Below are 70,246 nucleotides of genomic sequence, written 5' to 3'. Positions count from 1 at the left end.
GAGTGCCCAGCCCTGGAGGTGTCCCAGGAAGGCCTGGATGTGACACTCAGTGCTCTGGGCTGGGGGACAAGGTGGGGATGGGGCCCAGGGGGGATCCATGGGCTGGGAGGGCTTTTCCAACCTCAGGGATCCTGGGATTTGGTGGACAGAGAATGCCCAGGAACTAAAAAGGGCAGAGCTCAACCCACACCACGTGACACGGGACCGTCAGGGGTGTGAAAGTCACTCAGAGAATTCCCTTGTTTTGAGGTGTCCCTTCTAATGGATCCACACCTGGATCATCCTGGATCATGGCAAGGGAAATGTCTTCGAAGATCCCAATATTGGGGCTTCCTGGGTTCTGTCTATCCTACAAGAGAACCAGCTGGAGATCCCAACCTAGGAAAGCTGCATCCTCCAGTGGATGGGCAGGCCTTGGAATCAGTGTCCCAGGGAGGTGGTGGAGTCCCTGTGTCTGGGAGTGTCCCAGAGGTGTCTGGATGTGGCCCTTGGGGACATGGATTGGGGGTGATCCTGGTGGTGCTGGGGGAGGGTGGCACTGGATGATCCTGGAGGTCTCTTCCAACCTTGAGGATTCTGGGATCCTGTGGTACCCCCTTGGTTTCTGGGCAGATAAAGGGATTAATTCCCAGACTGGCTGATATCAGAGTGACCACCCAAGTGTTTCCATGCAGGGCTGAGGCAGAACTTGGAGAGATCAGTTCGATGCCTCTGCTTGTTTTAAACACTCAGTGCTCTGGGCTGGGGGACAAGGTGGGCATCGGGCACAGGGGGGATCCATGGGCTGGGAGGGCTTTTCCAACCTCAGGGATTCTCTGATATTGGAAAAACCCTTCCCTCTCCACCTTCTGAGGTATGAACCAGGTCACTGGTGTCTCTATTTGTGTCCAGGCTGGTCTAAATTGGGACTGAGATGAGACCCCCAACCCCGATCCCTCCTTTCCCTCCCATGTGGGAGCAGAGTGTTGAACACAAATCCAGCCTCTCCCCCCTGGCCATGCTAATAAAAGTCCTGCCTCTCCACTCAGCCAGCTTTGCCTGAGGACTCTGTCAGCCAACATGAAAAGGATATTTCTATTTAAATGCCATCCAGTGCGTGCACATGGAGAATATTTTTACCGTGGTAGCAAACACGCCACTACCAATAAGGGGGTTTTGTTGGTATAAATTGGCTATTAAGTTAAAATTCAGCCAGGACTAAAAATTGCCAGAGAAAGTCTCGGCCTAGAAAGGGTGTTTGTTTGTTTTGACAGGTTATTTAAAACAAGGCCTGGCAAATAATTGGCGGGTTTGGAGTCGTACCTTGCATTTTTCTGTTTCCAAAGGTCTGCTGTGATATTTGCTGGGGATTGGATCCCCCCACAGGAGGAGAGGAGTGGGAACTCTAAACCAGCGGGCAAATTCTGGGATTCTTTTTTTAGGAACTTAAAAAAAAAAAAAAAAAAAAAAAAAAAGCTGGTTGCTTTTCAGGACAAGAACAACTGGAAAAGTTTTGAGTGTTTCCCATACAAAAAAGGGTAATCGATGGCTGTCCACAGAGGTGGAATAAAAATGGTTAGAAATGATCATTTTTGTTGGATAAGGGTTTAAAGCCTTTCCACCTCTAACCTGCTGAGAATCTGAAAGGCCTGAGGAGATGGAAGTGTGGTCCTGGGTCCTCTTCAATTGTAGGTGGAAATTATTGGCTCAGAGAGATGATGAGCCTTGTAAATTAAATATACCTCAATTCCTATGTAAATTATGGCCTGACACCCAGGGAACCCTCCATGAATTCAATCCAAGGGTGTGGAATCCGAGCAACAGAGACCAAAGGGTTTAGAAAAACACGGGGGTCAAAAATAAGGGTCCTAAATCTACGCTGGGCCCCACAAAGCAACACCTGATTTTCGAGCTGCTGGAGCAGCAGTGGCTTGGCCCCAGGTCTGAGGGCTCTGGCTGACGTGACTCGTCCAAAGCCACACAGGAAATCTGCTGCAATTCCAGGAATAGAGCAAAGATCCCGGGGCTTTAACCACAGGCTGGCTCGGGGTTGTTTGTCAGCAGCCCATTCCCACAGGGAAGGAGGGATCCTGTTGGAGCAGGACCTCGCCGGGGATGGAGCTGAAAGGTGCTCCTTGTTCTCTGAGCGTGGGAGATATGTGGGAGAGCCCCCAGCAGCTGGGTCTGCTCAGGACACTCGGGATGGGAGAGCAGAGCTAAGGGAAAGGTTGGGAAAAAAGGAGGAGACGGCACAGATTGGAAGAGCTGCTGTTGGCACTGAGGGAGAGGTGGGAAAGGCTTTTTAGTTCCTTCAACCAGCTGGTTTTGGGGTACCCAGGAGGACTGAAGCTCCTCTGCCCACGGGTGATCAGAGAATCATGGAATGCTTTGGGTTGGAAGAGAACTTAAAGATCATCTGCTTCCAAATCCCCTGCCATGGGCAGGGACACCTTCCACCAGCCCAGGGTGCTCCAACCTGGCCTTGGACACTTCCAGGGATCCAGGGGCAGCCACAGCTTCTCTGGGCAACCTGGGCCAGGGCCTCCCCACCCTCCCAGCCAGGAATTCCTTCCCAATATCCCATCCCACCCTGCCCTCTGTCAGGATGTTTGAGGGTGCCAGGGAGGAGTGAAAAATATTCCAGTGGTTCCCCAAGACTCTGGGCTGAGGTAACTCAGGAGCGTTTACCCCAGGGAAGAGGATGTTCCTGACCTTCAAGCTCCTAAATCCATGAATTCAGCACTGATGACGATCATGGAATAGTTTAGAATCATGGAATGGTTTGGGTTGGAAGGGATTTTAATGATCATCTTGTTCCTGTCATGGGCAGGGACACCTTCCACCAGCTCCAACCTGGCCTTGGACACTTGCAGGGATCCAGGGGCAGCCACAGCTTCTCTGGGAATTCTATCCCATCCCCTTCCCACCCTCACAGGGAAGAATTCCTTCCCAATATCCCACCTAACCCTGCCCTCTGGCACTGGGAAGCCATTCCCTGTGTCCTGTCCCTCCATCCCTTGTCCCCAGTCCCTCTCCAGCTCTCCTGGAGCCCCTTTCAGCATTGGAATGGGCTCTGAGGTCTCCCTGGAGCCTTCTCCTCTCCAGGCTGAACAATCCCAGCTCTCCCAGCCTTTCCTCCCAGCAGAGGGGCTCCAGCCCTGGGATCATCTCCGTGGCCTCCTCTGGACTCTCTCCAGCAGCTCCACGTCCTCGTGTTGGGGTCCCAGCACTGCCCTCTCTCACTTTGAAGCCGTTCCCCCTTGTCCTGTCCCTGCCCACGAGCCTGAACTGTTTGACCCAGAATTACTGTGCAGGTGAGAAGGGGCTGCAGGGAAATAAAGCACCAAGGCCCAGCTTTTGCACGGAAAACATCGAGAGTCTCCTCAGGATCCATGAATTTGCCATTGTCCAAGGCCAGACAGTGGTTTCCAAATGACATCTTGTGTAAGTCCTGAGAGGAATAAGATAACAAAAAGGTCTGTGTTGCAGTCAAAGACCCGTAACTAAAAACTCTCTGAACATTATACTTATATACTTATTGCTAAACCAGGGAGGACAATTCCAAATTACAAAGTCTGACTGTTCATTACCATAGTTCTCCTATCGAGGCAAACCACACATTCCTCTTTGGCAGATGCTAAATTTGAGGATTTAAAGGCAATTTTTTTCTGGAGTTACCCAAATAAAAGGAGCATTTGAGTGATTTTTTTTTTTTTATTATTTTTTAAATTGTTCTGATTGATCAGTTCTAATCTGAACAGATTTTCCTTTGTCTCAAAAGGAAATATATTAAACTCTGGATTAAGCCCAAAGAGAGAAGGTTTCAGGCTGTGCAATGTGAGGGGTGGGGGAATTGTCAGTGACAAGTGGGTTCTATTGGAAGTCCCAGCTTGGTTACAACAATAGAACTGGTATCTTGATACTTGCATGTAAGAAATGTGGATTTCCCCATCCTGACCATCTTCCATGAATTACTGCAGATCTGACACATCGGAGTTATTGGGCTCCTCCTGGGAAGTTTTTAAAGCCAATTGTAACAGCAGATTATATGAAACAGCTGCTCAAACAGAATGAGGAACCAGTCCACTGGCATTTGATGAATTAATAAAAACAGGCACAATACAAATTTCAGCAATAGGCAGAAATTCTCCCGGAGAATGGGGAGCAAAAAAGCAAAGAGGGGGGATCAAATTGCAGCAGCTGTTTGGCCAACAGGTAGGGGGGAACTATTTCTTCGTGGCTAAGGTTGGAAAACTCTTCAGTGATTCCCTGGGGATAAAAAAAAAACGAGCTGCTTGCAACTTGTGCAGATGATAAGAGGAGTGCAGAGGGGTTTAAATGGATTTCTGACTGTTCTTTGGAGGAAAAGCCAAAGAAGAGGGAAAAAATGCACAACAAGTTGTCTGCAAATGCAGAGGCAGAGAAGAACAGGCTCAGGGGTCTCGTGGGAATGAGGGGCTGTGGGGGCAGGAATCCTTTCACTGTTGCATGAACTGTAGCATAGAATCCCAGAATGGTTTGGGTTGGAAGGGACAGTAGAGATCATCCAGTGCCACCCCTGCCATGGGCAGGGACACCTTCCACCAGCCCAGGTTGCTCCAAGCCCCGTCCAACCTGGCCTTGGACACTTCCAGGGATCCAGGAACAGCCACAGCTTCTCTGGCCAACCTGGGCCAGGGCCTCCCCACCCTCCCAGCCAGGAATTCCTTCCAATATCCCATCTATCCCTGCCCTCTGCCAGTTTGAAGCCATTCCCCTTATCCTGTCCCTCCAGCCCTTGGAAATAGTCTCTCCCCATCTTTCCTGGAGCCCCTTCAGGCCCTGCAAGGCCACAGTCAGGTCACCCCAAAGCTTCTCCTCTCCAGGCTGAACAATCCCAGCTCTCCCAGCCTTTCCTCCCAGCAGAGCTGCTCCAGCCCTGGGATCCTCTTGGTTCCTGCTCTGGCCTCTCTCCAGCAGCTCCATGTCCTTGCTGGGCTGTTCCCCAGGGCTGGAGCAGCTCTGCAGGGGGGTCTCACCCGAGGGGCAGAGGGGCACAATCCCCCCCTGCCCTGCTGCCCACGCTGGGGGATCAGCCCAGGGCACGGGGGGGTCTGGAATTCTCGGGACTCGAGGGCTCAGTCCCTGGAGAACCCCGGGAATCCAAGTGGCTGCAGCTGAACTGCTGCTCACAGGGTGCTCTCTGTCACCCACCACATCCAAGGGAAGAAAGAACCACCTGGGAAATGGGGATTCCTGAAAAGCTTTGGATGAGGTCCCTCAGCACAGAGGGTTAAATAAGGGAATGAGGCTTTGGATGAGAGGGAAAGAAGGAAAAGTGGAAGGAGCTCATTGGGGTAGAACTGAAATGTGAGAAAGGAGGGTTAGATGGGATATTGGGGAGAAATTCTTCCCTGTGAGAGTGGGGAGGGGCTGGGTTATAATTCCCAGAGAAGCTGTGGCTGCTCCTGGATCCCTGCAAGTGTCCAAGGCCTGGTCGGACGGGGCTTGGAACAACCTGGAATAGTGGAAATTGTCCTGGATTGGATCTGGATGATCTTTAAGGTCCCTTCCAACCCAAACCATTGCACAATTCTGTGTTTCTAACTGAGCTGTTGCTATTCAGAAAATTGGTCTGGGAGCCCCTGGATAATTCCCAGAAAAGCCAATTCAGTGTTCAGTGATGGTGAAAAAGAGGAAAAGACAGGTAGCAATGATTAGAAAGGAACCAACTCCCCCAAAAATATGGATTAATGGATTCAAATCCATTCTCTGCAGTTGTTGAAACTGGAAAAAGGCAGAAAAGAGGAAAATAAAACTGATGAGAAATGTAGGAGAAGAGATGAATAGATTGGAAAAGACATGAATGGTAATAGAGATCCATAAAATCAGGAGGAGTGAGGAACAGGGAAGGATTACTCATCACTCCTGGGAATAAAAGAAGCAAGAAGAAGCTGATAAAAGTATCAGGCAGAGGTTTTAAACCAGACCAAAGCAAGAACTTTTTAATTCAATGTGTAATTAAGTTGTGAAACCCTCTAATCCCAACAAATCATGGAGGCCAAAGGTTTCAGTCTGTTGGGAGCCAGTTTGGACAAATCCACGTGGGATGGGTTTGTTAATGACTAATAAACAGGCTCCAGCCCTGGATTTTCCAGTGGGAAATCCCAGAAATGCAGGAGCTGTGGCAGGGAGGCAACACTCTTTCCATGGATGAACCTTGGACACCAGGGGAGGTAACGGGATGCTCCATTCCAGGAAAACAAATCCATCCTCTCTGAATTCAGCTCGGGGTGAAAAGAGAAGGGGTGGGTGTGAGAGAGATTTAGGAGGAGGTGGTTTCCTTCTCCAGAAGACCTTTGTTCGACCTTTGTTCTCCTGCAGCCCTTTCTTTGACCTCCTCCATAAATTCCTTGAAGATAAGGGGAGCAGGAGCAGGAAATTCCTGAGCCAGGAGCTGCAGGTAGTGGGAATCTCCCCCCTCCTGGTGGAGTTCCAGCTCCAGGCCATGGAAAGACCTTCTGAGAGGGGAACTCTGGAGAATGGGGGCACCACAAAAAGGAGCTGCAAGGCACAGTCAGCGTCTCCAGCGCCCTGGGATACGTTCCCAAGGATGTCCTCAGGCTGGGGATGTGTTTTCCTGGAGAAGAGAAGGCTCCAGGGAAACCTTGGAGCCCCTTGCAGTGTCTGAAGGGGGTTACAAAGAGGAGGGAGAGGGACTTGTTAGACCTGCAAATGCTGACAGGACAAGGGGCAATGGTTTTAAACTGGAGGAGGGCGGGGATAGATGGGATATCAGGAAGGAATTCCTCCCTGTGAGGGTTGGGAGGGGCTGGGATGGAATTCCCAGAGAAGCTGTGGCTGCCCCTGGATCCCTGGAAGTGCCCAAGGCCAGGCTGGAGCAGCCTGGGCTGGTGGAAGGTGTCCCTGCCCATGGCAGGGGTGGCACTGGATGGGCTTTGAGGTCCTTCCAACCCAACCCATTCTGGGATTCCAGAATTCCAGGATTCCATGTGTTTGATCACAGTGGAGACTTTCTTCCACCAGATGTTCTTCAGTGGCATCCCAAGGCTCTCCACAACCCCCAGTGTGTTCAGCTCCGACCCAGAGCAATCCAGGACACTCTGGGACAATCCAGGGACAATTCCTGGGACATTTGGAGGCTCTTCCAGAAGAAAGAAACCAGGAAGGGCTCATCCCAGTGTCCTGCAAAGGACACATTCCATTGTCACCCCGTGGTGACAGGGTGTGAGGGAGCACAGAGGACCCGAGGCAATTAAAATTCAAATTATTGGCTCCTTTGAACTCCATCCTCCAGCTCTTTTAGTCTGGAGCCGTTTTCAGGACCTGGAACAGTTTGGATTTGGGATCTCAGTGGAATAACACTCCATCTCCCAGCAGCAAACAGAAAATAATACCTCAAAATAATTGAGATGTTCTGCACCCACACCACAAAGATTTTCAAGCCGGTTTTTCAATGGATCTTGCACTGGGGGAAATTGTTCTTTATATTTTTCACCGGATGGAACAGAATCTTATTTTTTTTCACTCAAGACTCCCCTAGAAAAATCTTTCCTCACCAAACAGAAACGACCCATTGGGATATATTTGATGGGGCTCTGTTGTGACATTGTCCAATTCCCAGTGTGGATTTATCCAGGACAGAAAATATGAGTTGACCCTGGAGTCTGAAAACCGAAATAGCCACAAGATTTATTTTTTTTTTCAACAGGAGAAAAAACCCCAATAAATCCTCAGCTCTTCCAAATGTGTGTAAGAAAATGCTGCACAAAGGTATTGTTTGAAAACCTAAATATTCAGTTTTCATCAGGCAAATCAATCAAGGATTTTCCAGGGAACTCTGCTAAGCTGGTTGACTGGTTTATGGGAGAGTAGTCAAATATTTCAGGCCTTGAGCCTGTTCTAAAGTCATTTAAACAGATTAAATTGGAATAAGGGAAGCTATTAATTTTTCAATCATATGATCTTATATTTACTCTTGTAATCAAATGACATTCCCACCCCCTCAGCCTCACTAAAGAAATGGGAATCTCAGTTCAAAAGAGAAATTAAATTACAGCGAGTTTACTTTATATGGAATTGCTTCATCAGGATTCAGAGGTCCTTTAATCATATTTAAATATAGTCACTCTAAGCCAAACATTGACCTCAGGTTAAAAGAATATTATGGGCTACTTCATGCAAATCCATTTATAGAGCACCCTAAAGAATTGTGGAGGGCAAATTGAGATGAGCAGAAATGCAGCAATGAACTGCCCCAAACCATTGGCATGTCTGGGGAACAGTATTATTTGCTTTTTATTTATATTATTCTGCAATAAAAAAAAGGAATTTTTTATCACAGAAAAGAGGGAAAGAGCAGGAAAATCAGGATTTTTGCCTCCAGGACAGTAGAGATTTCCAGAAGGTGAATATGAAGTGAATTCCATGTGCACCTGTGGTGGTTCGAGACCCCCAAAAATCCAATTTCCAAGCCCCCCTCCCACAATTCACTTCAGTGTGAGAGGGTTTTCCAGACATAACACAAGACTCAGTATAGGGGGGAAGGGAATCATATTACAATTATTACACAAATAAATACTATAATACATTATGTACACAATTTTAACTCTCTCTCCTATGGTAAAGCAATATATTTACACCAGATCAAATCTCCCTCCAATAAAAGTTCAGAAGGGAAGAAGGAAAGATCCTTCCCATGAAAGATAAAGATTCTTATATCTCCAACACACTCTTTTGGCCATGGGCACGAGGTTGAGGTGTGAAGGTGAAGATGCACAGGCTGAGATGTCTGAGGGTCTTTGTCCTCCTGGTTTTAATTCTTGTGGAGCACCAGATGATTCCCAAAGGCACGAGCAGCTGTTTGGCTGAATAATGATTAGAAATGACAGGGAATTCAATGTTTTCCTGATGGTCTTGGCATGGAAAAGCTCCCCAGGAGCTGCAGCATCTCAGGTTCCCACGGTTGGCTCTGCCTTGGCTCAGGGGAGTGGCAGCATCTGTGGGGTTGTGGTTCCATGGTTGGGAGAAGAGAAGCTGGGAAGGGTCTGGAGCACCAGGAGTGGCTGAGGGAGCTGAGGGGGCTCATCCTGGAGAAAAGGAGGCTCAGGAGGGACCTTCTGGCTCTCTCAGAGGGGATTGTGCCCCTCTGTCCCCTCAGATGAGACCCCCCTGCAGAGCTGCTCCAGCCCTGGGGAACAGCCCAGCAAGGACATGGAGCTGCTGGAGAGAGGCCAGAGCAGGAACCAAGAGGATCCCAGGGCTGGAGCAGCTCTGCTGGGAGGAAAGGCTGGGAGAGCTGGGATTGTTCAGCCTGGAGAGGAGAAGCTTTGGGGTGACCTGATTGTGGCCTTGCAGGGCCTGAAGGAGCTCCAGGAAAGATGGAGAGAGACTATTTCCAAGGGCTGGAGGGACAGGATAAGGAAGGATGGCTTCAGACTGGCAGAGGGCAGGGTTAGATGGGATATTGGGAAGGAATTCCTGGCTGGGAGGGTGGGGAGGCCCTGGTCCAGGTTTCCCAGAGGAGCTGTGGCTGCCCCTGGATCCCTGAAAGTGTCCAAGGCCAGGTTGGATGGGGCTTGGAGCAACCTGGGCTGGTGGAAGGTGTCCCTGCCCATGGCAGGGGGTGGCACTGGTTGATCTTTAAGCTCCCTTCCAACCCAAACCCTCCTGGGATTCTATCAGAAAAATTCCCACTATAATCTCAGATTTATCCATCAGCACCTGCAGTTTTCCCAATCAATGTGGACACAAAAGTCAAGCTTTTCTTGCTCTGTCTGGCTGCAACAACAAACTCCTTTCCCTGCCTTCTCCAGGTTTTATTTCCTCTCAATTTACTGCTCTCTGAGCCTTGTTTAGGTCACGTTTCTGAGCAGTGAAGAGGTGGGGTGGCTCAGAAAGGCCTGAGGGTGAAGAGGGGCCAAAGAGCCTCAGAAGAACTTCAGGCAAATCCCTGCAAACCATGTCAGTCCTTCCCTGTTCTATCTTCCAGCGCCGTGGCCAACGACCCTTCCAGGTTCAGCTCCTCGGGGAAGCTCGTGTTGCAGCAGCACTGAAATTAAGCTCAACCCCTCTGTCTGTGTCTGTCTGTCTGTCTGTCTGTCTGTCTGTCTTTCCAGGCCTAAACCAAGATATTTATATCCTGCTCCTCACCGAAGCCGAGTGTCCTGGATCCCACAAACTCGCCTGGACGTGAGGGGGCAGGATTTGGCCTGGGAAGCTGAATCAGCCCTTTTTTTTCCTGCCAGTCCTTCACAACTTTGTGCAGGGGGTGGTTTCTGCTGTTCTGCTGCTCCTCCAGCCAGCACAGCTTTCCAGAGGCCTTGGGATGTTCTCCACTGGTGGGAACGAGGGGCCAAGTTCCTTGAGGGACTCAGGGAGTGCAAATGTGCAGTTGGCAGCTGGTCAGGACGCTGGAGTTTGGCTCCAAGAGATGGAAAAGTGTGAGATGAGCTATAAATAGGATTTAATCCTGGTTTGCCTTCTGTGCAGATGGTTCTGTGACCTGGAGGACTGGGACCTGCTGTGGAAAGTGAGTCCCTTCCATGAGGGCATGGAGTGACAGGACAAGGGGGAATGGACTTAAGATGAAGGAGGGAATGGTTAGATGGGATAGTGGGAAAAAATTCTTCCCTATGAGGGTGATGAGGCCCTGGCACAGGTTGCCATGGGCAACCATGGGCAGGGACACCTTCCACTAGCCCAGGTTGCTCCAAGCCCCATCCAACCTGGCCTTGGACACTTCCAGGGATCCAGGGGCAGCCACAGCTTCTCTGGGAATTCTAGCCCAGCCCCTCCCCACCCTCCCAGCCAACACTTCCTTCCCAATATCCCATCTAACCCATCTCCTTCACTTTGAAACCATTACCCCTTGTGCTGTCACTCTCTGCCCATATAAAAATTCCTTCTTTTATATAATCCCCCTTGGGCACTGAGGTCTTTCCAGAGCCTTCTCTTCTCCATGCAAGGGAGAGAAGTTCATCTGCTCTTCAAGACCACTGACACCCCATGTGTTTGATGAAGACAGTGAGAAACCCTTTGATCTTTAGGGATCTTCTCCATTTTAGGGACACACTGTCGTTTTCCCCAGAGTGAGGTTACTCCTTCTGGAATGACCAGATGTCTGGGAGTAGGGAAGGCTCAGACAGAGACAGTATTTCATATTTCCCTGTGGTCTTGTGTCTCACTCCTGCCTCTCTTGATTTATTTGCTCCCATTTGTCTCTCCTTTCCTCCTCCTGCCTCTCGTTTTTCATTCTTTTGTCCTGCCCATGTTCCTTTTTCCTCACGGCCTTGGATTTTCCTGCCTCGTGGAGAGCCCAGTGAGTGAGCTCTACAGCAGTGAGTGAGGTCATTTTTACAGCTTATGTTAACATTTGTTGAAGAAATCATCGAGAAATGATGGTTTAGAAATGCCCCACAGTTTCATTTGGAAACCAGCTGTCCAAGCCTTGCTCTGCTTCCAAGTTTTTCCAGCATTCAGATGAGGAGAAGTAATGGGTGGTGACACCAACAACCAGGATATTGCCTGTTGGATGCAGTCACTGTCCTGACTGCCACCAGGATCCAGCCCTCGGATCCATCTGCTCCAGTGCAGGGATTGAGGATGGAGGTGTTTCCTGCAGGATTAGTCACCCTGCAAACCCTCCGTGGTCAATAAGGACACACAAACACCTGCAGAGCACGTTTCATCCAGTCCTAAATCAATCACCTACTTTAGGCCAGATGAATCCCACCCTAAAAAACTCCTTGTTTGGTTCTTGCTTAGCAGGGGGAGTTAAATCAAGGGGCCATATTGTGTCTCCTAAAGCCACGGGATCCGTCTCCCCTGGTCGCTGTCTCAAGTCAAAGCTGAGAATTCTTTGCTTCAAGTTTCGCTTTGACTGCTGAGCGTGAGGTAAAAATATTGCCAAGCTGGAAAGAACAACTCAGAGCAGGGTCAGGAGAGCTCAGCCCAAGAGGAGGAAGTTCCTCAGGTCAGCTGTGAACATAAAATGGGTTTGATCCCCTGTGCTGGGCACGGGTGAGGCCCCTCCAGGGCGGTGTCCAGTTCTGGAACCTCATGGAAGAGAGACATGGAGGGGCTGGAGAGTGTGCAGGGAAGGGAACGGAGCTGGGGAAGGGGCTGGAGCAGCAGGAGGGGCTGAGGGAGCTGGGGGGGCTCAGCCTGGAGAAAAGGAGGCTCAGGGGGGACCTTCTGGCTCTGCAACCCCCTGACAGGAGGGGGGAGCCGGGGGGGGTCGGGCTCTGCTGCCAGGGAACAAGGGACAGGAGGAGAGAATCATGGAATAAACTGGGTTGGAAAAGCCCTCTGAGATCATCCAGTCCAACCCTTGATCCAACCCTGCTGTGGTTCCCAGCCCATGGCACTGATGCCACATCCAGTCTGTCCTTAAACACCTCCAGGGATGGAGAATCCACCCCCTCCCTGGGCAGCCCATTCCAAGGGCTGAGCACCCTCTCTGCAAAGAAATTCTTTCTAATATCCAACCTAAACCTCCCCTGGCACAGCTGAAGACCCAGCCCTCTTGTCCTACTGCTGCTTCCTGGGATCAGAACCTGACCCCCCCCCCGGCTCCCCCCTCCTGTCAGGGAGTTGTAGAGAGTGAGGAGGTCTCCCCTGAGCCTCCTCTTCTCCAGGCTGAGCCCCCCCAGCTCCCTCAGCCTCTCCTCACAGCACCTGTGCTCCAGTCCCTTCCCCAGCCTCGTTGCTCTCCTCTGCACCTGCTCCAGCCCCTCCATGTCCTTCCTGAGCTGAGGGCCCAGAGCTGGACACAGCACTCCAGGGGTGGCCTCACCAGCGCTGAGTCCAGGGCAGGAATCGCTTCCCTGCTCCTGCTGCCACCCTGTTCCTGAGCCAGGCCAGGAACTATCAGCCCTCTTGGCCACCTGGGCACACTCTGGCTGAGAGGGAACGGCCTCCAGCTGTGCCAGGGGAGGCTCAGGTTGGACAGGAGGAGGAATTTCCTGCTGGAAAGGGTGGCCAGGCCTTGTCAGGGGCTGCCCAGGGAGGTTTGGAGTGCCCAGCCCTGGAGGTGTCCCAGGAAGGCCTGGCCGTGGCACTCAGTGCTCTGGGCTGGGGGACAAGGTGGGGATGGGGCACAGGGGGGATCCATGGGCTGGGAGGGCTTTTCCAACCTCAGGGATTCTGGAATTTTGATAGAAATGGCATTTTGGCCGTTGCTTATGGATCTTCACAATCCTTGTCCGTCCTTCCTCTCCCGGTCATTGAATGAGTGTACAGGGAAGGCCAAACTCACAAACTGCCTGGTTTAAACAAGAAGAATCTGCAGGAAAGGTGGGATGGGGAGCACTTACTCCTCTTCAACACCTTCCTCTGGCAGTGCCTTCTCCATGAGCCTCTTTGGGGACCTTGGCTCAGAGGTCCTGGAGCCTTCCTTTCCAACCTTCCAGCTTTGCCTGAGACAGCAGAATCATTTTACCTCAGCACTGGCACTCTCCAGAGTCCCCTATGGAATAGCTCGAAGCTACACAAACACAAATCCTCGAGAAACAATATTTAGTTTTCGAAGACAATGGGAATGTTTTGCCCAACCACCGTTTTGGCCCAGGGCTCGCGCTTTCATCTCCGATTTGTACCAGATGCAAAGGCAAAGATATTTCCTGCACGTCCCCCAAAGCGCCCAAATTCCTCTGCCTTTGTGTTCACTTAACCTCAGCTTCCATGCCACATAATTTCCTTCACCTCAACTATGTTTCGTGGGACAACACTGAATTTTTGGGCTGCTCATCGTTGGCTTTGTTTGCCTTCGGTGCACTTTGCAGGGTTGGCTCGAAACCCAAAACACAGCGGAGAAGGAATCCAATATGGGAATATAATCATTTGCCTACTGCTGCAGGAATAGTTTCCATTATGGCCCCTATTTTTCACACTCTCCTAACTTTCCAAAACACTCACCTTTTAGAGGTGGAGTTTTCCATGGCTGGTGTTCGCCTGGAGGTTCAATTTACCTGTGGGAGCGAAGACATGGAGTTGCTTTTACAAGATGGGAGAGTGGAAAAACCCTACTTCTTTTAAAATTTATTTATTTATTTTCCCCCCTCCCAGCATGGGGAGAAAAATGTGAAACCACATTTCTAAGAAGGGCAGTGGCAAATCTGCTGAGGGTTTGGAATTTGCCAGGCACAATCAGGGGTCTTAAACTCATCCCTGTGTCTCCCGGTGTCTGTTTGTGTTTGATGGTCCTGCAGGATGAGAGTCAAACCAACCAGTCACCCCAAACACCAGCAACTCATCCCTGTCCCTTTTTCCCTGTGGAAGCACAAAATCAGGAGCTGTATTAACCAAACTCAGGAGTTGTATTAATTAAAGTTCAATTTCTGACCATGTTAACCCGGTCTATTGGAAGGGGTGCAATAAGTCTGGGGGTGAAGGGGTTGTTTGTCCAGTTAAACCTGGAGAACAGAGTGGTATTAAAAGAGCTGGAATCTCTCTTGTGCCATTGCTTTTCTTTTTCCTGCTTAAAACATCCACCTGGTCTCTCTGAAGAAGTTTTGGGTTGGAAGGGACCTCGAAGATCATCCAGTGACACCTTCCACTAACCCAGGTTGCTCCAAGCCCCGCCCAACCTGTCCTTGGACACTTCCAGGGATGTGTCCCATTCCAGGGCTGGGGCTCCACAACCTCTCTGGGCAATTAGTGGATTATTATCTGCAGGAAGAAGTTGTCTTGGTTTAACAGCCAAGCCATTAAGCCAAAAAAAACCAACCAACCAACCAACCAACCAACAAAAAAAAGGAAAGAAATACAATAGTTCCACGAGAGCATCTTCTTAGTTGATACACCAGGAACTCTTAAGAAACCACCCCTGAGCTTCAGGGTGTAAAGAGGCCTCATCCACACCACGTGCAAGTCAAAAAAGCCAAAAAGAACATCATGACCTGCAGGCTGAGGAAGCCAGGCTGCCCAGGACCCAGAGAAATTATAAGTTGTGGGTGAGATAAAGGTGATTTTGGTGAGCCAGACACTCCCAGAGAATGTTTGAAGTACTGAATTAAATTAAATGTCACGATTCTACCTCTGAGAAGACGCTTTTACATTAATTCACTACGTGAATGAACAGTCCTAAGCAACCAGGCAGGAATTGGCAGTGGGAGGGGGAGAAGTTGGAGCTGGGAGTTCTCTGGGGGGTGTTGACACTGCCCAGGTGAGATTGGAGAGGGGAGAAGTCCCAGAGCCACGAAACCACCTGCTTTCAGTCAGGGGAGGTCATTCCAGCAGCGATTCCAGAGCAGGATGAACAAAGCCAGGTATCCCAGCTCGTGCCTGCCCTGCGCTCCGAGGTGCAGGATCACGGCACCCCACCCGTGTTCCTGGGTGGAATCCATGGCTGTGGCACTTCTCTCACACATCCCTGCACCATTTCAGTCAGGCTGAAGATCCATCCTCACTCTTCACTCCTGAGCCCCAGGGACACCCTTTAACTGGCCCCATTTGAGCCCCTGATGTCCCTCCCACCCGAATTGCCCCCCCTGCAGAGGTGCTGCCCTGTGGGGTCCCCCACAGTCAGTCCCAACGGGGTTGGGTGTCCCTGGCTCTCTGACCCCCACAGGTGGCCCCTGTGTGCCCCAATCCCTGTGCCTGTCCTTCCTGGGAGTTCCCCACCACCCCCTGTGCCTGTTTATTGCCTGGATTCCTGGCAGGAGGTGTCACCCTCCCCACTGTGGGATCTCCCACCTCCAGCAGCCACCCAAGTGACCGTGGGGAGCTCAGTGCCACCCTGAGCTCCTGCCAAAGGTGTCCTGGGTGCCTGAGAGCTGCCTGGAGAGACCAGCTGAGAGCAAGACCTGGGGCACCTTCCTCCCCAACCTGCCCCAGGGGTGGGCAGCCGGTCCTGCTCCACCAGAGACAGCGATGGGACACGGTGGGAATGTTGTCCACGGGGCCAGGCCCCGAGGGACAGAGGTGAGGGCTCTCTGGCAGGTCAGCGAGTGCAGAGAAAGGCACGTGTGGTAAAAATACTTTCTGGTGGACAAGTGTAATCCTGTGGTCGAGGCCCAGCAATCAGCAGCAGCCTCATGCAGAGAAGCTTCTGGCACGAAGTCATTCCTGAAAGTCAGCTCACATTCCGTGGCACATCCGTGCAGTCCTGGAGGTCACTCGCATTCCCCGGACCCAGAGAGATGGGTCATGGCCCGGGAGGGAGGTTGGGAGGGTTATCACAAGCCACAAGCTGGCCTGACCTTTTTCTGCCCCGAGCTGCAGGGCAGAGCTCGGCTCCCCGGGCCGGCTCCTCGTGGAAGTCACTCCGGGCTCAGGGAAAGTGGCTCTTCTGCTTCCTAAACTCTGGGGTACCAGAGGCTGTAAAAAGGGGGTGGGAGGCATCTCTCCCTGAACAGGACAAAAATCAAGAGGATGGAGGAAAAGTAGAGGTGAAACAGAGCCCCAGGTCCCTCAGCTCCTCACTGGCCCCATTCAAGGAGCTCCCCCAGGGTTTGGTTGCGGCTCCTCCCGAGGGGCAGCTCCGACCTCTGGGAGCAGGGACAGGAGCCAGGGAAGGGCTGGAGCTGGGACAGGGCAGGCTCAGGGGGGATCTCAGGACAAGGTTCTTCCCCCAGAGGGTGGTGGGCACTGCCCAGGCTCCCCAGGGCAGTGGGCACGGCCCCAAGGCTGCCAGAGCTCCAGGAGGGTTTGGACAACGCTCTGAGGGACAGGGGGGAGTGTTGGGGTGTCCTGGGCAGGGCCAGGGCTTGGGCTGGGTGATCTTTGGGGGTTCTCCCAACTCAGAAGATTCTCTGATTGCCTCTGGTTCAAGGGCTCAGCCTTGATGTGGAGGACACAGGGCTGAGTCTCCAACCCCTCCACCTGCCTGACTTCCCAGAGCCTGGGAATGAACCTCAACAAACTCTGCTGGACTGACCTGAGCAAAGCAGGAACAGGCAGATCTGTGAGGGAGTGGGGTCACCTGAAAGACAAAATCCCACTGGAATTGGTAGCTGGAGCCCACTCCCTGCCTATTACCAGGAGGGATCTCAGCTTCTGGCCAGGATTTTGTGACATCTGTTCTCCAGCTTTGGATGCTCATCGTTGCTTCATGAGGCACCACTTGACCTTAGGAAGGCTTGTTCCCCTGATGGCCTCCTTAACACAGAATCCCTGAGGCTGGAAAAGCCCTCCCAGCCCATGGATCCCCCCTGGGCCCCATCCCCACCTTGTCCCCCAGCCCAGAGCACTGAGTGTCACATCCAGGCCTTCCTGGGACACCTCCAGGGCTGGGCACTCCAAACCTCCCTGGGCAGCCCCTGCCAAGGCCTCACCACCCTTTCCAGCAGGAAATTCCCCCTCCTGTCCCACCTGAGCCTCCCCTGGCACAGCTGGAGGCCGTTCCCTCTCCTCCTGTCCCTTGTTCCCTGGCAGCAGAGCCCGACCCCCCCCGGCTCCCCCCTCCTGTCAGGGGGTTGCAGAGCCAGAAGGTCCCCCCTGAGCCTCCTTTGCTCCAGGCTGAGCCCCCCCAGCTCCCTCTGGGAGGGCTTTCCTGTCTGAGGGCTTCCTGAAAGTCTTCATACTTAAGGCAGAAATATTTTCCTCCTTCCCAAGTGGTTGCTCCAGCTCTTGGTCTTGAAGGAATCCTATAATTTTTCCCCTTTGCCCCCTCATTTCCCTTTCTCCCGGTGGCCAGTCTGGCCAGGGATCTCTATCCCGTGGCCTCCGCAGCTCTACTCTGTGAAATCAGAGCCCTGTAGGTATTTCTTTCCCTGTTCCCCTCAAGTTCTGTCCATTTAGTGAGGACAATGTGGGCCTTATTTGGTCCCCACCCTTGGGTGGCAGTGACTGGCACGCCTGGCTGGGGACAGGGAGGTGAGAGGACCTGTGGCACCTCCAGGGCCCAGCTTTTGCAGAGACACCCAGTGTTTGATAGGACAAGGGAGGGGGATTGAAGTGTCCCAGGCCACATTCCAGATACATCCTGGCAAATTCTGCAGTTCCAGAGGTGCTGCTGCTGCTGCTTCCATGACTGGTCATGCAGACACAGAATCATGGAAAGGTTTGGGTTGGAAGGGAGCTTAAAGATCAACCAGTGTCACCCCCTTCCATGGGCAGGGACACCTTCCACCAGCCCAGGTTGCTCCAAGCCCCGTCCAACCTGGCCTTGGACACTTCCAGGGATCCAGGGGCAGCCACAGCTTCTCTGGAAAACCTGGGCCAGGGCCTCCCCACCCTCCCAGCCAGGAATTCCTTCCAATATCCCATCTGACCCCACTCTCTGTCAGTTTGAAGCCATTCCTCTCGTCCTGTCTCTCCAGCCCTTGGAAATAGTCTCTCTCCACCTTTCCTGGAGCCCCTTCAGGCCCTGCAAGGCCACAATCAGTTCCCCCCAAAGCTTCTCCTCTCCAGGCTGAACAATCCCAGCTCTCCCAGCCTTTCCTCCCAGCAGAGCTGCTCCAGCCCTGGGATCCTCTTGGTTCCTGCTCTGGCCTCTCTCCAGCAGCTCCATGTCCTTGCTGGGCTGTTCCCCAGGGCTGGAGCAGCTCTGCAGGGGGGTCTCACCTGAGGGGCTGTGAAGGTTTGGCTTCTCCTGAACCCCAATTTCTCCAGAAGTTGGGGTGCTCTCAGGTGTGCACCCAGCGAAGTCAGGGAGGCTTCTCCCTCCCACCCTTCAGTGACACCCAGCAGGGCACAACACCCGTTTTTTGGGACATTTCAGGTCTCAGTCCAACTCTTTATGCAAATGAGGAAGGCTCCGGGTGTTATTTCTTAGCGAGGAGCAGCAGACCTTGAATTCTGACCTTTCCACGCTGTTGGGTTTTCTTGGCTGGTTGGTTTGTTGGTTTTTTGTTTTTTTTTAATGACTCTCCAGGCCTGACCCGAGAGCACTGGGCACGACTGAAGGTCGGCATCGTTCTCCTGCCAGCTCTGCCCATGGAAGCCGGGGCTGGAGCAGCGCTGGAGGGAGGGAGGGGGATATTTACGGGCATGCAGATGAGCTCCCATTTGGATGGATTCCCGCTGGAAGGGATGCGGGGATGGATGGAAGCACAGCTCTGTGGGGACACGCTGTGGTCGCTCCCGAAAACGGCAGCCGGCGTGGATAAGCTGAGCTTATTTTAGGGGCTGGTTTTAGGCGGGGTGTAGGCAGAGAGAAGAGCGAAGACCAGCTGAGGAAACCCGAGTGCCAACTCGCAGGGGCATCTGGCCCTCGGTGCCAGGCTTTGGGGTGGCCAAATTCCGACGCTGAGCGGTCTGTGAAGGGGAAAAGTGTGGATTCCATGTTCTGCACTCGAATTCCTGGTGACTCTGCCCTCCCCCTGCTCGGGGGCACTCAGGGGAAAGGCCAAGTGTGTCTGAGGTGGTGGAAATCAGGACTCCTCCTGCCTGGCTGGAGTGACCCCAGAGCAGCCCCACGTGTGTGTGAGCAGCTCTCTGGGAGCTCCAGCCGGACTGGGAGAGTCATTCCCAGGAAAGCTGCTCCCCCCCATGCCCTGCAGCATTCCCAGCAGGCCTGTCCAGCTCCAGCTGCACTTCCAAGGGAACTCCAGGTGCTCCAGGCCCTTCCCAGCTCCGTTGCCCATTCTGCCCATTCTGGGAGCTTCAGGTCCCTCTGGTCTGGTGTTAACGACCAATTAAAAATGCTGCTCGTTTAGGAATGACTAATTCTTGTTTCAAAGAGCAGGTGGAGCCCTGGGCCATGGCCAGCTCTGGGGGGACTCTCCAGCAGGTTCCACCTCGCAGGGCTTGGGACAAGAATGAGGATTTCTGTGGGGGTTTGGGTTCATAAATCAATCTCAGCATCAAAGACATCAGGAGTCGGGGGGTCAGCAGAGACAGGCACAGCTGAGAGGTGGTGGATTCACCCTCTTGTGCCATCTCAGAGTCATTCAGAGACCACACAAACCACTGAACTTCTCGGAGCTCTTTTGGTCCCTCACTCCCACTGATTTCAACAGGTTGGACTCACCTTGAAGTTGCTTTTCTAAAAGAGAATTGTTGATGTTTTCCTTTGAACTTCTCGAGCCCGTGGTGGTCCTGCCACGAGGAAAAGGCTCCCAGACACCAGGACAGAGCTCTGCACAAAGCCCTGCAAGCAGAGCCCTCCTGGGATGGCAGACACTGGCTGTGCTGTGTCTGTGTCCTTCACAACAGCATGGAATTATGGAATGCTTTGGACTGGAAGGGAGCCTAAAAAGTACCTTGTTCCACTCCCTGCCAGGGGCAGGGACACCTTCCACCAGCCCAGGTTGCTCCAAGCCCCGTCCAACCTGGCCTTGGACACTTCCAGGGATCCAGGGGCAGCCACAGCTTCTCTGGGAATTCTATCCCAGGCCCTCCCCACCCTCCCAGGAAAGAATTCCTTCCCAATATCCCATCTCTCCCTGCCTTTTGGCAGTGGGAAGCCATTCTCCCTTGTCCTGTCCAAAGAGAATTCCAGACAGGAGTTTATCCATCAGTACAAACCAAATAAGCAAAACTCCTGTAATTTCTCAGGTTAGACCATCACTTCTTCCTATTAGGCTGTTTCATTCTTATTTGTTTTGTAGTTTTCAGTTCCACATGTGAAAAAAAAATTGGAGGAGCCCATTTTGGGTCACCGTGGGATGCTGCCATGGCCTTTGTTACTGGTCTGATGTCCAAAGGGAAGGAGAAACATTTCACTTCTTTAATCACACCTCAGTTGGCCCTTTAAACATGAAATTATATTTAGAGCCAGCTGGAGTTGGGAATCTGCCTCCTCATGTGCTCCAAGAGAAAAAAAAAACAAGGGACTGTCCTGATTTATGGAAAAATGTGTCTCTGGATAAGATTAAATCCTCTCCTGCTTCGCTGGCCAAAGCGACCCAGATATTTTTATCTCTAATCAGGTTCCTTTTCATTTATCCTGATGTTTAGGCAGAGCTGGAGGTCAAACAAAAGGCTTTGTGCCCTGTGCCAAGCACGGGCTGATCCGGAGCCTTTGGAGGAAGGAATGGGGACAACCTTCTCCCCACAGGTTTGGGGGACACAAGGGACACACCTCTGCTCAACCCACCCCCGAGCACTTCAGGGGGGTTCATTGGGGTAACTCTCAGCAATTTTTACTCATCAAAAGTCAAACCTGACTAAAGAAAACACAAAATAATGAAGTTTTATAATCAGCTTTAACAGAAAGGCTGGTTTTGATGAGATTTTTGAGCCCTCCCTCCCGAGAAGATCCGACTCCTCCGGGTGAGCCCCGAGCTGTGGGAACTGTGGGGTTATTCTGATGATCAATGTGGGCAAAATCAAACCCCAGGGATGGGGAACCCTCCAGTTCAAGGCTCTTTCCCTTCAGCCAACCCATCCACGTGGTTTGGATTGGGAAGGGCTGGGATTCTTCTGGAGGAGGGTCAGTTTGTAAAGGGGAACTTCTCCATTTTTCCCCCTGGTTTGGGGTCAGGGGAGAGCCCAAAAATCTCGGCTCAAATGTAACACATTAACATGGAGGAACATGCAGAGTTCAGTTCAGTTCTTGCACAGGTCCAGATTCAGGAATGGTCTGCAGAGTTTGAACCCAGGACTGGATTCATATTTGAGGGAACTGAGGTCACAAAGGTCAGCTCTGCATCCTTGTCAAGCAAAGCTCCTGAATTATGGCACTGCAGAGGGGAGTGATGTCTTTTTCCTTGGAATATCCTCCAGAATAACTTCAGTGGAGACACACATGTGCAAATCCAGGCAAGGAGTCTATCCTGTGCTTCCCAGCTCCCCAGGGACAACGGGCTGAAGTTCATCAGCATCTGGAGGAGATGAGGAGGAGACAAACAAATAAACACCCACTTGACTCCAGACTGTTCTCTTTAAATGTAGTGAGACCAAAGTGCTGACTTTGAGCTGAAGTCTGGTTGTGTCTTTTAGAACTAATTTGCATTAGGAACCTTGGACTGGATTTTTTTCTGCCACTCCAACCTCAGCAAGTGCCTGAAAATCAAAATCCAGCGAGTCAGACAATGCACAGTCACACTGCACAGCATCCCATAGTTCTACACACAAAAAGACATCCCTGGGCACTGTGAAAAATTGGATTTCTTTTGGAAGGCAACCAGAAGTTTTATGAAAATGGCAATTTCTTATCCTTCTTCCATCTTCAGGTCAGTGAAAGGTGGCACCAGAGACACCCATCTCATCGTTCTCCAAGGTGTCACTGGAACTAAAAAAACAGGACCAAAGCACAATTCCATGACTTTGGCAGGATAAAATGTCATTCCACAATGCTTCCAGCACGTGTTCCTGGCAAGCACACTCACAGTGTTCATGAAAATTAAGGAGAACCATCAGTGGGTCTTTACTGGAGCTTTTTCTGGAGCCTTCAAAGGAGACGCCAGGACACGGATTCTGGAGCTCTGGACATCAGCAGATCCAGGAGGGTAATTATTGGGATGGAATCCAATTAAAAGATTACTGTTCTCCACACAGGGTGTTAGAGAGATGCACAGAATTATCTGCTGAAATCCCTCAGGCAGCTTACCCAGAATAACCTTCCCCTGGATCGGCTCCAGCTCCCAGCGGAGGCTCCGGCTCAGGAAATCATCTTTATGCAGAGCAGCACTTGAGCTTTTGCTTAAAGTTAGGCATGTTCTTAAGAGCCACTTCCAACCAGGCTGAGCTTAATTGCACCCTGCCTTCCGAAATTGAGATTAATGTCAACGGGAAGGTTCCAGCTGGGAGGAGGCTGCTGAGAATTCCACGGAATTGCTGCACTTCTTCGAATCCCAGAAGGGTTTGGGTTGGAAGGGACTTTAAAAAAATCATCCTGTTCCACCCCCTGCCACAGGCAGGGACACCTTCCACCAGCCCAGGTTGCTCCAAGCCCTCCTAACCCCTTCTCCTTTCTCTCCAGCCTCTTCCTTGTTCTCCTTCTCCTCTTCCTCGCTCTCCATCCTCCTTGCTCTCCATCCCCCTTCTTGCTCTCCATCTCCCTTCCTTACTCTCCATCCCCCTTCCTTCCTCTCCATCCCCCTTCCTTCCTCTCCATCCCTCTTCCTTGCTCTCCATCTCCCCTTCTTCCTCTCCATCCCTCTTCCTTGCTCTTCACCCCCCTTTCATGTTCTCCAACCCCTCTCTTCCTCTCCAGACCCTTCCTTGCTCTCCAGTCCCCATTCCTTGTTCTCCAGCCCGGGGCAGAGCTGGGCTGGGCTCAGGGGAGGTGCCTCCTGCAGACCCTTCCCAAGGTGGGACAGAACCACACCAGGGTTTGGACTGGAAAGACCCTTAAGGATCATCTCATTCCATTCCCTGCCATGGGCAGGGACACCTTCCACCAGCCCAGGTTGCTCCAAGCCCCATCCAACCTGGCCTTGGACGCTTCCAGGGATCCAGGGGTAGCCACAGCTTCTCTGGCCAACCTGGGCCAGGGCCTCCCCACCCTCCCAGCCAGGAATTCCTTCCCAATATCCCATCCATCCCTGCCCTCTGGCAGTGAGAAGCCATTCCCCCTTGCCCTGTCACTCCGTGCCCTTCCTGGCCACGGGAATACTCAGAGTTATGCAGTGCACTGGATCTCCCAAATCCCACACTCCCTCAGGAGAGGGATAAACACGTGTGGCCCAGCAGATCAGCACGAGGAGCTTTCCTTGGCTTCCAGCACCTTCCAGGGGGAGCTGGTGCTGGATGGGGGACAGCCTGGATCCGAGCAGGGCGGGCACAGGATCCGGAGCATCCCGGTGCCAGAGGTGCCACCAGCCCCTCAGCCCAGGGTGTGGAGCCAAGGCCGGGTGCCAGGGAAGGGTTTGGCCTCTTCCTGCCCCTCCAGAGACTTTCTCCAGGATTTTCTGCTGGAAGCAGGAGCTGGACACGGGCAGACGGCAAGGCCGGTTTGCACAACCGGGACTGCAAATGGGCCCAAGGTCACGGGAGGGTGAGGAAACCAGGCCCGGGCCTGTGCTCATGCACCAAATACCAGGTTACAGGAGCAATTATTGCCCAACTCCTGTGCTGACACACTTGTTTTCCTCCCTTGGCAGCGGCTGGAAATGATGGGTTGTCTTTACTTTTCCGACAGGGTTGTGTGGGAGGCCCCCTGGGGTGTGCCGGGGTTTTGTGGGGCCTGGGGGTACGTTTTGGCCTCGGTGACCTCTGTGGATGGTTTGTGTGTCAAACACAGGGGTTCTCCTGCCAAAATAAATCTCGGTGTCACGTGCCCTTCTCTGACACCAGAGCTGGGCTCAGGAGGTTGTGGGGGGTGACTGCTCTGGTTTTTTGTGTCATTAAAATGTCCTGACCTGGCCTTTTCTTGCCTTTTTCCTCTCACTGTAGCACCAACTCCACGATCACAGGGCTCCATTAAAGCCCCAAATATGGACAAGGAGCATCTCCACTAAGCTGGACCCAGGTCTACAACTTAAAAACAACCAGCACCTCTTTAACATGCAGTGATGGAGAGCAGGAAAATCAAAATACATGGCAGCTTTGGGCCCAACTTGAGATTCCTGCCACACACTGAGTTTGGCAACGGGTTGTGCCCAGCCATGGGGACCATGGGCTCAGACCAGGTGGTTCTGGCATGTCCTGGACTGGGGGGGTCTCCTCCTCTTCCTGCCTGTGCTGCTTAACGTGGCCCAGACACATTGTTGATGGAGCCCCACAGTTGATGTAGGTGATGGTTGTGTCCCACAGTTGATGGTTGTGTCCCACAGTTGATGGAGGTGATGGTTCTGGTCCCACAGGTTGATGTAGATGATGGTTGTGTCCCACAGGTTGATGTAGATGGTGGTTGTGGTCCCACAGTTGATGGAGGTGATAGAATCCAATTAAAAGATTACTGTTCTCCACACAGGGTGTTAGAGAGATGCACAGAATTATCTGTTGAAATCCCTCAGGCAGCTTACCCAGAATAACCTTCCCCTGGATCGGCTCCAGCTCTCAGTAGAGGCTCCAGCTCAGGAAATCATCTTTGTGTCCCACAGTTGATGTAGGTGCTGGTTGTGGTCCCACAGGTTGATGTAGGTGGTTGTGGTCCCACAGGTTGATGGAGGTGCTGGTTGTATCCCATAGTTGATGGAGGTGATGGTTGTGTCCCACAGTTGATGGTTGTGTCCCACAGTTGATGGAGGTGATGGTTGTGTCCCACAGTTGATGGAGGTGCTGGTTGTGTCCCACAGTTGATGGAGGTGCTGGTTGTGTCCCACAGTTGATGGAGGTGCTGGTTGTGTCCCACAGGTTGATGGAGGTGATGGTTGTGTCCCACAGTTGATGGAGGTGATGGTTCCGGTCCCACAGGTTGATGTAGGTGGTTGTGGTCCCACAGTTGATGGAGGTGCTGGTTGTGTCCCACAGTGATGTAGGTGTTGGTTGTGTCCCACAGTTGATATAGGTGGTTGTGGTCCCACAGGTTGATGGAGGTGGCTCAGTGGCACCAAGGATTTGAACAAGGGCCCTCCCAGCACATCCCTGGCCAGCAGCATTCCCAGAAACTGGGATCCTGGGCCAGGGCAGCTCCCTGGGTGGGAGGAGGCCTCGGTGCACCCCTGGAAGCAGCTCAGTGCAAGCTGAGCTCCCCCCGAGGGCTGTGAGGAAGGGGTGAGCTGAGCTCCCTTCTGCTCTCAAATATCCCAGATTTGCACCCTGACTTGCTCTCTCCTCAGATTTCCCAGGTTAAGCTCGGCCTCTGCGAGCCTCAGGCTGTACCTTGATGTCTCCAGTCCATTTCTCATTCCCCTTCTTTAGCAAAGCCCTCCTTTAGTCTTCAAAAACAGAAGGGATTAAGATACATAAAATTGTGTATTTATATGTCTGTTGTTTTGCAACCTGGTCTGGTGGAAGGTGTCCCTGCCCATGGCAGGGGGTTGAAACTGGATGATCTTGAAGGTCTCTTCCAACCCAAACCATTCTATGGTTCCACGTAGAAATTTTCACATAAACACAGGCAATGGTGGAGTTTTAAACACAAGTTATTTAACATAAGATTGTCCTGCTTTCAGGCACTTTCATTTGGCTCCCTTGCAGCTCTTGAGGCAGCTCTTGATCAGTGGCTAAACGTGTCTGGGAGGGAGGCCAGCAAGTGTGAAGCAAGGCAGAGCCTTTCCACACGTGGCTGATACCTGGTTTTAAGCACATCTCGTTCTTCTGGAGCAGGAGAAGTTGTCTGTGTAGATCAAACCACTGGACAAGCCCCAGACTTGCTGTCAGGACCTTCAGGGCTTGGTAATACAAGGAAATGCTTCCAACACAAGGCTCAGAAATGTCTTGTATTTTTTTCACAGACTGAGGGGCTGGAATTTAATCCCCGACTTTGGCCCTCTCTCTTCTAAATGGCTTTGTTTTGAAACGTGTCTTGAAATGCCTCCTTGCTAAGGAAACACCTGGAGAAGGGGCTGAACTCTCCAGCCCGGGTGGATCAGGCCCCTTGTTTTGCTGAGGAGTTTTCAAGCAGATGGTTCCCTCCCACAGGACACTTTGCAGCAATAATTCAGGAAGTCTGTGGACATGGGAGTTACCAACACCAGAAGTGTTGGACTGTGCTGAAGTGGGGATTGGCAGCAACTTCAGCTCCAGTTCAGGCTCTCCAGGTGTCTTTCCATCCGAATTCCCTGCTGGTTCTGTGGAGTTCCCTTAAACCAGAGGGCAGAACCAGCTCGTTCACAAGCCAGGCCGTGCCAGAGGGGCTGCCACCAAAGGATCCCTGCACCTCCACCCCGAGCCACCTCCCAGCTGGGACTTCACCTTTCTGCCACCAAACCTGGGGCTGAAACCCACCCTGGGACATCCATGGGCTACAACAACACCAGGATGCCCCTCCTGGGCCAGCCTCCAGTGCCAAGAGGGACACGAAGCACCCTGAGGGGGGCAGGTCGTGATTTCCCTTCTGACCCCTGAAGAACCTCCTAGAAAGGCTTTGTCTGCTCTCCTGCCCTCCCCTTTTTGTTCCCCTTGTCCCATCTGAAGCTCCATCAAGTCTCTGCACCCTTGAGTTCCACAGGAGCATCCTGGTGACCTTTCCATCCCCCCCTTTGTCTCTGTTGTCAGAGGTTGGTTCCTGCTGGCACGTTTTTAATTTTCCCACAGTCCTCTTTCCTGCCTCTCCCTCCCCTTTCCCAGACAGGGTGGGGAGCTTTGAAGTGAAGAAATCAGTCAAGGGAATAGACAAAGCTGAGCTTAAGGAAGAACATACCAGTGGGGCAAACGTGGTCACACCTCCCCACAATAATCCTCTGCTGGCACTGGACACGACGTCCTTTTACTCAACCACTCTTGATGCATTTCTTTGCTCTGAATCACCTCGTTCTGGACGTGTCCTGTGGCAAGAAGGTCCAAGAGCTTCTCAGGGCGCTGGGAGAGGGAAGAAGGGGACGAGGTGAACCAGGAATTCGGTCAGGATTTGGATGCAGCTCCCAGGACACTCTGTGGTGAGGATGTGAAAGGAGAAGGAAGGAGACTGGTGTTGCTGTGGGGATCAGCCCTGGCAGGAGCTGGGAGCTGCCCCTGCCCAGAGGAGCTGTTGCAATCAGTGACCTCTGCCAGGGCCAAACCCAGGGCCTGTTGCTGCAACTGCTGCTGTCCCTTCCCTCTGCTTTATGGGTGTGATAAACAAAGTCTGGAGTTTCTATAAGTTTTTGAATAGGAGTTTATTACATGGTAAAAGCAAGCAGCCAGCTGGGTAACAGAAATGGGGACAAGGTTCCCAAATCTGCACACCTACTACAGGGTACATTTGGCATTTACCTTAGCTACTTCATGCATATTAATTATTTCATATACATATATATTTTACAGTTTTTTGCTAAGTATTGAGTATATGGGTTATACTTACAGCTTACAGCTAAAGTTAAAAGGGTTATCTCTACAACCGGTCATAATTCCTGCTTTCTTGGACGAACAGGCACCTAAAAGATTTGAAGTTCTACCATATTTTATTCTTAGGATAGCAGGGAGGTTTAGGGCCCCTTGACCTTGTAAGGGTCTGTTTTATTTCTTTATGGGGGTGTAATTAAGTTTTACAGTCCGTTTGTTTTATTTTGATGTAATCATCCATTTGCTTCACGAATAATCACAATTATTTATGACAACGGGGACAGGGCTTGGCAGTGACATGTGGCCTCAGCAGAGGTGCCTCTCCCACTCTCCATTCCCCAATCTCCACAAACTCCCCCTCAGGGAGACCCCTGGTTGTGGAGATTGGCAGGTGTGACTGTTGCACATCAGGGCTGCAATTCCTGCCGGCTGCTTCCCACTGCAATCCCAAAAAACCCCCCCTCAGGTGTGCTGGAGGCCAAGCAGCTCCTGTTCTCTAGATCTGACCCAGAGCTGCCCTTTCCCAGCAGCTCCTTGGCCAGGAGGGCTCTGTGTCCCCAGTAAATCCATCCCTGGGGCTGCTCTTTGGCAAGGTGTTTGTTTTCCAGCTTGTTGTGGTCTCCGAGAGAGGCCGGGGAGTGAATTTCCCCAGGAGCAAAGCGTCGAAGGTGGCGAAATATCCGTGTTTGCTTTTGCATTTCAGCGCCGCGGGGAGGCAACACCCTCATTTATCCTCTAAAGCTTCTTCTGCAACGGCGACAGAGAAAACCATGGCAACAAAGCTGGAGGGTTGCAGCTCCTCCTGCTCCCATTCCTCCAGCCTGGGCCGAGGGGAGCAGAGCATTTCTTGGCAGGACATCATTGCTCCCCACAAATCCCTGACAGGAGGGGGCAATGAGAGGGGGTCGGAGGGAAAGGAGGAGAGGAAATGGCCTCAAACTGATTAAAATCAGAGATTAGGGGAAAAAAAACATCCTTGTCAGAGTGGTCAGGCCTTGGAATAAGTGTCCCAGGAAGGTGGTGGAGTCCCTGCCTCTGGAAGTGTCTGGATGTGGCCTTGGGGACATGGATTAGGGTGATCCTGGTGGTGGGATGGATGATCCTGGTGGTGGGATGGATGATCCTGAAGGTCTCTCCCAACCCTGATGATTCTGGGATTCTGGGACTCCGGGATTTCTATTTAGCCCCAAAGGAGATTTTTATTTAGCCCCAAACACCTTCCCAAAGAGCAGCCCCAGGGATGGATTTTCTGGGGGCACAGAGCCCTCCTGGCCAAGGAGCTGCTGGGAAAGGGCAGCTCTGGAGAGCAGGAGCTGCTTGGCCTCCTGCAGACCTGAGGGGGGGTTTTTTGGGATTGCAGTGGGAAGCAGTTGGCAGGAATTGCATTCCCAATGTGCAACAGTCCCAGTCACACCTGCTAATCCCCATCCCAGGTGTCCCTCTCCACTGTTTTGGAATTAAAGATGGTGAATCCTGATGGGAACAACCTTCAGCCACGGAGTTATTTAATATTTAGAGAGAGGTTTGTACCAGCCATGGACCTTTGGGGACATCCTTATGGATAACAGCCAAGCTTCCAGGAGACCAGCTGTTCCTCTCAGCCTGATCCTATGGGAAAGATTGGAAATCAATACTCTGCAAACACACCCAAGGTGTTACAATGGGTGATCAAGCTCTAAAACACACAATTAAGTCTCCAGATCCCTCAGAAAAACAAACTGTTGAACCAGCAAATGTATTTGTTGAGCAGACAAAAGCCCCAGGAAAATAAGCTACAGATGAAACCTCTAAATGTTGCCCCCTAAAAGATGGAAGAGCAGTTACACAAGAAATAAGTGATTGCAAAAGGGTTTCTTCTTTTAAAGGGGAAACCCAACCTGCACAGGGCAAGGTATCAAAACTCCCAGTTGTGCTGAAAAATATAGGAAATGATGGAGAAATCCTAAATCCTTTCTCCTGGGAGAGAAAAATCATGCCCTGCATTCGTGGGGTGAATGAAAGAAAGAAAGAAAGAAAGAAAAGAAAGAATGCAGAAAGAAAATGAAAGAATTGGGATTTTCTTAGAGGAAATCTTAAAGGGAAACAGAGGCAAGAAGAGTTAAATGTTGACCCAGAGCCTGGTGCAAAAATTAAAGGAACAGGGAAGAGACACAGAAGCAAAGCTGCAAACGAAAAATTAAGAGGCAGCATCTTTAATTACCAACACTTGCAATAAAGGAGCAGGAAAATGTCTTAAGCTATAGGAAAAATTAGGTTTCCTTTAATTTATAAAGGAAAGTCAAGAGAAAGAAACAGTTTAAGCTTAATTAATAGAAGAAATTGCAAAGGTAAACTACCCAGGGACATATTAAAGGATATTCATAATTCCCCAATAATCACATTTAGCAGCTCCATTTTTTTTTTCCTCTAAGAATTACCCCTATAAAATTCATGATCCTAAGTTATGGACCCTGTAAATTATGTAGGAGTGATTTTCTCACTTTAAAGACAATGAAGGAAAGATATGGCCCAAAAAAATTGTATAAAAACAGCAGCTGCTGATGGAAAATAAAGTGCAAAGTTTGTTTATTGTAGAGAATGAAGGGAAACAACTAATGGGGGATTGGGACAACGCTCCCAGGGACAGGGGGGGATTGTTGGGGTGTCCTGGGCAGGGCCAGGAGTTGAACTGGATGATCCTTGTGGGTCCTTCCAGCTCGGATATTCCATGATTTTAGGAGATCAGGAGCATTTTCAGTGTCAGTCTCCACCCCAGACACCAACATGGAGGCTCTCACCTTTCCTGCCCCTCCTGCTTTTCCATCATTCCACTGCCTGTCCTTGAGCACCTCGTGGCCACTGAGACCCAGCAAATCCCTTCACAAGGGGATTATCCAAGGAACCTTCAAGGATTTCCAGGGAAATTTCACATCTGCTTGACAACAGATGCATCTTTTTGAGATACATATATGTGTATATATATATATATATATATATATATATATATATATAAAAAATAGATATGTTTTACCTGTGGCACTGCAAGTATCAACCAAGCAGGACTGGCCAGGAACGGGTGGGAGGAGAAATGGGTTGAAGGAAGGATAAATTTGCACTCATGGCACTTGTTTTCTCAGGGGTGACTCAGAGTGAAGTGGCAGCACGTGCTGTTTGCCAGAAATAAAATCTACATTCATTCATTCAGTTTTGTTGTGGGGTTTTTTTGGTTTTGTTTTTTTTTTGTTTGTTTGGGGGTTTTTTGTTTTGTGGTTTTTTTTTTTGTTTGTTTGGTTGGTTTTTTGTTTGTTTGTGGGTTTTTTTGTTTTGGTTTGGTTTTTTTTGTTTTGTTTTGGTTTTTTTGTTTTGTTGTGTTTTTTTGTTGTTTTTGTTTTTGTTCTTGTTCTTGTTTTTGTTTTGTTTTTTTTTTACTGAGGTTTTTTGTCTTTTCCTTCTCCAGCTCGTGAGGTGCCCCTGGAGCAGAGCTCGGAGGGGCTGGGCCTGGGAGCAGGAGAGGACTGGCTTTGTGGAGGGGTTGGGCACTACCAGGTGTGATCCTGGTGGGAGAAAGGGAAGGAAAGTCCCATTTTGGGTGTTGAGCAGCCTGGCAGGCAGATCTCTCACTGCTCTGCTCTGTGCTCATCTCTCAGGCACAAATTGGCCAAGGAAATAATAATAATTATATTATTATTATTGTAGATAATGTATTATTCATAGAATCACAGAAAGGTTTGGGTTGGAAGGGACCTTAAATCCCATCCAGTGCCACCCCCTGCCACGGGCAGGGACACCTTCCACCAGCCCAGGTTGCTCCAAGCCCCGTCCAACCTGGCCTTGGACACTTCCAGGGATCCAGGGGCAGCCACAGCTTCTCTGGGCAACCTGGGCCAGGGCCTCCCCACCCTCCCAGCCAGGAATTCCTTCCCAATACCCCATCTATCCCTGCCCTCTGGCAGTTTGAAGCCATTCCCCTTGTCCTGTCCCTCCAGCCCTTGGAAATAGTCTCTCTCCATCTTCCCTGGAGCCCCTTCAGGCCCTGCAAGGCCACAATCAGGTCACCCCAAAGCTTCTCCTCTCCAGGCTGAACAATCCCAGCTCTCCCAGCCTTTCCTCCCAGCAGAGCTGCTCCAGCCCTGGCATCCTCTTGGGGCCTCCAAGAGGTCACTGCACGAGGTCCCTCAACCATTGCTGGGCCTCACCCACGACCCTGCAGAGTCTTTGTGGCCCCAAAACCCCAAAACACACAGTGGGGAAAACCCCCTGCAGGGACAGAAGGAGCTGAGGGAAAAGCCTGGGCAGAGGGAAGGCAGGAGGACAGAGCAGTGCCCGGGGCTGAAGTGGCCCAACAGCAAATCCTGGGGCCACAGAGACCACCCGGAGCAGGGAAGGACAACGACAAATCCCCGGGAGTGGGGGGGGAAAACAAGCCCTGCCCTGGGCAAGGAAACCCCCTTCCAACACAGAACCCACCCACTGCTGGGAACAGCAGCAATTCCCTGCTTTAGGAATTCCCTGCTTTAGGAATTTCCAGCTTCCTCACAGGGAATCATTCTCATTCTTAATAATTCCTCTTATTATTTCACAGAGCTCATCTTCCCCCTTCTCCCCTCTGGGTCACCAGACACGGAGCTGCATCTCCATCCACCCCCAGGAAAGCACAGAAATGCTTTTAAAACACAGGAATTCCCAACAACTGGCACAAAGAGTCATTCCCAGCATCCCTCGGGATGACTGACGGGAGCTCCCGGCCAATATTTGACTTTCCAGGTGAGATTAGATTGAGCTTTTCACTGAATATACACACAAAGTGTGCAGTGCAAGGCACTTCTGTCACGTCCAGCAGGCTGGAGGCTGCTCTCTTTTGGAGATCATCACCTTATTATCCAGTGGAATTTGGAAATCCCCAGTGAATCTCCTGGAAATGGACACGGGGAAAGGTGAGTTTCTCTCCATAATTATTTTCTATTGGAAGAGCAGAGCAATTTTTGTTCTGAATCAAAGCAAAAGCAGAGAGATTTTACAGGGAGAAAAGTTTCGAGGCAGTTTGTATTTATATTTGCTTATAATTTCATTAATTGCCTTTATCCTCTATGCCTGAGCATGTGTGAGAATATAATATCAGTATAATCTGAATTTATATAATTCAGTATAATCTGCACGTGGACCTTCATCCTTCTGTGTGTGCACACAAGGCTGGGCCCAAAATCCAAGGAATTCCCGAATTCCAGTTTGAGAGATCCCCCAAATTTCTTATGAATGCTGAAAATCCACCCCCTCTTGCCTCAGGCTGCAGCAAACTCCTCGTGGCTGGAGGATTGACCTGAGATCAAGTGGCTCTTTTTGGGAGCTTTCCACAGCTTGGAGGGCTTGGTTGGCCTGAAGAATTGAAGGAATTCACTTCCCTGTGTCCATAGGGATGAGGATCAGCCTTGCCCTGGGTGGGAATGTCACATCCTTCCCTGAGAAACCCCGGGAAGTGGCTGGAGTGGAACCTGCCAGCCCTTAGAGGACCCGACCTCTGCTTTGGCTTCTCCTCGGGAGAAATCCTTCTGCTCTTGGTGTCTCCCCTCTGTAGGGAAGGGACTGTCCCTCAACCCCTCTGAGGTGGCTCAGGGGGGCCCAAACTCCCTGGCCCTCAGCAAAGCTTCCCACAGAGCAAAGAGACCTCTTGGAGGCCACCTGGATGATCCCAGGGCTGGAGCAGCTCTGCTGGGAGGAAAGGCTGGGAGAGCTGGGATTGTCCAGCCTGGAGAAGAGCTGGGATTTGTCGTTGTCCTTCCCTGCTCCAGGTGGTCTCTGTGGCCCCAGGATTTGCTGTTGGGCCACTTCAGCCCCGGGCACTGCTCTGTCCTCCTGCCTTCCCTCTTCCCAGGCTTTTCCCTCAGCTCCTTCTGTCCCTGCAGGGGGTTTTCCCCACTGTGTGTTTTGGGGTTTTGGGGCCACAAAGACTCTGCAGGGTGGTGTGTGAGGCCCAGCAATGGTTGAGGGACCTTGTGGTGTGACCTCTTGGAGGCCACCAAGAGGATGCCAGGGCCGGAGCAGCTCTGCTGGGAGGAAAGGCTGGGAGAGCTGGGATTGTTCAGCCTGGAGAGGAGAAGCTTTGGGGTTGTTGAGAAAATCTTAGATGATGCAGGACATATTCTGCATCAGGCCTGCTTGCACAATCCGGCCTGCGTGCCGGACGGCAGGGACCTGTGTTCTCCAGCAGCAGATGTGTGTCCTTGAGCAGCAGATATCAGAAAGCTGCATAGAGGAAAACAAAGAAGGAGGTTGTTATCCAGGATGTGAGAAACCAGAAGATGGGGGGGCCTGAAAATGTGCCTTGACTAATAGAGCCAATAAAGTTACAGATATAGTGTGTGAAAGTGAATGTAACCAATAGAAAGTTAGAACAGAGCGTGTGAACCCTGTAGGACCCTTGATAATGTGTGTATTTTTGGAATAAAGTGAGAGCATTGCCTGTACCTCTATGAGGATGTGTCTCTGACTCTCGAGCTCGTTTTTTGCATCTTCTCGTTTTATGGGGTGACCTGATTGTGGCCTTGCAGGGCCTGAAGGGGCTCCAGGAAAGCTGGAGAGAGACTATTTCCAAGGGCTGGAGGGACAGGACAAGGGGAATGGCTTCAAACAGACAGAGGGCAGGGAGAGATGGGATATTGGGAAGGAATTCCTGGCTGGGAGGGTGGAGAGGCCCTGGCACAGAGAGGTTGTGATGCCCCATCCCTGGAAGTGTCCAAGGCCAGGTTGAAGCAACCCGGTCCAGTGGAAGGTGTTGGGGGTTGGAACTGGATGATCTTCAAGGTCCCTCCCAATCCCAACCATTCCATGAGTCTGAGTAAGACCCCACTGGGTCTCTGAACACACTGAACCCCTGTCGTGGTTTGAGACCCCCAAAAATCCAATTTCTGAGTCCAAGCCCCCCTCCCACAACTCACCCCAGTGTGAGAGGGGTTTTCCAGACACAACACAAGACTCAATATGGGGGGGGGGAAAGGGAATTATATTACAATCATTACACAAATAAATATTATAATACATTATATACACAATCCTAACTATCTCTCCTATGGTAAAGCAATATATTTACATTGGATCAAATCTCTTCTCCCTCCAACAACATCACCATCCTTCTTTTCCAGTCTGGTGTGATAGGTTTAAATTTTGCAGGGGCACTGATTGGGTCAACATCAAGAGATGCTGATAACCTCTCAGGGGTTACCATTTTTTTTAACTCCAGGGGGGAAAAATCCTTTTTTCCCCACCACAACCCCTCAGACTGGGGATTCTCAGTTGCCTTAAAATGGCCCTTCCAAGCAGCAGAGGGGGTGTTGGTCATGAATTGTCCTCACACCGACCAAACACAGCAATGCAACTTTTTCATCGCCGATATCTGATTAAAAAGAGCGTGGTGTTGTCCGCAGCGAGGATGGCCGAGGTGGAGAACCTCACGTGGGCGGTGGAGGACATTTTCAAGGACACCTTTCTCAGCTACATGAACGGCTGGAGGAGGAACATGACGGAGGCGGCGGCCAAGCTGCAGGCCCAGGTGGCGGCCGAGAACTTCGACTACGTCATCCTGTACCTGATGGTGATGATCGGGATGTTCTCCTTCATCATCGTGGCCATCCTGGTGAGCACCGTGAAGTCCAAGAGGAGGGAGCACTCCAACGACCCCTACCACCAGTACATCGTGGAGGACTGGGGAGAGAAGTACAAGAACCAGGTGCTGATCCACGAAAATCCGGGAGCGAGGGATAAAACGAGCCCCGAGTCGCCCTGAGCTTCGGGAAACGCCGGCGGTGAGGAAATCGGGGAGTCACACACTGGGAACCCACTGGGATTATGAAAACCTGGGAAACTGTTCGTTAAATTAACACATGGGTTGAGGTATAATGGAGGAAACCAGCTCTGCTGGTTCCCATCAACCTTACTGGTTCCCATCGACCTTACTGGTTCCCAATCCACCTTACTGGTTCCCAATCCACCTTACTGGTTCCCAACCAATCTTACTGGTTCCCAATCCACCTTACTGGTTCCCAATTCACCTTACTGGTTCCCAATCAATCTTACTGGTTCCCATCCACCTTACTGGTTCCCAACCCACCCTACTGGTTCCCAATCAATCTTACTGGTTCCCATCAACTTTACTGGTTCCCAATCCACCTTACTGGTTCCAATCCACCTGACTGGTTCCCAATCCACCTTACTGGTTCCCAACCCACTCTACTGGTTCCCAATCAGTCTTACTGGTTCCCATCCACCTTACTGGTTCCCATCCACCTTACTGGTTCCCATCCACCTTACTGGTTCCCATCAACCTTACTGGTTCCCATTGACCTTACTGGTTCCCATCCATCTTACTGGTTCCCAATCCACCTTACTGGTTCCCAATCCACCTTACTGGTTCCCATTGACCTTACTGGTTCCCAACCCACCTTACTGGTTCCCATCAACCTTACTGGTTCCCATCAACCTTACTGGTTCCCAATCCACCTTACTGGTTCCCAACCAGTCTTACTGGTTCCAAATCCACCTTACTGGTAACCAACCCACCCTACTGGTTTCCAATCAATCTTACTGGTTCCCATCAACCTTACTGGTTCCCAACCCACCCTACTGGTTCCCAATCAGTCTTACTGGTTCCCAACCAACCTTACTGGTTCCCAATCAGTCTTACTGGTTCCCAATCCACCTTACTGGTTCCCAGTCCACCTTACTGGTTCCCATGAGGACCTTGGCACAGCCCCTTGTGAAATTCCCAGGAAAAAATGTCTGTTTGTGCTTCGCTCTGAGATTTTCTGTTCTTCGGGGAAATAAACCCAAGAGAAGGAATAATTTGATGATTTTGGTATCTTTTTTTCCAAATCCAGAAGCAGCTCTGCATGTTCCCACCTTGGAATAACTGCGAATTAGCGGCCAGAAGTGCTGACTTAGAGCTAAACCGAACGACTTAAGCCCGGCTTAAAAATAACTCGCAAATATAGAGGAAAATCTCCAATCTCCATTTATTGAGTGAACAATGGGTTAGGATGTGAATCACAGGAGGCAACTTATCCCTCCACGCATTCACTCCAAAGCACTTTTTAATGCTCTGACTCCCATTTCCATGTCATTATTCCTTGGCAGCAAAGGTTGACTCCCAGCCTCCCGACAAGGCTGGTTTGTAGGAAAGCTGCTCAACTAAAAGCCTCATCCAAGAGCATGTCCTGGGCACCTGGGGCAGCTTCCAGAGGTTCATCCCCTGGCTTCAAGCCTGTAGCTGGCCAAGCTGACCCTCCTGCTGCTCCTTGGTTTTCCAGAGGAATCTGGGATGCATTTGGATGGTGGAGCTCTGCTTGTAACCAGATGTCTGCCACCAGTGAGGGCTCGTTTGAAACCACCCAGATTTCACCTTTTGGCTTTCACACCCCAAATTTCCACACCCAGCCATCAAAGCTTCCTGTTCCTACATTTCCTGAGGGATTCTCATGTTGGTTCCTGCTTTCCACTGGCTGGGAAACGGGCCTAAAGGGGCTCCAGGAAAGATGGAGAGAGACTATTTCCAAGGGCTGGAGTGACAGGACAAGGGGAAATGACTTCAAACTGTCAGAGGACAGGGTTAGATGGGATATTGGGAAGGAATTTCTCCCTGTGAGGGTGGGGAGGCCCTGGCCCAGGTTGCCCAGAGAAGCTGTGGCTGCCCCTGGATCCCTGGAAGTGTCCCAGGCCAGGCTGGACACCTTCCACCAGCCCAGGTTGCTCAAAGCCCCATCCAACCTGGCCTTGGACACTTCCAGGGATCCAGGGGCAGCCACAGCTTCTCTGGAAAACCTGGGCCAGGGCCTCCCCACCCTCACAAGGAGGAATTTTTTCCTAATATATATCCCAATATCCCATCTAACCCTACTCTCTGGCACTTTGAAGCCATTCCCCCTTGTCCTGTCACTCCAGCCCTTGGAAATAGTCTCTCTCCATCTTTCCTGGAGCCCCTTCAGGCCCTGCAAGGCCACAATCAGTTCCCCCCAAAGCTTCTCCTCTCCAGGCTGAACAATCCCAGCTCTCCCAGCCTTTCCTCCCAGCAGAGCTGCTCCAGCCCTGGGATCCTCTTGGTTCCTGCTCTGGCCTCTCTCCAGCAGCTCCATGTCCTTGCTGGGCTGTTCCCCAGGGCTGGAGCAGCTCTGCAGGGGGGTCTCATGGGGGGCAGAGGGGCACAATCCCCCCCTGCCCTGCTGCCCACGCTGGGGATCAGCCCAGGGCATGGCCGCCCCACAGCTCCATCAATGCCCGGGAAGCAGCCGCGCTGCTCGGGGCGGGCTCAGCCTCACGCTGGGCGGGCTCAGCCCCTTCCCGGGGCTGCCGGGAGCTGCAGTCCCTGCCGTTCCCGTGTCCCCCTGTCCCCGTGTCCTGCCCGCCATGGCCGCCCCGTGAGGTAGGACGCTCGTCCCTGGGCCTGCCCTCCCCTCACGGAGCCCCGGGGCACCGGCACGGAAGGGGAGAGGGCACCGAGGGCCCTGCCCGGAGCGCTGCGCTGCCCGCGGCCTGCGCCGCCTCCCGCCCGGCCCTGCCTGCCCTCCTGCCTGTCCTCCTGCCCGGCCCTGCCTGTCCTCCTGCCTGCCCTCCTGCCTGTCCTCCCGCCCGGCCCTGCCTGCCCTCCTGCCTGTCCTCCCGCCCGGCCCTGCCCGCCGTGCCTGTCCTCCTGCCCGCCGTCCCACCCACCCTGCCCTGCCTATCCTCCTGTCTACCCTGCCCTGCCTGCCCTGCCTGCCCTGCCTGTCCTCCTGCCTACCCTACCCGGCCCCTGCCCGCCCTGTCTGCCCTCCTGCCCACTCCTGCCTGTCGTGCCTGCCCTCCCACCCGGCCCTGCCTGTCCTCCTCCTAGCCCCTGCCCGCCCTGCCTGTCCTCCTGCCCAGCCGACCTTCCTCTGACCCTTCTCCACCCCCCTCCTTGCTCTCCATCCCCCCCCTTGTTCTTCAACCCCCTTCCTTGTTCTTCTCCCCCCTCCCTTCCTTGTTTCCTTGCTCTCCAGCCCCCACTCCGTGTTCACCAGACCCCCTTCCTTACCCTCCAGGCCTTGTTCTCCATCCCTCTTCCTTATTTTTCAACCCCCCCCCCTTGCTCTCCATCCCCTTCCTTGTTCTCCATCCCCCCTTGCTTGATCTTCTTCCCCTCTTCCTTGCTCTCCATACCTGCCTTGCTCTCCAGCCCTCTTCCTTACTCTCCAGCCTCCCTTCCTGGTTTCCTTGTTCTCGAGCCCCTTCTCCTTTCTCTCCAGCCTCTTCGTTGTTCTCCGTCTCCTCCGCTCTCCATCCTCCCTGCTCTCCATCCCCCTCCTTGCTCTCCATCCTCTTTGATCTCCATCCCTTTTCCTTGCTCATCATCTCCCTTCTTGCTCTCCATCTCCCTTCCTTACTCTCCATCTCCCTTCCTTCTTCTCCATCCCCCCTCCTTCCTCTCCATCCCCCCTCCTTGCTCTCCATCCCCCCTCCTTGCTCTCCATCCCCCCTCCTTGCTCTCCATCCCTCTTCCTTCCTCTCCATCCCTCTTCCTTGCTCTCCATCTCCCCTTCTTCCTCTCCATCCCTCTTCCTTGCTATTCACCCCCCTTCCCTGTTCTCCACCCCCTCTCTTCCTCTCCAGACCCTTCCTTGCTCTCCAGTCCCCATTCCTTGTTCTCCAGCCCGGGGCAGAGCTGGGCTGGGCTCAGGGGAGGTGCCTCCTGCAGACCCTTCCCAAGGTGGGACAGAACCACACCAGGGTTTGGGCTGGAAAGGTCCTTAAGGATCATCTCATTCCACCCCCTGCCATGGGCAGGGACACCTTCCACCAGCCCAGGTTGCTCCAAGACCCTTCCAACCTGGCCTTGGACACTTCCAGGGATCCAGGGGCAGCCACAGCTTCTCTGGGAATTCTATCCCAGGCCTCCCCACCCTCCCAGCCAGGAATTCCTTCCCAATATCCCATCTAACCCTGCTTTTTGTCACTTGGAAGCCATTCCCCCTTGTCCTGTCCCTCCATCCCTTGTCCCCAGTCCTTCTCCAGCTCTCCTGGAGCCCCTTTAGGCCCTGGAAGGGGCTCTCAGGTCTCCCTGGAGCCTTCTCTTCTCCAGGTGAACCCCCCCAGCTCTCCCAGCCTGGCTCCAGAGCAGAGGGGCTCCAACCCTTGGGTTCTTCTTCCCTGCCCTAGTGCTGCCCTGGGAGCCAGGATGGAACAGCTGAGGTGCCACTGGCATTTCTACTTGGGATCTGACTTTAATCCAGGCACTGTGACTGATCCATCCCATCCCATCTGCTCCCTTCTTATTTTCCACAGTTTGGAGCACGTGAGGAGCTGCCAGAGGAATCACTGATGTTTTCATTTCAGCTTTGTCAGGTGTGAAGATCTTACGTGGCCCTTGATGTTTATTTAATTGTTTTCAGTTGGAACCTTGAGTTCCTTCACTTGATCCAAAATCAGAACCACGGAGTGGTTTGGGTTGGGAGGGACCTTAAATCCCATCTCATTCCACTCCCTGCCACACCTTCCACTAGCCCAGGTTGCTCCAAGCCCCATCCAGCCTGTCCTTGAGGAGTGAAACCCCTTTTCCAGCTCAGCACATCCCCTTCCAGTGCAGTCGGTGGGTTGGTGCTCTCTGAGGCCTCGTGACTTTTGTAACCAAGTGGATCCAGTGGAGCTGTTCAAAATCCCCAAAGGAGTGTCCCAGGGTTAGTTGGGTGGCTGGAGCTGTTGGCAGAGTGGGATGTCCAGCCAAGACAACTCCAGTGGGTCGATGAGTTCCCACGTGGTCGTGTGGATGTTCTCTGGTGGTCAGTCCGTGCTCTGGCCAACAATGCCATGGGAGGTGGGCTGGGATGTGTTCCCTGTGGTGGACTGGAGCTGTAATCCAGTGGCTGAGAGACCTGGATTCAGTTCTGGGCTCCACCACAGGCTTCCCACCTCACCGGGGCCCAGCTGGGACGGTCCGTGCTGCACGACGTCGTGCAGAGATCCCGGGGCTGGGATCAGCTGAGCCAGGCTTGGGGCTTGGTGCAGCCCTTGGGCCTGCTGAGGACACGACCCAGAGGATCCCACAGCGTTTGGAGCTCCCAGAGAACTTCCAGTGCAGTGCTGAGGTGGGATGTGGCAAAGCTCACATCACTCACATCACTCTCCTTTCCCACTGCGGGAGTTTGATCTGCACCCCTGAGGGAACGGGGAGGGATTGGGAGCTGCAATCCCAGTGAACACATGGGAGACTGATTCCATTTGATGCCATGTTGGACTCTCATGGAGCATCCATCCTGGAATATGTGTCAGGGCTCCAGGCAGAGCCTGGTGCTCCTGTTTCTCCCTCACGTGGCTCCACACGAGAGCTCCTTGCTTGGCAGTGAAGGTAACCCCGACCTTCTGTGGGGCCCAGGAGTGTTTGGCCAGGGATTTGCCTGGGGAGTGAACAATGCCTGCCTGTGGATGTGTTCCCTGCTCCTATCTGGGCCTTATCAGCCTCAGGAAAGGGCAAACACGAAATTCCAGCTGTTTATTTGCCCACAGGCTTTTAAGATACCACAACCCTGGGGGGTGTCTGAGCTTTTGTGCTCCTGGATCGACAAACCCAGCGCTGAGAAATGTTGGATTGTCATCGAACCCTGGAATGGTTTGGGTTGGAATGGGCTTTAAAGATCATCCAGTTCCAATCCTGGACACCTTCCACTAGCCCAGATTGCTCCAAGCCCTGTCCAAGCTGGCCTTGGGCACTTCCAGGGATGGGGAGTCCACAACATCTCTGGGCAAAATCCTGGCTTTTTTCCCCTCCTCTTCCCACTTTCTTCTCCCTGCTCTGTGCTCCAGCTTCACCCACGTTTTTCACTCCTGGGGTTTCATATTCCAAAAGGGCAGGATCAAATGGAGCCTGGAAGAGTCAAGAGGTGGAATGAGGAGAAGTCCTTGGCCACTGGAGGTTGGTGGCACAGGATGTGGGAATGCAGCATGGAGGGAACAGATATCCCAAGTGTCAGCTCTCCCAGGAAATGTTTTGGGATTATAAAGAAGGCTGGAGAGAGACTTTGGACAAGGGCATGGAGTGACAGGACAAGGGGGAATGGCCTTGAGCTGAAGGAGGGCTGGGGTAGATTGGATTTGAGGAAGAAATTCTTGGCTGTGAGGGTGGTGAGGCCCTGGCACAGAGAGGATGGGAATGTCCCATCCCTGGAAGTGTCCAAGGCCAGGTTGGACAGGGCTTGGAGCAACCTGGGCTGGTGGAAGTTGTGCAGGATTGGAATGAGATGATCTTTAGGGTCCCTTCCAACCCGAACCATTCCATGATTTTGGCTCAAAACCCCACTCTTGAGAACACAGGGAGAATTTCTTTACTTCCCATCCTGTGTGACTCCTGGGGGACACACAATCCAGGCAGATTCCAGCTCCTCTCTCAGCAGAGCTGGAATATTCCAGCAGTGTTGGCTGAATAATCCCAACCAAGAGCCACCCAAGTGTTTTGAGGTGAGGACACCCCAGGTGGTCCCTTTGGATCGGGTCAGGTTTGGCTCACTTGGATTTTTGAGGAGCATCCAAAACCTTCTGAATCCTGCCCTGGGAACCAGGTTCTGCTCTGCTGTGGGATTTTTCCTGTGTCCATCAGGCAGGGGACTTCATGTCTGCATGGTTGCTGGAATTGTGGAGGCAACATCAGAAATTCCTGAAAGAAAGAGGGAGAGGAACTTTTTCCAAGGGTCTGGAGCGCCAGGACAAGGGGAATGATTTTAAGCTGAAGGAGAACAGGGTTAGATGGGATGTTGGGAAGGAATTCTTCCCTGTGAGGGTGCTGAGGAGCTGGGATAGAATTCCCAGAGAAGCTGTGGATGCCCCTGGATCCCTGGAAGTGTCCAAGGCCAGGTTGGAGCTTGGAGCAACCTGGGAGAGTGGAAGGTGTCCAGGGCTGGAACAAGATGGTCTTTAAGGTCCCTTCCAACCCAGAGCAGTCTGTGATTCCATGATGCCATGATGCCATGATGCCCAAACACCTGGGTTTGGAGGTGCAACACTCCTTAGTTCACATCTGTCCTGACATTTCCTCAACAGAAAAATCAGGGAACTTGGATATGGTTGGATCTCCAGAACAGAGACCTCTGGAGTGTCTCTCCAGGGGGATGTCCCAGCTGGAAGGGAGGGTTTGCAGCTGTGGGAAAAGGAGGGAAGAGGATTCCCTGGCTGGGGAAATCAGAACATCTTCTGTCTGAACAGAACAGTTGTTTGACTCCTGGTTTCTCAGGCACTTCCCAACCCTCAGGAACTCATCCCTGGAATGTGTGTTGCCCACCCAGGGAGTGGTGTCTTTGCTAAGGTGTTGTTTTCAGTGTGGAGGATTTAATTGAAGTTATAGTTTTAATGTGGAGGAGTTAACTCATTAGTAAATCAGAGGGAAGTGGTAAATCAGAGTAGATTCCTGAATTTATTGAGCATTCAGGCTCCAAACAGGGCAGGTGGGCTGGGAAACCACGAGAAGCTCTTCTGGGTGCCTTGGTGTCCTGGAGCTCTCAGGCACCACCCAGGCACAGGGTGGAGCTTCCCAAAGCTGTGTTTTCCAAGGGGGAGCTGCTGGGCTGTGGAATCCCAGCCCTGCCACCTGCCCAGGGCCTGTCAAACCCCCTGTCCTTCCCCAGGGACGCTGCTCCTGTCACTCAGCTCCCAAAAAAGCCCGGGGGGGTCATTTGGGAAGCCAAGACACGCCGGGCACACGAGCCCGCTGGAGGTGCAGGGTTGTCCTGCTGGGTGGAAGCAGGTTGTCTAATTCTCTTCTGACTTTAATCCCCATTTCTCCAAGATCTGATTTGGCTTTAATTCCCATTTCTCCAAGATGATCCCGCCCCCCTGTGTGACTTCAGGAGCGTGACGCGTGTGCCGGAGTCGGTGTCGCCCCGCGGCCGAGATGGTGGCATTCAACTGGAAGGTGAGGCTGTTCCACATTCCTGAAGCTGCTGTGTCTGTAAAAATCTGTGAAATCTCTGCTTTTGCTTTGGTTCAGAACAAAACTTGCCGTGCTTTTCCAATAGGAAATAATTACGGAGAGAAACTCACCTTTCCCCGTGTCCATTTCCAGGAGATTCACTGGGGATTTCCAAATTCCACTGGATAATAAGGTGATGATCTCCAAAAGAGAGCAGCCTCCAGCCTGCTGGACGTGACAGAAGTGCCTTGCACTGCACACTTTGTGTGTATATTCAGTGAAAAGCTCAATCTAATCTCACCTGGAAAGTCAAATATTGGCCGAGAGCTCCCGTCAGTCATCCCGTGGGATGCTGGGAACGACTCTTTGTGCCAGTTGTTGGGAATTCCTGTGTTTTAAAAGCATTTCTGTGCTTTCCTGGGGGTGGATGGAGATGCAGCTCCATGTCTGGTGACCCAGAGGGGAGAAGAGGGAAGATGAGCTCTGTGAAATAATAAGAGGAATTATTAAGAATTAGAATGATTCCCTGTGAGGAAGCTGGGAATTCCTAAAGCAGGGAATTGCTAAAGCAGGGAATTCCTAAAGCAGGGAATTGCTAAAGCAGGGAATTGCTGCTGTTCCCAGCAGTGGGTGGGTTCTGTGTTGGAAGGGGGTCTCCTTGCCCAGGGCAGGGGTTGTTTTCCCCCCCCACTCCCGGGGATTTGTCGTTGTCCTTCCCTGCTCCGGGTGGTCTCTGTGGCCCCAGGATTTGCTGTTGGGCCACTTCAGCCCCGGGCACTGCTCTGTCCTCCTGCCTTCCCTCTTCCCAGGCTTTTCCCTCAGCTCCTTCTGTCCCTGCAGGAGGTTTTCCCCACTGTGTGTTTTGGTGGTTTGGGGCCACAAAGACTCTGCAGGGTCGTGGGTGAGGCCCAGCAATGGTTGAGGGACCTCGTGCAGTGACCTCTTGGAGGCCACCAAGAGGATGCCAGGGCTGGAGCAGCTCTGCTGGGAGGAAAGGCTGGGAGAGCTGGGATTGTTCAGCCTGGAGAGGAGAAGCTTTGGGGTGACCTGATTGTGGCCTTGCAGGGCCTGAAGGGGCTCCAGGAAAGATGGAGAGAGACTATTTCCAAGGACTGGAGTGACAGGACAAGGGGAATGGCTTTAAAGTGTCAGAGGGCAGGGATAGATGGGATATTGGGAATTCTTCCCTGTGACTGTGGTGAGGGGCTGGGTTGGAATTCCCAGAGAAGCTGTGGCTGCCCCTGGATCCCTGGAAGTGTCCCAGGCCAGGTTGGAGCAACCTGGGATACTGGAAGGTGTTGGGGTTGGAACAAGATGGTCTTTAAGGTCCCTTCCAACCCAAACCATTCCATGATTCCATGATTAACAATTTAACATGTTAATCAAGCCATTTATCAGGACAGCAGTGCCAACCCCCAGCCCTGGCTTTACTTTCCTGCTCTTGCAGAGCTGTTGACTTGGACAGATTCCCACTTTTAATATATGAGGAAGCTGCTGTTGTTTTTCTGAGCCTATGGATCCAAGGCTTTTCCCAAATCCAGTAGTTTGATGATGTCCAGGCAGCTTTATGAGGTGCTGGAAGGCTGAGAGTACAGCAAATATTCCAAGTTCACCATGTTATCCTGGAATCATGGAATATCCTGAGCTGGGAGGGACCCCCAGGGCTCATCCAGCCCAAACCCTTTTCCAGCTCCAGATCCTGGGAATATTCCATTTGCTGCAAAACCACCCCAGACCTGTCCCAGGGGGCTTCTCCATTTTTTTACATTCAGGTACAACCTGAGTGAAGGGGATTTGTCTTTGGTTTTTCCCCTAATTGTTGATCTGCCTGCTTTAAAGTTCCCTGCAGGAATAAAAACCCTTGGACAGAGGAGCATTTTCAGCACCTGGATAAATGCTGTTGCTGGAGGGGAGCTTTAGAACATCCCTGTAAATTCATTTGGAATTATCCAAGTGTTCCAGTAAGTGCCTCCATCTATTCTTTGGCATTCCAGGCTCTGGAGAATTTCCCATTGCTGATGTACATTTTGGCAGCTAAAACACTGATCCTTTGCTTGGCATTTGCTGGGGTGAAAATGTACCAGAGCAAAAAACTTGAGGAAAAACTGAAGAGGGAACGGGAAGAGAAGCTGAAAAGAGAAGCAGAGAAGAAGGAGGATTGAAGAGTCCCTCAGGTATGGAATTTATTCCACATCCTGCTCTTCCCTCGTGGCACTGACACCTTAATCCCATTATTTTGGGGTTGGGTTGTGCCATTTGAACCATCAAATCACGCCCATCTCAGTTGGAATTCCAGTTAAACTTGGCAGCCAGGCTCAGGTTTGAGGGTATCTTAGCACAATATTCCTTCTCTGCTCCTTATCTCCCTGGATTATGAGGCCCAGGAAATCCTGGGGCTGCCAGAGAAGGTGAAATGGGGCAGGAAATGCAATCAGAGCTCTTGGCCTCGAGTCACATAATTAATGAGAAAATAATCAGCCATTCTGGATTGGTTAAATCCTTGACAAGCTGGGAGTTCAGCTGGGAAGGCCAAATTCCATGCCAAGGAACAGGTTATTTGGTATAACATCCACCATATATATAATGCACTGAAAAAACTGCTCATCTCTCAGCACAAAAAGAACAAAATGAACATCACATGCCTTAAAATTTGGGGGTTTCATTCCCCAAGTGCAGAATTCCTGCCCTGTTTTCCAGGTTTAAGCAGTCTTGGATCAAATCCATTATTAAAATGAGTCCTGCCTGGTGCTCAGGTTCTATTCCCTGACTTGTTTGTGATTTTTTGGTATCATTTTACTCCCTGTCATGCAAAAAAAAAAGGGAATTTTTATAATTCTCTTCCTGCCCTGTGTGAGCTCAGTGGGAGTTTGATGTCATGTTATTCAGCTAAAAAAAAATTCCTTTCCCCTCCTCAGGTCGTTCCCTGACACCAGAAACCACTTCCAACCTTCCAAAATGTTCAGGAGCTTTTATTTCCAACCTTCTCCTTGTTTTATTCCCTGCAACGAGGGTTGGGAATTGTGCCTAGAAATGAGGAATAACCCTGGGAACCATTTCCAAAGGGGAAAAACCAACACAACCAAAGGTGTTTTTCCAGTCTCCTGTTTGGCTCCGAGGGAGGGTTTGGATTTGGGCAGACTTGGAGCTTTTCTTGGGAATCAGTTTTGCTGTTTCCTGGGAAAACAGGAGAAGGTGGAGTCAGAGGAATTTTATCCTTCTTACATTTTACAATTTCAATTACAATTCACATTGCAATTTAAATGATCACGTGGAATTTTATCCCTAAAACAGATGAAAACTGAGCTGCCCTTGCAAGGGAGCAAAAGCTGCTGCTTGGCATGAGGTGTGATCCCAATCCCACTGGGGGCTCCCCATCCCTGGAATTGCAGGGATGGATAAGGATTGGAGCAACCTGGCCTAGGGAAGGTGTCCCTGCCCCTGGCAGGGGGTGCCACTGGATGAGCTTTAAGGTGCCTCCCAAGCCAACCCCTCCCATGATTCTGTGATTCCATGCTGTGTGTGCAGCGTTTTCCAGGGAATTCTGTTGGGAGAGCCCACATCCCAAGGGATTTCTGCATCCTGATTTCCCAGAGGACACCCAGGGGGCCTTGTCATTCCCAAATTCTGCCATCCCTCAGCCTGGGATAGAGGGGAGGGAGGGAATTCTCCCCCAGCAGGTTTATTCCTGGTGCTCTCAGTGCTCTCTCCTCACCCTGCAGAATTCCTGACACTTGGCAGCTCGTGCTGGATTCCTTTCCCAGGAGGGTGAAGCCTTCCTGGAGATGAAGGATGTGTCAGAGGAATAAAACCCTGGAGAGAAACATCCACTTCAGCTGGATCTCCGTTTTTTCTGTGGACAGAGAAGGATTTCAGCCTCTATTTGTGCAATAAAAAAACCCCTTTGTTAAAAAAAAAATAAAGCCCTGGCCTCGTTTGCTGCTTGTTTGAAAGATTAGAGCTGCAGGGGAGGTGGTTTTTAAGGAATATCTGCCAGGAGGTGGTTGGGTTTAAAGGGAAAAGTGCCTGAATCCATCAGGGAGGAGCAGAAGGTTCTTGGAGAGGCAGAAGGAAAAGGAGAGGACTCTGTGCAGCTTCTCAGAGCAGCTCGTTCCTGCAGGGGGGTCAATCCTGGGGGCCCTTTGTAGGACCAGAGGAACGGAGCCAGGAGAGGAGCTTTGCCAGGAAAAACCCTCTGTGCATCCAGGACTTCCTTGGATTCCTGCAGATCACGGGGTCACCGCTGAGGAAGTTTTATGGCAGGATTTTATTCTGATAAAATAGAATTTTTGGCTCTTTGTTTACTCCTCAACTCCTCCCATAGCACCAAATCCTGGGGGATATGCCAGCTTGGTCATGGAATCCTGGAATCCTGGAATGGTTTGGGTTGGGAGGGGCATTAGAGATCCTCCATTCCCACCCCCTGCCATGGGCAGGGACACCTTCCACCAGCCCAGGGTGCTCCAAGCCCCGTCCAACCTGGCCTTGGACACTTCAGGGATCCAGGGGCAGCCACAGCTTCTCTGGGAATTCCATCCCAGCCCCTCCCCACTCTCCTAGGGAAGAATTCCTTCCCAATATCCCATCAATCCCTGCCCTCTGGCAGTGGAAGCCATTCCCTGTGTCCTGTCCCTCCAGCCCTTGTCCCCAGTCCCTCTCCAGCTCTCCTGGAGCCCCTTTAGGCCCTGCAAGGGGCTCTCAGCTCTCCCTGGATCCTTCTCTTCTCCAGGTGAACCCCCCCAGCTCTCCCAGCCTGTCCCAGAGCAGAGGGAGGTTCATCCATAGATATAAATAGATATAAATAGATATAAATAGATAGAAATAGATATAAATAGATGATATAAATATCTGTACAGATCTAGAGAAACACAGAACTGAAGGCTCAGGCACCAACAGCCCTCAGGAACTTTTGCCTTCCTGCTTCCCTTCTCATTCCCACTCCCTTTTCCATCATCAGGCACTTCCCAGATCTTTGTGCCTTCGGAGGTGGTGGGGGAGTGGGGAGGGAAGGTTTGGGAAGGTTTGGGAAGGTTTGGGAAGGGAAGGGAAGGGAAGGGAAGGGAAGGGAAGGGAAGGGAAGGGAAGGGAAGGGAAGGGAAGGGAAGGGAAGGGAAGGGAAGGGAAGGGAAGGGAAGGGAAGGGAAGGGAAGGGAAGGGAAGGGAAGGGAAGGGAAGGGAAGGGAAGGTTTGGGAAGGTTTGGGAAGGGAAGGTTTGGGAAGGTTTGGGAAGGTTTGGGAAGGTTTGGGAAGGGAAGGTTTGGGAAGGGAAGGTTTGGGAAGGGAAGGTTTGGGAAGGGAAGGTTTGGGAAGGTTTGGGAAGGTTTGGGAAGGTTTGGGAAGGTTTGGGAAGGTTTGGGAAGGGAAGGGAAGGGAAGGGAAGGGAAGGGAAGGGAAGGGAAGGGAAGGGAAGGGAAGGGAAGGGAAGGGAAGGGAAGGGAAGGGAAGGGAAGGGAAGGGAAGGGACTGGATGGAGGGCCTTGGAGAAGCCCTGGAATTCCAGCTGCTCCTGCTGGAGTCGCTCCCCGGGAACTGCAGCGAGGCCTCAAACCTGCTTTGCCTTCTGTCTCCCTGGAGACTGGAGCACAAAACACTGCAGGAATATTGTCCCCAGTCTGGAATTTTTAGACTCTCGAGAGTAGATTTTATTATAATAATAATAATAATAATAATAATAATAATAATAATAATAATAACAATAATAATAATATAATAATAATAATATAATAGCAACAACAATAATAATTGTTAGACTCTCAAGAGTAGAATTTATAATAATAATAATAATAATAATAATAATAATAATTTTTAGATGAGAGTAGATTTTATAATAATAATAATAATAATAACCATAATAATATAATAACAATAATATTATTACAATATATTATTCATATTATTTTATGACTTATAAACCCTGCATATCTATAATTTATATATTTAGATAGGCTCTGTATATAAATATATATTCAATATCTATAAATATAAAATATAGAATATAGAATGCATCTATAAATATAGAATATTTATTTAATATATAAAATTACATATAGTACATATTGTAAATTTATATAATATATTCTATATAATTATATATTTATAATTTGTTATTTATACTATATAACATACTATATAAATATACTATACATATAGAATATATAAATATACTATATAAATATAATTTTATATAAATATAACTATGTATTATTATATAGTATAATATAATATATATTATAAGTGATTATATTTTTTTATATAATTATTATTATTATTATTATTGCTATTATCATTACTATGCTACATAATATACTATACATATATATACATATTTAAATATACTAAATTATAGTATATTTAATACATATATATGTATTAAATATATGTAAATATATGTATATTAATTATTTATTATATAATAATATATAATTATATATATAATTATATATATAAAATATATAATAATTATATATAATTATTAATTAAATGTATGTAAATATATTAAATATATGTAAATATAGTATATTTATTACATATATATTTAAATATACTAAATTATAGTATATTTAAATATACTAAATAAATATAACTATATTATTATATAGTATAATATGATATATATTATAAGTGATTATATTGTTTTATATAATTATTATTATTGTTGGTATTATTATTATTATTATTATTATTATTATTATTATTATTATTATTATTTGAAACTACTCTGCTCTGGGAGCAGAGTCCCAGGAACACAATCCCCCTTTCAGCCATTCAGCATCAAAGCCTTTGGGCACCATTTGGCCTCCAAAGCAACCAAGGCCTAAAATCTGGAGGCCCTCCCTTAAAGAAGGGAATTCACTTCTTTTTTCCCCAGAATTAACACTTCCAGAATAACAACGGGGCTTGTCCAGCCTCCTCCCTGGACAAGAGTCCGTGTTCTCTGGCCCAGCAGGGAGGGTTTGGGGTGTCCTGCCCAAGGCTGGTCCTTTTATCTCTTGTTTTCTGCAGCTCGAACAAGAAAATCTGCTGACACTGGGGGGAGACAGCAGCTCAGAATTCCTGCAGCTCGGAATTCCTGCAGCTCAGAATTCCTGCAGCTCGGAATTCCTGCAGCTCAGAATTCCTGCAGCTCCTCATTCCCGGACAGGCCCCTCGGACTCGGAAGGAATCCCAGGATCCCTGAGGTTGGAAAAGCCCTCCCGGCCCGCGGAGTCCAAGCCGTGCCCGGTGCCCACCCTGTCACCCAGCCCAGGGCACCGAGTGCCAGGGCCAGCCCTGCCCTGGACACAGAAGGCTTGGAAAATGAGTTTGGCACGTTTAAAACGGGAAGAGGGAATTCAGTTTAGTCTCTGTGGGTGAGAGGAGGCAGCAGGAACGGAGAGCCTTGGATCAGAACCCCAGAACCATCAAGGCTGGAATATCCCATCCCACCCTCACCCAGCACCACCAGGATCACCCCTAATCCAATGTCCCCGAGGGCCACAGGGCAGCTTGACCTACACAGGACCCTCTTGGAGATATTCCCATCCCAGGTCACACCCTGCTCCCACAGACCTCCTCCCCTCTTCCAGAAAATTCCTCTTTTCCAAAGGAATGTTCAGGCTCCCTTGTCTTTCCCTGTCAAATATTGTCGCTGTCCCCAGTGCCAACTGTTGAAGTCAGAAAATCAAAGGATTACTTTTCTTCACTGAAGGCTGTGTGGTCTTAACCAAAACTGAAATCCTTGGGGAGTATCAAAGAAAGGAGCTGTTGGGATTTAAGGGGAAAAAATTAAGCTCTCACAGGTTCTGGGATGACTCAGGTGGCTGCTGGAATGGGGCCCTTCCAGCCTGAGGGAGCTCAGAGGTCCTTAAAGTGAAAATAAGAAGGATTCAGCAGGACTGTTCCCTCCTTAGGCTTTGGCTGAACTGAACTCAGCTTAATTTTGAAGCTTTTAGTCTGAGGCTTTGGCCACAAACACGAGAGCACAGGGGCTGGAGGGAGGCCCAGCTCCCTGAGAGCATCCCAGGGCAGCTCCTCCAGGAGCCTCCCGGGCAAACAGCCATTCCCAACCTTTCCTTCCTGGCTTTTCCTCTCGGGAATCAGCCATTCCACCCGGCTTTTCCTGCCCTTCTCAGCAAATGTTGTGTCTGGGGGAGGGTCCTTGGTGTTCTCCAGCTCAAGGCTGGGCAGAGTTGCTTCTGAGGAGGCTTTAATTGGTGTGGCCCCTCATTAGAGCCAATGGGACACAACTCAGAGTTCGTATTTGTTAATTATGTCTTGACCTCAGCACTCAAGGCCACTGAGGGGCTGAGTTTGCTGCCCTGGGCCAGTCCTGTGTCTGAGCATGGAATCCTGGAATACCCTGAGCTGGAAGGACCCACCAGGATCATCCAGTCCAAGCCCTGGCCCTGCCCAGGACACCCCAACAATCCCCCTGTCCCTGAGGGCGTTTTCCAAACGCTCCTTTAGCACAAATCCAATCCCAGTCCAGCTCTGGCTCCTGAACCTGGTTGGTCTTGGCTGCAGGAGCAAGTCCAGCCCATCAGCTCAGCTCAGCTGGGCCTTGCCTGGCAGATGTGGGGACCAGTCTGGGGGACAAACACAGCCCCAGCTGGCCCTTCCCCAGAATTCCTGGTGGCTTCCAGGAGTTATCCCCACAGCCATGGCCTGCTCATACCTTCCTGCAGATAGAGACTTTGAGCAGAGCTGAATAATCAGGGATGTATCCACGTGTTTCTCCATGTGGATCCATTTCTCCTGCTTAGGATCTGCTGAGGGAGCTGCTGGAAATGTCCCCTGTGTACAAACCTCCCATGGGGCTGTTCCCAGTGCATCCCAAGGCTCTCCAGTGGCTGCACAGAGTGGAGGATGGATGTGGATGCTTCCTATTGATGACTAAAACCACAGATGGGTGAATATCCCTTTTTATCACTCTTTTATTCCTGGATTTCCTCATCCTGGTTGGCTTTGAGCTCAGCCCTGTGGCCCTTTCCCAGTCCTGCAGCTCATTTTATTTACTGGGACTCAGATCCCTCTGGCCTAAACTCAGATCCCTCTGGCCTAAACTCAGATCCCTCTGGCCTAAACTCAGACTCAATTCCTGGCTTGGTGCTTCTCCTTGATCTGAGGAGGCTCAGGGCCAGCCCAGGAGAAATGGCAAACATGGATATTGAGTCACAGAAATGAGTCTGGGCCTCGTGTTTGTGTCCTAAACCAGGGCTGGTTTTGCATTTCTCCCCCATGTTCCTCCTGCTTCCCATCCCTCTCTCTCCGCTCCCCATGGAAGGAGGGAATGTCAAGGCCCAAGTCCCAGAGACACAGGCTGGGCTTTGAGGGATCCCTGCTGGCTTTCCACCCTTCTGCCAGTTCCCAGGGATGGCCCAAAGTGGGATTTACTCCTGCTGCTCACTCACAAAAGCTCTCATCCCAGAATCCCAGAGTCAGCAGGGTTGGAAGAGCCCTTCAGGATCATCCAGTGCCACCATCATCCCCCTAAACCACGTCCCCAAGTGCATTTGTCCCATCCATCCTCTCAGGTGCAGGGCAGGACTGTCAGAACTGAGGACTTGAAAATGGGGAAAAAACCCATGTTGAACCAGTCCCAGCCCTATTTCAAGGGCTGGAGGAAAAATAAATTGGTGTTTTTTCCGTGAAAATGAGCCTTGGAAAAGCATTTGGAAGTAATTAGTCAGTGAGACATGATGACAGTTCAGGTGATTTGCATTCCAGGAGGGGGACATCTCTTCCAGCTTCTTCATCACCGTTTGCATTTGCATCTGCCTCTCATCTTTATGCAAAGATCCTTTAATCATTTTATTCAGGAGGTGCATTCACAGAGATTCCTGAGTGGGAATCAAGAGGTTTTCCTTTGATATCCTGCACTGATCAAGTGCCCTGAGCTCCTCTCCAGGAGCCATTGCTGGCAAATAATAAAATAACAGGTATTTCAAGGCCTCCCAAGAAGTTGTCAGACTTGTGCCTGTTATTCCAAGGGCTGCTCTTGGGTAACATCCTCCCATTACCTTGGTTAGTCATGTGTTGAAGGAATTGCTTGTCATCCTAAATTACCACTTGAGTCAGAACTGGATGAGCCACAATATTTTTCTTCAGCAGAAGGGTGACAGGGATTTGGGGGAAAACAGGGCTTGGAATGACCCTGATGCAGCAGCAAAGGGGGAGGGAGGAAAAGGGCTCATTGGAGAAGTTTTTCTATAAAATCCCAAAGTTCTTTTGGTTTCCCACTCAGCTCTTTCTCCTGCCCCACAGGTTTCCACACTCAGGAAATGGGACTGGGCAGAAAAGTTTTGCCTCGACATCCCAAAGGGAAGAGTGAAGGTGTCTCATGAGGCTTTCCCAGGAAAAGGAGGTTTTTCCCTTGTTTTCTGGGAAATGTGGTGTCAAACACTCTGTGTTTCCTGGTGCTCCATGGTTTCCATGGAATCCTTCGTGGGGAATCCACCCTTGTTTTACCAAAGAACACAAACCAGGGAAGGTGGATGGATGCCTGTGGCAGGAATGACTTCCTTTGGATAATTCCTTGTGGAATTATTAACTGGGGGAGAGCAGGTGGTTGGGGGTGTTGGCCTGGAGAAGAGAAGGTTGTGTGGAGACCTGAAACCACGTTCCAGGGCCCAAAGGGGCTCCAGGAGAGCTGGAGAGGGACTGGGGACAAGGGCTGGAGGGACAGCACAAGGGGGAATGGCTTCCCACTGCCAGAGGGCAGGGCTAGATGGGATATTGGGAAGGAATTCCTGGCTGGGAGGGGGGGAAGAGCAGGTTGAGAGCAACAAGGGCCCCCCTGAGCCTCCCCTTCTCCAAACCAAACAACCCTTTCCTTGTGGTCCAGAGGCTCCAGCCCGATTCCCTTCCTCGTGCTGATCTCCCACCTCTTCACATCCACAGACATGGCCTGGGAGGAGCAGCTGAGGGAGCTGGGGGGGTTTATCTGGAGAAGAGGAGGCTCAGGGGGGACCTCATTGCTCTCCCCAACTCCCTGACAGGAGAGGGCAGGGAGGGGGGTCGGGCTCTGCTGCCATGTCCCGAGGGAAAGAAGGAGAGGAAATGGCCTTAAATTGAACATTAAAGATTGAAATCAGGGATTAGAAACACTTTTCCCCTGCAGGAGTGGTCAGGCCTTGCAATAAGTGTCCCAGGGAGGTGGTGGAGTCCCTGTGTCTGGGAGTGTCCCAGAGGTGTCTGGATGTGGCCCTTGGGGCCATGGATTGGGGGTGATCCTGGTGGTGCTGGGTGAGGGTGGCACTGGATGATCCTGGAGGTCTCTTCCAACCTTGATGATTCTGGGATATTTAGTGGAGCAATTGGTGCTTCAAGACAACGTGAAATCATGTTCAGGTTCAAGACACCAGGACAATAAAATCATCCCAGTCTCTCCTCTTTCCTCCTCGCACTGGAAGCACCTGATTTTTTCCGTTCTCTGCCACGTCAGGATAAAAACTGAGCAGATTTATTTTTTCTGATGGAAATGAAGCTGAGAAAAGGTGGTTATTTTTCTCTGTGCATTCACATCTCAGCTCTAGAGAATTAGAGACCTGGATCCTTCTGAAGGGGGGGATGAGACTCCCTTTTTTACCCTCTCTCTGCCACCCTGAATTCCAATTTCCATTGAGATGGTTTCCACACACAGGAGAAAGGTTTGTCTCAGGGTATTGAAATGCTTTAGTGAACCTGTTTTTATGGTCTTAGTTCTCTTAGAAGTACAAAATAAGCACGGATTGTAAACTGGGAGCCACTTTCAAAAAACCAAAAAAAAAAAATAGAAGAAAATTTTCCATGAGCTTGAAAATCCTCCTTTGCATCACTCACCATCTTCTGAACTCAATTCCATGAGAAACCATCTCGCCTCAGCAATCAGTGGAATGGGAAAAGGAAATCCCTGATGGTGAGGGACCATATTTTATCCTGAGACACTGAACTCCTCGTGCTTTAAAGCCTCAGCCACCCCCTGATTGCTGGGCTCCAGAAAGGAACTTCCCCTTCAGAGAGATTTCTCCTCCCTGCCACTGAAAAGTTAATTCCAGGCTGTTGGAAGTGAAGGACTTGGTGTCATGAATGTGAGGTGATACCAGATTTTAATGTGTTTAGGGTGGGAAAGTCACATTAAATTCTCCAGGTGTCACTGGTGGTCCAACACATCCCTGCTCAGGAGCAGATCCCCTGTGGGATCAAAGACAGGCTTGACCCATGGAATTAATTTTACAGCCCTTTCTCCCTCAGAATTGAGGGAATTTACATCCAAGGTGTGGCCTCATGACTCCCATCACAGGAATTTTCCACTGGTGAAGCTGCACCTTGGGCCCTCTTTGGCCCATTTTTGTGATAAACCCAAATTAACTGTCCCTGCCTGGTTCCAGCACATCTCCAGCTGTTCCTGGAATACACCTGAGACGAAACATTTGGGCTGAAAATCCTCTCTTTTATTAGTGCTCTGTCAGTGCTGGCTTTGATCCTCGAGCAGGGTCACCTTTAAGGGCCTGATCGTGGCCTGAGGTTCCCCAAAAATCTTGTTCATGGTAGAGAACGGGCTGTGAGGTGCTGAAAGAACTGCCTGCAGTTCTGTTTGGCACCTTTTTTGTGCCCCACCAAACTCCAAAATGCACCTTTTTGGTGCTTCCCAACTTTCCCACCCAGCTAAACAACCAATTACCCAGGGACAAAGTCCCCGTTAATGCCACAATTACCAGCAATTATCACTTACACACCAATTACCCCTTTGGGAGTCATTAAGTTATTAGTTTACCAGTCACCACATTTTATATTCCAGCTAAAAAAACCCTTTTATTTTTAAATGCCAAATAAAAACACAATGAAATCCAGAACATAATGGAATACACCCACACAGCAGGCAGCATTTTAGGCACACAGTGGCTGCTTTTACTGCTGGATTATATTACAAGTAGCAGCTAAAATTAAATTGCTAAGTTTGAAATTGAACATTTTATTTTGAGCTAAATTAAACGGTTTATAGTTTAATTTTTTCCCCCCCCTGGTTCTCTCCCAGGTTTTCACAGAGTGAGAAATATCAGGCTTCTTTTCCTAATAAATCCCATAAATTTAATAATTTATTTTCCCTCCTGGCTGATGAATTCCTGAGCACCAGCTGAAGTTCTCCTGGCAAAGTTGTATTTAAAAATACCTTTCCAAAAGTGTCAAAAAAGACTTCCCAAAAGGGTTTAATTTTAATTCTTGATCCACCATGGGACCAGGAAGAGAAACACCTGCCCAAATCAAAGGTGGCTTCAGGATGGAACCAGAAAAACGTGGAAAATTTAGGAAATAAATTAAATAAAGCCAATATTTAAAGTAAGAACCCCAAACTTTTCAGGGCAAGAGATGTGGTTTCCCATGAAGACCAGTGAGAGACCTTGGGAAAACTGCTGAAATTTGGTTTTTTTTTTTTAGGAATTCTCTGCCAAGGTTGAGTTCATCACCTTTCCCATCACAGTCACAACTTCTGCCTGATCACAGCCACTATTTCAGGTAGGAATACCTGGATATTTAGAGCCTGGACTCTGTGGGAATGTGGTTTCTTGAGGAGTTGAAGGTTTTTATCAGATGTGGGTGGAATTGTGGGTACACACAGATAAGGAAGGAAAAACCAGAAGGGAAAACTCCAAAGGGAATGGCATGGCAGTGGTTTCCTGTCATCCACCAGCAGGGAATTCGGTTTGGGAAGCAAAAAGGGAGGCAAAGAGCCCTTGGTTGGGGTGACAAAGTGGGATCAGTCCCAGGTTGTCCCTGCTCAGATCCTGGGATGGGTGAGGGGTGACAAACCTGCCCCTGGCACTCCCCATGGAAAGGGGCACCATGGACCTGCTTCCCGACTGGAAAAACGGATAAACCAGAGCTGCAGAGCAGGAGGAATTGTCAGGAGTGCTGGAATTCAGGCTCCAGTCTGGAACTGATCCTCCCCCAGCGTGGATGGGGATATCTGGCACCTTCTGGAAGACTCTGGGGACAAGGAACAAACCTGGAATCTGCTTTTCCTGCCTTTTCCTCTCATTCTGCAGCTCGGGACAGCAGCAGTGGGAATGGGGCTGTTGGGAGCAGGAATTATGGAGGCTCCAAAGCAGACACAGGAATGAAGCCAAAGGAATGGGATCCAAAACTAAGGAATGGGATCCAAAACTAACTCCAAGAGCCTAATTGGCCCCTGCTGGAGACACTGCCTGGGGAATATGCACCTGTCCAAAAAAGGAGATGCCTCCCTTGGAAAGCTGAAGCTCTGGAATTCCAAGTGTGGAAAGCCAAGAGTGGTTTGGGTTTCATCCCCACTATCAGCTGGAAGTAGCACTTGGAACGTGTCTGAGGAGAGATCTGGCCCTGGAATCTTGAATCTCCCTTAAAGGGTGTGGCCCACGCAAAGGAAATCATTTCCAGGAGTTGGGTTGGACCAAACAGTGGCAAAAGCCCCTTAATAACAACACCACCATGTCTTGGAAGAAAAGGATTCAGGAAAAAAAAAGAGAGGAAAAAAATAAAATCACAGTAAAAATTTTTACAAAACAAAAGTCTGTGAAAGGAAAATTAGGAAAAAATGTTTCCTAGGGCACAAAATCGTTGGGAATTTTTGTCCTCTCGGGGTGATGACAGTGACCAAACACACAAAGGAACATAAAAGGCTGAGTGGAACCCCCAACTCCCACCCCACAGGCACACAGTTTTGTGGGATTTCCTAGGATTTTTGCTTCCTTTAAATGCCTTCAAGTCCTCGGAGTATCTGCCCTGCTGGTTTCCAACCATTTTGATTGGCAGACTCCAGAGCTTTTTCCAATGAATTCGTGGACCATGCATGGCAAGCTGGAGGCCAATGCCAGTGTTTGCCTCTCCACATGCAGGGCATGGATTGAACACTCCTGGAATCATGGAATGGTTTGGGTTGGAAGGGACCTCAAAGCCCCTCCAGTCCCACCCCCTGCCATGGGCAGGGACACCTTCCACCAGCCCAGGTTGCTCCAAGCCCCGTCCAGCCTGGCCTTGGACACTTCCAGGGATCCAGGGGCAGCCACAGCTTCTCTGGGAATTCCTTCCCAGCCCCTCCCCACCCTCCCAGGGAAGAATTCCTTCCCAATATCCCACCTATCCCTGCTCTCTTTCAGCTTAAGGCCATTCCCCCTTGTCCTGTCCCTCCATGCCCTTGGAAATAGGATGTCTTGGCCCTCCCCATTTTCCCAGTGAAGGGCTGACACGTGGAAAAGCTGCTGAGAAATGCATGACCACTGTCCCAAACCCACTGCAGACCAAGCCTGCAAAGCAAGCAAATGAGTTCAGGTCCAAAATGTGCCTCCAGATCCTTGGAATAACCTTCCCTGCAGAAAGGCAGGACACGGATCCACACCAAATTCCAACTCCCAAGGGTGGACCCCGAGGCTGTGGTGGCTGTTTGTGCTGGCAGAACACCCACCAGGGCTCACTGGCAGCTCTGACCCCCCCCCAAATAAATAAAGGAATGAATAATATTCCCAGGTGGACATGTTGTGGCCCTGCTTGAAGCAACGGCAAAGGAAGGGCTGATCCGTCCTCCCGAGGGCCAAGCCAGGAAAACACAGGATGGGAACGGCCGTGGAAGAGCAGCCCAGCAGGGACTTGACCTCCAGCCTCTTCTCCAAGGGCCAGGGGGTGAAATCACACAGGTTGTGGTGTGGTGCCCTCCCAGCTGCACGTGGGAAGCCTCCACGAGGCCAGTCTGCTCCTCGGGAATGACAAATATCCCTCGAGGATACGGGAACGGCAACGGAAGGAAACATGTCACACGTCCCTCAGGACCGAGTCTGTCGCCTCAGAGCCGGGTTTGCCCTCCTGCCTGTGCAGCTCCAGGAAGGCAGAGCTGTTGATGATGACGAAGGTGTCCTTGCTGTCCTTCCCTGGGAGCTCCCCCTGGCCCCTGGCAGGGCTGAGCTTCCCCGAGTACAGATAATCGATGTAGTTCTCGGGCTTGCTGGAGACGATGTTGCTGAGCATCATGACAAAGAGCAGGAAGCCGAAAAAGCCCACGATGATGAGGATGTAGAAGGAGGCCATGATCTCCTCCTGCAGCTCCAGGGCTGGGTTGCTGTAGTTGTTGAACCTCAGGGCCTTCTTCTGCTCCACGAACATCTGCAGGACGTCGGGCACCACCGGGGTGCTGTTGGTGTGGTTGCTGAGAGCCATCGTGGCCTCCCCTCTGGATGGCAGAGCTGAGAAGGGGAAAGCAAAATTAACCAGGATTAGCTGATTCATGCACATCTGTCCTTGTGTGTTTTCCGGCCCAGGGCTTTCCCACCATTCCCTCTCCTGTGCCCTGTGGCTCCTGCACTTGGCTGGTGCAGCTGGAGCAGAGGAGCCCCAGGGCAGAGCTCAGCTCTGACCTCTGCTCGCTGGGAGCAGGGACAGGACCCAGGGCAGGGCTGGAGCTGGGACAGGGCAGGCTCAGGGGGGATCTCAGGACAAGGTTCTTCCCCCAGAGGGTGGTGGGCACTGCCCAGGCTCCCCAGGGCAGTGGGCACGGCCCCAAGGCTGCCAGAGCTCCAGGAGGGTTTGGACAATGCTCTGAGGGACAGGGGGGAGTGTTGGGGTGTCCTGGGCATCCTTGGACGATCCCTGTGGGTCCCTCCCACTCAGGATATTCCATGGTTTTATCCTGCAGCTGAAAATCTTGCCTGCATGGAGCCACAGTGAAGGAGTGGCAAGTTAGTGCAGGAGTTCTGGGAATCAAGAGCTGTCTGCATGGAAGACGTGCACGGACATGCACGGCCTCCCCCAGGCTGGCTTTATTCTGCTGGGCACAGGAGTAACACTGCCAATTCCAGGGAATATCTCAAGGGAAACGGGATGACTCGTTCTTAGACACCAGTATAACTCCAACAGTAACACCTTTAAGGGCAGAGGAAATACTGGGATTATAAAATCACAGGATGGTTTGGGTTGGGAGGGACCTCAAAGCCCATCCAGTGCCACCCCTGCCATGGGCAGGGACACCTTCTTCTGTCCCAGGTTGCTCCAAGTTTATCCAACCTGGCCTTGGACACTTCCAGGGATCCAGGGGCAGCCACAGCTTCTCTGGGCAAATCATTCTCTCTAAGCAAACCACAAAATCCTTCCATTCTGAGGAATCTCCAGTTAAAAAAATGTGACTCCGTGTCCCAATCCCACACCGCAAAATAAGCTTTTTCTTCTGGCAGCGACAATTTTCCGACTCTGATAGAAACCCAGATATAATTTTTGGCTCTCAGAAATCCCCTTCTTTGGGAAGGATGTGATAATCTGAGAAAAGATTCGTTCAAATCTGCCCAGGAGATCTTGCCCAGCTGTAAATACAAGCCACGAGTTTCATCCCAAATGTGCAACTTCTGCTAATTTAAAGTCATTTCCCTTCCCTGGTGGGGAGGCCCTGGCACAGGATTCCCAGAGAGGTTGTGGACTCCTCAATCCTGGAAGTCTCCAAGGCCAGGTTTGGAGCAACCTGGGCTAGTGGAAGGTGTCCCTGCCCATGGCAGGGGGTGGGACAGGATGGTCTTCAAGGTGTCCCTTCCAACCCAAACCATTCCAAAGGGTCTGCACAACCCAGGGCTGCAACCTCAGGAACTGCAAGCGGAGCTCTGGTGGTTTTACACAACCTGAGGCTTCGACCTCTCCCTTCCATCTCATCCCAGAGCCCATTTAAGGAGCTAAATGTGAATAACAGAACAAAAAGCTCTGCAAAGACTCTGGTGGAGACTCCAGAAAAGCTCCCTCGGGGCAGCTCTTCCTGCCAGTCACCCCTGGGATGTTTGGTTGGGTTATCCCGGGAAAACAGAGTGCCCTGACCCCCAGCTCAGGCCAGCTGGCATCCCTGGCTGGCAGGAGGTGTCTGATCCTCCCTCCTCCTGCCTCCCACTGGGATGTTCCCTCCCCCTGACTCAGGGAAGTCAGGCATTTCCTCCCTGCTCCGGCTGGGATGAGACCATCACCCCAGCACCGGAGTGTCTGGAATGGCCTGAACATCCTGGGTGATTAAGGTTGGCTATTCCTGGTGAGGTTTCCTCCTCCTTGCAGCCACCAACCTGCTAATGGCTGTGTTTATACCCTGCCTGGCTCGTGACTGCTCTGCCTGGAATCTATTAATAGCCAAGTGTGGGGTTTATGTGGGATCCAGCCCTGGAGGACTGTGGAGATTTACAACCACAACACAAGAGCTGGACGTGTCCCAGGGGAATATAAGGAATTCCAGCAGTGTGGGATCACAAGGGGGAGGTGGAGCAGAGCTTTCAGCCAACCAGGGGGTTTTGTTGTGTCTATATAACAAAAACAGAGAGGCAAAATTCCTTCCTGATTCCAAGCAAGCTGCCCATGGATTACAAAGCTCCTCTTCCCTCTGCCCCAGCTCAGTCTGGCTACGGAAAGTCATGGAATTATTTGGGATGGGAGGCAACGTAAAGATGGTCTCATTCCACTCCCCCTGCCGTGGGCAGGGACACCTTCCACCAGCCCAGGCTGCTCCAACTTGGCCTTGGACACTTCCAGGGATCCAGGGGCAGCCACAGCTCCTCTGGGAATTCCATTCCAGTCCCTCCCCACCCTCCTAGGGAAGAATTCCTTCCCAATATCCCATCTCTCCCTGCCCTCTGGCACTGGGAAGCCGTTCCCTGTGTCCTGTCCCTCCAGCCCTTGGGAATATTCCTTCTGCAGCCACTTGTGTCACCAGAACTCAGTGCCCACCACCCTCCCGAGACAGGAGAGCTGTCCTGGGGTTCCCTTCCAGAGGGCACAAGGTGGGAAAAGCTGGATTCTGCCTTGGCTGAACTCCAGGGGAAGGTTTTGTTCTGGAAAAGGTTGACTGAGAGTAAATTGAATATAAAATCCCAGTGTTGTGACAGCAGGTCCTCACATTTTCTAAGGAATTCAGTGTTTTCTGCTCTGAAACAATGAGGCTTGTTGAAAGTTGGATGGGCACTTAAAATATCTTAAATTAAAAATGGAAAATGTAAGTATTTAAATTTCAAGTAAAAGAAAAATAAAATATAAATTAAAAATATAAAAATAAAATAACCCCCCAAAATATAAAAATAAAATAAATATAAAAATAAAATTTAATGTAAAATTGCAGTATAAATATATAAAAATTAAAAATATAAATATAAAATATAAATATAAATTAATATAAAATATGAAATATATATAAAATATTAAGATAAAATATAATGTAAAATTAAAGTATAAATATATAAATATAAATATATAAATATAAATATATAAAAATATATAAATATATAAATATATAAATATATAAATATATAAATATATAAATATAAATATATAAATATAAATATATAAATATAAATATATAAATATAAATATATCAATATAAATATATAAATATAAATAAATATAAATATAAATAAATATAAATATAAATATAAATAAATATAAATATAAATAAATATAAATATAAATAAATATAAATTAAAATTAAAATATGACATATAAATATAAAATAAAATTTAAAAATAAAATATCAATATAAAGCAAAATAGAAATTTAAAATATAACTATAAAATTAAACTATAATTATAAAATTTACATGCATTATTCATTTATAATTAAAGTACATATTAAAGTATATATTAAAAGTTACATTATAAATATTATATATATAAAAATATGTAAATTATAATTATAAATCAGAAATATATTTGTAAAATTCAATTATATTTGTAGTTATAAAATAAAACAGAAATATAAAATATAAAGGTAAAATTAAAGTCTAAATATAAATATATAAATACGCATATAAATATAAACATATGCATGAAATAGAACTATGGAATCAAAAGATAACTGTGAAATAAAAATATAACTAACTGTGAAATAAAAATATAACTATGAGATAACTTAAAATCTCTGCAAGTGTGGCTTTGTTGGAGCCCCGTGCCACGTCACTACACCGAAATCCTGCCCCTGCAGGAAACATTTGTGAGGGGAAGATACTCTCATTTTTTCCTTGTTTCTCCTCCCCTGCAAAACACAACAGGAAACCAACCCACCAGGTCCCAATTCCCAGAAAATCCCGGAAGACCTGAGGGAAAGGACACCACGAGCACGACGGGCCCAGCGGCGCCGTCGCCTTTAACAGAGGCCTAACTCTGCTTAGGCCGGGCCTAAACGCCCTGAGGGACACCAACCAAACCCAAAATCAGTCCAGGGCAGGATCTGCTGTCGGAGACGGCCACGGGAAGGATTTGTGGCCGCTCCTGGGCCGTTCCAGGCCCCCGGGAAAGGGAAAAGAGGGTTTGGATAGCTCAGGATGGGGAGGTTTGGTCATGGAAGGGACCCACCATGGGCAGCTCACCCCCTGCACAGACAGGGCTGGAGAGATCATGGAATCACTGGGGTTGGGAAGCATCTCCATGGTCACTGAGTCCACCCTGTGATCCACCACAGACAGGGCTGGAGAGATCATGGAATCTCTGGGGTTGGGAAGGATCCTCATGGTCACTGAGTCCACCCTGTGACCCACCACTACCACCACAGACAGGGCTGGAAAGGTCATGGAATCACTGGGATTGGGAAGGATCTCCATGGTCACTGAGTCCAACATGTGACCCACCATCACCACCAAAGACAGGGCTGGAGAGATCATGGAATCACCGGAGTTGGGAAGGATCTCCATGGTCACCGAGTCCACCCTGTGATCCACCACAGACAGGGCTGGAGACGTCATGGAATCACTGGGGTTGGGAAGGATCTCCATGGTCACTGATCCATTCTGTGACCAGACAGGGCTGGAGAGATCATGGAATCACTGGGGTTGGGAAGGATCTTCATGGTCACTGAGTCCACTGTGTGACCCACCACAGACAGGGCTGGAGAGATCATGGAATCACTGGGATTGGGAAGGATCCTCATGGTCACTGAGTCCACTGTGTGACCCACCACAGACAGGGCTGGAGAGATCATGGAATCACTGGGATTGGGAAGGATCCTCACGGTCACTGAGTTCACCCTGTGACCCAAGACAGACAAAGCTGGAAAGGTCATGGAATCACTGAGGTTGGGAAAGATCTCCATGGTCACCAAGTCTACCCTGTGACCCACTCCCAACAGAGAGAGGGCTGGAGAGATCATGGAATCACTGGGACTGGGAAGGATCTTCATGGTCACTGAGTCCACCCTGTGACCTATCACCACCACCACAGACAGGGCTGGAGACGTCATGGAATCACTGGGGTTGGGAAGGATCTCCATGGTCACTGAGACCAACATGTGACCCACCACTGCCACAGACAGGGCTGGAAAGGTCATGGAATCACTGGGATTGGGAAAGATCTCCATGCTCACTGAGTCCAACCTGTGACCCACTCCCAACAGAGACAGGGCTGGAGAGATCATGGAATCACTGGGATTGCGAAGGATCTCCACGGTCACCGAGTCCACCCTGTGACCCACCACTGCCCCAGACAGGGCTGGAGAGATCATGGAATCACTGGGATTGGGAAGGATCACCACAGTCACTGAGTCCAACCTGTGACCCACTCCCAACAGAGACAGGGCTGGAAAGGTCATGGAATCACTGAGGTTGGGAAGGATCCTCATGGTCACTGAGTCCATCATGTGACCCACCACTGCCACAGACAGGGCTGGAGAGATCATGGAATAACTGGGATTGGGAAGGATCTCCATGGTCACCGAGTCCACCGTGTGACCCACCACAGACAGGGCTGGAGACATCATGGAATCACTGGGGTTGGGAAGGATCCTCATGGTCACTGAGTCCACCCTGTGATCCACCACCACCACCACCACAGACAGGGCTGGAAAGGTCATGGAATCACTGGGATTGGGAAGGATCTCCATGGGTCACCGAGTCCACCCTGTGACCCACCACAGACAGGGCTGGAGAGATCATGGAATCACTGGGGTTGGGCAGGATCTCCATGGTTGCTGAGTCCTACCTGTGACCCACCCCCAACACAGACAGGACTGGAAAAGTCATGGAATCACTGGGATTGGGAAGGATCTCCATGGTCACCGAGTCCAACCTGTGACGCACTCCCAACAGAGACAGGGCTGGAGAGATCATGGAATCACTGGGGTTGGAAGGAATCTTCACAGTCACCCCCACAAAGATCCTGGGATGTGTTTTGTGTCAAGCCAAAGACACCGAGATGCCCCATCTGAGCCGCTCCAGGCTCCAAACATCTGTGGTGCCGCTTTTCCCCGTTGTTGTGCCACATAAACAGGTTGGAAATCAGCCTTTTTTTCCAGGATGGGACTCGGCCCCTTCCCACCAAGTCCCCTCTCTGCTGCTTTTCCACAGCCTGGGGTTGGTTTTCCGTTTTAACCATTTTCTCTCTATGTGTGTCCCATCCAAAGATAAATCAAACTGGCAAAGAGGAGGAATAAATGGGATATTTGGGAAGGAATTGGGAGGGTGGGGAGGCCCTGGCACAGGTTGCCCAGAGAAACTGTGGCTGCCCCTGGATCCCTGGAAGTGTCCAAGGCCAGGTTGGATGGGGTTTGGAGCAACCTGGGCTGGTGGGAGGTGTCCCTGCCCATGGCAGGGGGTTGGAACTAGATGATCTTCAGGGTCCCTTCCAAGCCAAACCATTCCAGGATTCCATCACCTGTCATAAATACCATAATTTCTGGAATAAATTTAATTCCATCACCGCCATAAACAGCCACGGATCCACGCACACAGGGAAGTTTTCCTCAACTTCTCCTCTCTCTAAACACACAAACACACCTTAAAACACAAAACCACCCACAGAGCCACAGCTAATTAAAATAAAAAAGAAAATAAAAATTATTAGGAGCTTCAGCTTTAAACAGAGCTGATTTTCAGGAGGGAAAAAAAAATAAATTCTAGTAAACGCATCCAAAATAATGAAAAAAGAAATTAAAATTAAAACTTCAACCTACTTATCACCGTGGAGAGGAAACTCCAGACAGCCCAGGCAGTGTCACAGCATCTCCCAAATGTTGTCACTCACCTGCAGAGCTGGCTCTGTCCCGGGGCAGCAGCTCTGCCTGCCGTGGCTCTGCTCGCCTCTGACCACCGCTTTTAACTATTTAAGGAGCGGAGGAGAGGAGGGGCCGCCCCTCGTTGCCCGGGGCGAGTAATCACAGCGCATTATTGTGAGCGAGGGAGTGTCCTGGCGATGGGTAACAGGATACCAGGGAGGCTCCTGCCCGGGGGGAGCGGCCACGGCACGTTCCTGGGTCCAGCAGGGGATGAGGAGCACAGGGATGAAGGCTCGGTGGGGTCAAAATGGGCAAAATAAACCAGCAGGGCTGTCCTGGAAGGGAAGAAAATAAACAATAAAGGCGGTTCTGGAAGGGAAGAAAATAAACCATCAAGGTTGTTCTGGAAAGAAGGAAAATAAACAATAAAGACTGTTCTGGAAGGGAGCAAAATAAACTATCAATGCTGTTCTGGAGGGGAAGAAAATAAACCATCAAGGCTGTTTTCGGAGGGAACAAAATAAACTATCAAGGCTGTTCTGGAAGGGAGAAAATAAACCATCAAGGCTGTTCTGGAGGGGAAAAAAATAAACAATAAAGGCTGTTCTAGAAGGGAAGAAAATAAACCATCAAGGCTGTTTTGGGGGGGGGGGACAAAATAAACCATCAAGGCTCTTTTTGGGGGGAACAAAATATCAAGGCTGTGCTGGAAGGGAGCAAAATAATCCATCAAGGCTGTTCTGGAAGGGAAGAAAATAAACTATCAAGGCTGTTCTGGAAAGAAGGAAAATAAACAATAAGGGCTGTTCTGGAAGGGAGCAAAACAAACCATCAAGATTGTTCTTGAAAGGAGCAAAATATACCATCAAGGCTGTTCTGGAAGGGACCAAAATAAACCATCAAGTCTGTTCTGAAAGAGAGAAAATTAAACTATCAAGACTGCTCTGGAACGGATCAAAATAAACCATCAAGGCTCTTTTTGGGGGGAACAAAATAAACTATTAAGGCTGTTCTGGAAGGGAGCAAAATAAACAATAAAGGCTGTTCTAGAAGGGAAGAAAATAAACTATCAAAGCTGTTTGGGGGGGGGGGACAAAATAAACCATCAAGGCTGTTTTTGGACGGAACAAAATATCAAGACTGTTCTGGAAGGGAAGAAAATAAACCATAAAGACTTTTCTGGAAGGGAGCAAAATAAACCATCAAGGCTCTTTTTGGGGGGAACAAAATAAGCTATTAAGTCTCTTCTGGATGGGAGGAAAATAAACCATCAAGGTTGTTCTAGAAGGGAAGAAAATAAGCCATCAAGACTGTTTTTGGGGGGAAGAAAACAAACCCTCAAGGCTGTTCTGGAATGTTGTTGCTGGAGGTGTTAGAGGAGATTGTGGGCCTGGGCTGAGTTTTGGTTATTGGTGGTAAATCTGTAATTTTTTTAAGTCAGTGGCTGTCAGAAGTCTCCTGGTGTCCCTTGATGTGTTTTGGCTCCATCACACCAGAGGAATCATGGAATGTCCTGAGCTGGGAGGGACCCCCAAGTCCAACTCCTGGCCTACATAGGGGCATCCCAAAAATCCCCAGAATCCCACTCTGTCCCTGAGAGGAAAGAGTCTGTGAGTTCAGGACACACCTGCACCCCTGCCCGTCCTGCTTCACCCTTCTGGAGAAAGGATGGGGAAAGAAAGTCGCCAGGAATAGGAAAGAGGATGCTGGGTGAGGCAACCTCCCTATCTTTCATCTCTCACCTTCCTGCCCCAACCTCTTCTATCCTGTTCTGCCAGCTGGGCCTGGGTGTTTGGTGCCATTCATACACCCTCTCCATGGCAAAACAGCAGGAGTTCCACCCCTTCCCAGCCAAATCCCCTTTTGGGATCAACACAACCCCAGCCACGTCTTGCAACATCCCTGATTTCAGTCAGACTTGGAGCCCCAGACAGTCGCTGGCAGGAGGTTCCTTCCTGCAACCAGAACAGCTGAAAGCAGCTGAGGGAGGGGGAGAGCTCAGCCTAAATCCAGTTGCTTTTCCTGCCCTGGGAAGCAGGAGGGAGGACTATCCAAGCCCACGGGTGAAGCAGCAGCAGCTCCTGCTGTTAATCCGTGCTCGGACAGATCCATAAATCTTGCCGTGGGACTGGATTCCAGCTGCTCCTTTTTTTCACGTGTCTAATCCCTGGATAAGACCCAGAGCTCAAAAAGTCTCGGCAGCTCCTTAGGGAGCCGCACCTTTGGCCAACAAATGCAGAAAGGGGAGGAAAACCAGAAGCAGGGAGCTACTGGTTGGAGGGAAGGAGACCTGAGGGCTCCCAGAGAGAAAGGAGGGGGGAAAGAGAGGTCTGGAAAACTCCCTGTGTGCCTTCCCACATTCCTGTATAACCCAGGAGGATGGAGCTGTTTTCCAGCTAAATCCCAGCTCTTGGAGCAAGACGTGGTTTTAACCAAGAGGTTTCAACCACCCTTTTAAGAGCCAAAGCCAGTGGAGAGCCCAAAATGCCAGCAGGCCTGTCTGGCTGGTCTTGCCTGGGGCACAGACAGATTCCTGCCGGGATGGGCACGGCCAGAGCCGGGTGGAGCTGCCGGAGGGGCCGGGAGAGGCACAGCGGGGTCAGGGTGGCCCTGCAGCACAGCTGGGGGGGTTTGCTCTGCTGGGCTCCTCAGCTCAGCCCCACCACCATCCCAGAGCTGCTGGTGCCCAGTTTCAGAGCAGGGTCAGGGCCAGGGGAGTCTCAGCTGGTCCTTTTTGTCCTGGTCCTCACACCTTGACTGAGCGGGAGCTGGAGAGGGAAAACACACCGGGTTTCACCAAATCCCAGGATCAGCAAGGTTGGGAGAGAACTGCAGGATCATCCAGTCCCACCACCACCAGGATCACCCCTAATCCATGTCCCCAAGGGCCACATCCAGACACCTCTGGAACACTCCCAGACACAGGGACTCCACCACCTCCCTGGGACACTTATTCCAAGGCCTGACCACTCCTGCAGGGAAAAATTGTTTGTAATCCCTAATCTGAACCTGCCCTGGTGCAGTTTGAGGCCATTTCTTCTCCTCTCAACCCTCCTGTCAGGGAGTTGGGGAGAGCAATGAGGTCCCCCCTGAGCTTCCTCTTCTCCAGATAACCCCCCCCAGCTCCCTCAGCTGCTCCTCACAGGATATGTTCTCCAGACCCTTCCCCAGCTCTGTTCCCTTCTCTGGACACGCTCCATCCCCTCCATGTCCTTTCTGAAGTGAGAGTTTCATTCCTCTTCCCTCGATTTGCTGGTTCCTCTTTCTTGGAAACCAAAGGGAAATGCAGAAGTATCACCACTGAAACCCCTGGAGGGGATGGACCTGCACAGTGACACAGCAAACACCAAATCTATGGGATTTGTTCCGCTGCCAGGGACTCTGTGGGAGCTTCCATGATTTATTGTGGAGAGACACACGGCCCTGGATGGTGCTGAGTCCATCTCTCAGCACAACATGCCCTGGAGAGGAGCTTGATTGCTAATGACTGTGATTAGTGTCAGCCTCTAAGGACACCAGGAAAAGTGCCGTGGGATGGACTCCCCCTCAGTCATCCCTGGGAAAAAAAGGGGTCGGATTCCTCCTTGTCCCTACCAAGGCAGGATCCCACATCATCCAGAGGAAGCTTCCCAGCAATGAGAACGGAGGAGCTGGGGTGGTGTGAGACGTCCAGGTGGGTGGGAGGGAGTGAATTATGGGAGGGGGATCCTGTTGGAGCGTGGATGGAGCCAGAACCAAGGGACACCAGGAACTTCAGCACGTGCAGAACTGTGTCAACCTCCT

The 70,246-nt window shown here is 50.6% G+C and overlaps 2 protein-coding genes across 8 annotated transcripts; both read left to right on the top strand.

Annotated features, from left to right (window-relative positions):
* The first annotated feature begins 31,853 nt into the window (after positions 1 to 31,853).
* KCNE2 (potassium voltage-gated channel subfamily E regulatory subunit 2) lies at positions 31,854 to 36,476 on the top strand. The gene is made up of 2 exons (XM_064647135.1): positions 31,854 to 32,591; positions 35,076 to 36,476. The coding sequence occupies exons 1-2, from the start codon at positions 32,576 to 32,578 to the stop codon at positions 35,432 to 35,434; spliced, it is 375 nt and encodes a 124-aa protein (XP_064503205.1). The 5' UTR covers positions 31,854 to 32,575; the 3' UTR covers positions 35,435 to 36,476.
* A 1,467-nt stretch (positions 36,477 to 37,943) lies between these two features.
* Positions 37,944 to 53,228, top strand: SMIM11 (small integral membrane protein 11). 7 transcript variants are annotated; one of them, XM_064647137.1, is made up of 5 exons: positions 37,986 to 38,062; positions 39,943 to 40,002; positions 43,430 to 43,555; positions 45,547 to 45,726; positions 47,272 to 47,472. In XM_064647137.1, the coding sequence occupies exons 3-4, from the start codon at positions 43,535 to 43,537 to the stop codon at positions 45,712 to 45,714; spliced, it is 189 nt and encodes a 62-aa protein (XP_064503207.1). In that variant the 5' UTR covers positions 37,986 to 38,062; positions 39,943 to 40,002; positions 43,430 to 43,534; the 3' UTR covers positions 45,715 to 45,726; positions 47,272 to 47,472. The 7 variants fall into 7 exon arrangements, 6 of the variants coding, with proteins under 6 accessions (XP_064503208.1, XP_064503210.1, XP_064503207.1 ...); XM_064647141.1 differs by having other exon boundaries at positions 37,987 to 38,062; positions 43,463 to 43,555; XM_064647138.1 differs by lacking the exon at positions 39,943 to 40,002 and having other exon boundaries at positions 37,944 to 38,062; positions 43,463 to 43,555.
* The last annotated feature ends 17,018 nt before the right edge of the window (positions 53,229 to 70,246 follow it).

Source organism: Pseudopipra pipra, chromosome 2, assembly GCF_036250125.1.
Source record: "Pseudopipra pipra isolate bDixPip1 chromosome 2, bDixPip1.hap1, whole genome shotgun sequence".
NCBI classification, from domain to species: domain Eukaryota; kingdom Metazoa; phylum Chordata; class Aves; order Passeriformes; family Pipridae; genus Pseudopipra; species Pseudopipra pipra.
Note: the sequence above shows the minus strand (reverse complement) of the source record. Positions and strands in the feature narration are given on the sequence as shown.

Coding starts and splice junctions, on each gene's coding strand:
- SMIM11 (XM_064647142.1), top strand. CDS start 43,535: ATGGTGGCATTCAACTGGAAG. Junction 43,556..45,546: donor TGGTGGCATTCAACTGGAAG/GTGAGGCTGTTC, acceptor TTGGCATTCCAG/GCTCTGGAGAATTTCCCATT.